This window comes from Lepus europaeus, chromosome 5 (assembly GCF_033115175.1).
Source record: "Lepus europaeus isolate LE1 chromosome 5, mLepTim1.pri, whole genome shotgun sequence".
Lineage (NCBI taxonomy): Eukaryota > Metazoa > Chordata > Mammalia > Lagomorpha > Leporidae > Lepus > Lepus europaeus.
The window spans coordinates 111437529-111508323 of NC_084831.1; the positions used below are offsets into that span (position 1 = coordinate 111437529).

A 70795-nucleotide genomic window follows, 5' to 3' on the forward strand; every position below is an offset into this window, starting at 1 on the left:
TTCAATAGGGCCATGACGGGGCCCAAGGACTCTGCATTTAAAAGAATATGGCCCTCCTCCATTCCCTCCACATCAAGAGGACTACTATGGGCACCTTGGCATCTGAGTTTTGGGTGCAAATCCTGCTTCCTTTGGCCCCTCTTCCCTAAGACTCAGTGATCAGAGGAAGGGGAAGAGAGAGACCAGAGGGTAAGAACTGGGTGGCAGAGAGAGGCAGGCAGGGTAGGCCCAAAGCAACCTTGCCATCACCCAAGAGGAAACCCACAAGTAGGACACTAAACCTCGCCCGGGCGATTAGTGCTCCGGAAACCACGGGGACCCGGTGGCGGCTTTGATTGATGCCGTATTCTTTTCCATTTCTTCTCTGATTACATCGATCCTGTACTTTTGCTGATGTTGTGACAGTCTAATTATAGACTTCTCGGCTGCTGAGCAAACAGTCGTCCCCTCTCGGTAAATCCGCCTGTTACACAAGCGCCAGCTCTGGGACACTGTCATTATGTGCAGTCAACCCCATGATGCACCCTGGGCAGCACAGCCCCACACCCTTTAGCTCCTTGACACTCACTGCTGGGGCTGGAGGCACCCAGGCAAGCACAGCTGGGTCATTTTCATTCACTGCTGGGGGCAGGGGGAACCGAAGCCTGGTGCTGTGAGGCGACTGATAGACCACACAGCTAGGAATGGAATCTGAGATTTAAGGAAGGGGTGGTTATCCAAGGCCTCTTCCTTTTTCTTCTTTGCTTTTTTTCCATCAAACATCCACTGAGTGCTTATTCCAAGAATTCTGAAGAGGAAGAGCGTCACCTGGCCAAGAGCAGAGAGTATTGGCAGGGTGGGGCCAGCTGGCCAGCCTCCATTCTAGAAGCTTCTCAAGAATCCATTTTCCTGGCCCTCACACTTGTGGGTTTCAGGGCCTTGTGTGCATCTATCTGTGGCCCAGGGCTGGCTGGATCAAAGGATGCTGATTCATCCAAGCGGGGCTCACAAAGAGACTGACGGATGCGGTGGGGAGGGCGAGGTGCATGGTCTGGCCAGCCAGCATCCAACCCTCCTTCCTGTTTGGAGACTCCTCTGCCTGAAGAGGCTGAACCCACTCCCCAGGGCTGAAACGGAAAATGGCTCATGAGTCACTGCTCCGTCTTCTTGGGTTCTGTTGTCAGAGGCACCCGCCCACCCTGCTGGTTGGTGGGAGGTAGCAGGGACTGGAGACACAAGGCTTCTGATGATCCAGAGGTGGCAGCGGCGGGGGCTGGGACGGCTCTATCCTGATGCAGCAGCGGCAACACCAGATGCCTGTGTCAATGATGACGTCACGGAGCCTTCCCAGACCAGTTGTGTAGCAGGAGTTTTAGGACTTGTTCCTGGAAGCAGAGCCAACTGGTCATGTTCTCCAGCTATCCTGCTGAGTTTGTGGGCTCCTCGACATCGCTTTTTAAATTCCAGCTTGCTGAAATCAGCCAGAACCATGTTTGATGGCTTTGCAACTAAGAATCCAGTCTCCTACAAGGCCTGGGCAACACGTGAATGGAGAGCTACACCTGCTTGGTGAGTTAGGTGCTCCGAGCAGTTAGGCAGGCTACATAGCAATGGCAGGAGACTCTCCCCTAACCGGAAAGGGCTCCAGCATTGGGAGTTTCCGGGCTTGGGGCAGGCTGCGAGTGAGACGGCCTGGATCTCGGAATGATGCAAGTTCAGAGTGGACTCCATGGTTACTCGTGAGATATGGAATGATCAGTTAGCAATTCACACTTCCCTGGAATCCCATTCACCAGGAGGGAGATTTGAAAAATGTTACTCCTCGGATAAGAACTCTGGGGCCCTAGGAGAGAAGGCAAGCACTGCATGGTGTTGAGAACTGACCCTCCTCTGCTCTCATGCACCTTGCTTGCCAAGCTGTCCCGACAGCTCAGTGAGAGAAGGGAACAAGGTGGGCAAAGAGATGCATCTTGTGAACGGGGCCACTGCTTTCGCCTGCATCCCAACTTCACTCGATGAGCGCACACCACCAAGTGGCAGGCTCCTGGCCATTGTCTTTCTCCTTTGTGCAGGAGGAAGCTGAGACTCAGAGGGGTTAAGCTCTGTGTCCAAGGCTGCACTGTGGCTGAGACAGGGACCCAAGCAGTCAGACTCAGTCCTACCCCCTTTCTCCACAGCCCCACCATCAGGGTGGGTGTGCAGCGATAAAGTCCACACGGTTTACCTTTGACTTCCTCTTTTCTCTGACAGTGTCACCCATGTCCCCTCCTCCTTCCTGGAGCCCTGTCTTACGCCCTTCATAGAGTCTTTGCATGACTGCCAGGCTGCCAGAACTGTGCCCATAGATGCAATCCACCTCCCCCTTCTTCCTTTCCCACCAAATCCAACCAGTCCTGCATCCCATTCATTCTGGGACTTAACTCCAAATAAGACTAATGTCTTCTAGGGCCGGCACTGTGGTGTAGCGGGTAAAGCCGCTGCCTGCAGTGCTGGCATCCAGTATGGGTGCAGGTTCGAGTCCCAGCTGCTCCACTTCTGATCCAGCTCTCTGCTATGGCCTGGGAAAGCAGTAGAAGATGGCCCAATTACTTTGGCCCTTGGACCTCTGTGGGAGACCGGAAAGAAGCTCCTGGCTCCTGGCTTCAGATCAGTGCAGGTCTGACCATTGTGGCCAATTGGGGAGTTAACCAGCAGATGGAAGACCTCTCTCTCTCTCTGCTTCTCCTTCTCTCTCTGTAAATCTTTCAAATAAAATAAATAAATCTTTTTTTTTTTTAAAGGCTAATGTCTTCTTGCTCTGAATCTCATTCTCTTTCTGAAACACCCAAGAATACTGGCTTGAGGAAGTCCGAGAAGAGATGGGCATTTCCTGGAGAGAGTGCTGGCGGGAATTAGAAAGCCAAGTCATGTCTTGGCCCCACCAGAGCACAGACAGTGCCTCTGTGGTGGTTTTTAAATCTGCCAGGGAAGGCTTTGATGCTACTTTGTTTCTTGATCTGAGTGCTGGTAACATAGGTTTGTTCAGTTTGTGAACACTCACTGAGCTGTGTTCTATACACTGTGCCCTTATCTGCATATGCTGATAAAAAACTTGACTTAAGAATTGGTTTAAAGAAGATGTTTAGAGAAGGGCATTTGAATAAACACCTACAGTGGTGATTCACCTTGAGATACAGTAGTACAAACACTCAGGACTTAAGAAACTGATAAATCAGGCCACAGCTAGGCGCTGTACAAAACTTCTTTCTTGCCTAACAAAAGGACTAAGGGTAGAGTGTCTTTGCTTCACTGGTGTACAAGATTCTATTGAAACAACAAACTTTTTTAGGGCCATTGCTACAAGTGAGGCATGCTTGCATCTTAAAGACCTTAATGTTTTTCTCTCCCTCAACTTTCCCAGGTGCAAATCAGCGAACCACTGAGAATGTAGAGGTTTTTAAACCACGTTGACTGCACATGCTTCAGGAGGGTCCGGAATTTGGCGAAGAGGCACAAGTGATATTGGACAGTTTCAATATCTGGTTCCCTGTCCAATGAGCAGGACGTGGGTACTTTCTAACACTCCTTCCAGCTCCAGGATGCCATGGTTTTATGAGGTAGAAAGAACAGAGTGTATTAAAAAAAAAAAAAAAAAAAAAGCAAAAGCACACAGTTGAAACCAAAATCTAAAAACAAGTCAAATAATGAATATCCCAAGGAAAAAAATTATGCCCGTATATGAATAATGAATTTCTTTTTGGCGCTAGGTTCTCCCGATCTCTCCACCATATAATTGCCTAATTTTGTTCAGAAAGTTGAACAATTTCAGCCAAGCAAAGGAGCTAGGTCAAATTCTAGGCTAAGACTTTTTGCCCTGTGTTCTACCTTGAGGCTACCTATGCTAACTGTATCCATGAGGCACTGAAACAGTTGAAATGGTCCAAAGCCAATGCAATAATCTGCATTAATTTTATTATGATTGGAGATAATTTATGGAAGGATGGCTAAGTTACTGGCCCAAGGCCTTATAGATAGAAAAAGTGAAAGCAATGAAGAAAACAAAGGAGATTTTTTTTTTTTTTTTTGGCCTTAGGATAGGCAGAGACTTCTTAAGCAGGGCATAAAAATACGAGTCATAAAAGCATGACTCATAAATTTTAAAATTAAGAATTTATGTTGGGGGCTGGCACTGCAGCAATTGTGAGTTAAGCCTCCACCTGTGGTGCCAGCATCCCATATGGGCCCCGGTTCAAGTCCCAGCTGCCCCACTTCCAATCCAGCTCCCTGCTAATGTGCCTGGAAAAGCAGTGGAAGATGGCCCAAGTGCTTGGTCCCCTGTACCCACACAGGAGACCCAGAAGAAGCTCCTGGCTCCTGGCTTCGGACTGGCCCAGATTCAGTCATCAAGGACATCTAGGGAATGAACCAGCGGATGCAAGATCTCTCTCTCTCTCCCTAACTGCCTCTGTTTCACCCTCTCTGTAACTCTGCCTTTCAAATAAAAATAAATAAAAAGAATTTATGTTTATCAATGACAACATTAAAATAAGAAGCAAGTCATAGGTTGGTTGAAGATATTTGTAATACATAATGTACTGGACAAAGGACCCGTATTGAACATATACAGAGAGCTCTTACACATCAGTGAGACAGACATCTCCCCAAAATGGGCAAAAGCCTTGAACAGAGACCTCATTCAACAGGTGCCAGAATGGCAAGAGGCCTCTAAGACGTTGTTCACCATCATCAATCATCAGAGAAATGCAAATTTACATCAGAATGAAATACACACCCCTCCCCCCTTCTGGTAAATTTAAAAGACTGACAATACAAATACTGGCAAAGATGTGGAGCTTAGAGAAATCTCACATCACTGGTTAGAACATAAATTGTTACACCACTTTAGAAAACTGTTCGGCAATCTGTCTAAAGCTTAACGTGGCTTACTCCAGGAACCAGGAATTCCAGTCTGGTGTATAATTGACATAAATGATTTTGCTATGTCGACCAAAACACGTGTAAGAGTGTTCCGGCTGCTTCATTCCTGAAAAGTCAATATCTGATGCAACTCAAATGACTGAATATTTATAGAATGAAGTAATAAAGAGTAATGAAAAAGAACAAGCCACTGTTGGACACAAGAGTGAACCTCACGGTTTTGTATGTGGATCTGGGTGGCAGGTACGTGGCCGCACACGTGTGTAAAAAAATCATCATTCAGCGCACTTCATGATTTGTGTACTTTACTTAATGCTATTCCTCAAAAACGGTGAAAAAGTACCAGACCATATATCCTCATTTTGGGACCAACAATAGGGCCGCTGAGGCTTTTCTTACAAGCACTTCAACCTGCGGTCCTATCCCATTACAGTTCCTGGGGGCTCCACTCGGCAGATGGGGAGACACTGATGTGAGAACTCAGCCTGCGCTGTCAGCGGCTGAGAACCATGTGCATTTCAGGCAGGGATGGACCTGGGGGGAGGTGAGGGCAAGGGGACACTGCGACTTTCCCTCAGCAGCTATTAGAGGATGAAAACCAGCTCAACGACTGTTTGTTGATGAATAACGGCTACCATCAGATATAAGCAGCATTCGCCACAGGGTCACCTTATACCAGACGCTGCACTGATCAACCTTTCCAAACCCAGGGAGCTCCGACTCAGCACGTGTCCGACCCTTCGAAGCCGTCCCAAGCTTGGTCCCAGCCTGCAGCCAGGAAGTGGAGGCTTGTGGAGAGTCCTTTAGGTTGCTCGCCCAGGGCCTTAACGCTGGTGGTGCACGGAGATGCCAACCCCAGAGTCTGAATGCCGGCCCTGGGCTGGACGCCGCCCCCTGCGGGTGAATGGACGGCGTCCAGGCCCCGCCCGCACGTTATGTAACACACACGGCTGAGCCCCGAGGCGTTCCGGGTGCGGGGCTGGCCGCGGCTTCCCCAGGCCCTCAAGCCCAGTAACTGCCCACAGGTGGGCCCTGCAGCCTGCTCACCCACCGCGCCCCCGTGACCACGCCTCCACCCCAGCCCCAGCCAAGCGGGGCTTGCGCAATCCCAAAGGTTCCCAGGGCCTTCAAGCCACACTTCTTCCAACTTCACGCACAGCGCCGGATGCAGGCGTGGGCACCTCATGGTCCGCTTCTGGAGGAAGGGGGACCAGTGCGAAAAGCCCCGGAGAAGCGGAAGAGAGGCAGGCTGCAAGGGACCGGACTGGAGACGGGAGAAGCTTAGGCTGGGGGGGGGGGGGTAGGGTCGAGTTACCCTGCGAGGGGAAGGGCAGAAAGGAGAGAGCCGTCCCGGCAAACGCCGAAGTCAGGGGAGCAGACACAGCCCCTCTCTATTGCGCCTGCGCAAGGCTGCCGCCGCCGCGCCCCGCCCCTCCCCGCCGCAGAAGATTTACTCGTCTCTCGGCAACCATTCACCCGAGCGGCCAATCAGAGGGCAGCGCCGGCCCCGCCCCCGCCGTCAGCGCGCGGCCGACTCCTCCCGAGGGCCTGCGCCGGCCCCGCCCCGCCCCTGGCTCCCCCAGGAGGGCAGGCTTAGAGGCGGGGGCCCGGCGGCCGCGGCGGCGGGCGGGGGCGTGGCCAGGCCGTATAAGAACGGAGGGGGCGGCGGCTGGACGGCTCACTCTGTGCCGTTGCCTGGGGGCTGCAGTGACCGCGCCGCTCCTGCTGGGGGCTGCCCGCGCCAAGGACCTGCCTCTGTCGCCGCCTCTTCCACCGCCCAGGTGAGTCCCCGAGCCCCCTCCTCCCAAGCTGCGCGGGTGCCGCGGCGGCCGGGGTGAGCCGCACGCTCGGCCCTCGGGGGTCCGCCCCTAGCGAGCCAGGTGCGGGGAGCGGGGGCCGAAGTGGAGGCGCGGACAGGTGCCCCAGTCCTGGGCTGCCTTGGCCTCCTGCTCCCTCCACGATTCGGCCGCCCGCCCCCGGGGGAAGAAAGAAGGCTACAACTTTCCGGAGACGGCGGCCGGGGCTTGGCAAAGTGGAGCGAGTTCCTGCTCGGCGCGTCCCGCGGGGCAGGCGCAGGCAGGGAGGCCGGGAGTGCGCCGAGAGCGCCTCCGGGCCCGCTCCGGGCCCGCTCCGAGGCCCCGCCGCACTGGCCTTGCTGGCGGTCTCGGGCTCGCCCCTACGCTCCCGCGGGCTCCGGCGGGCCGAGCGCGAATTCGAACGCGGCGGTTCCGCCGGGCGCAGTTGGAGACGGAGCGGTCCGGGGCTTGCAAGTTGCGGGCAGGGGCGGGGCGCTGCCTGGGCGCAGAGCCAGGGTGTGGGCTGTACGGAGAGGGGCGGGACAGCCTTGACTGTCGGTGGACTCGCTGTCCGCCGTGGACACCCCGAGGGCAGCCCAGGAGCCGAGCGAGGCGCTCGTGCGCGCGTGTCTCTCGGAAAGTGTCTGCGGGACCCAATTCTTCCCCCTTTTGGGAAACCAAACTCGCTTACCGCGTGGGCGGGAAGCCCCGACGGGTCTGGCGGGCTTGGATAGCGGCGCAGCGGCTGGCCTGGAGGCGCGTGGGCCCCGCGTGGTGTCCCCGTCCCGGGCTCCTGGCGCTGAGATCTCGGGACGCGAAGGAGAGCGACGAACCTGCGGAGTCCAGGTGTCCGCCTTGAGGCCGCGAGCGCCAGCGAGGAGACCCGAGCGTGCTTCCTCGGAGTGAGCGAGGCTTCCTGGAGAAACGCGCCGGTCGTCCGTGGCGCCGGCTGTTGGGGCTGAGCCGGACCGAGAGGGACGGCTCCCCGTGTGCCCAGAGAAGCTTCTGCAGGCTCTGACCAGCTCTTTAAGTGGGAATCTGCTTTCCAAAAAAAAAAAAAAAAAAAAAAAAAAAAAAAAAAAAAAAAAAAAACCACTTGTATGACAAGAGTACAGCGAAGTGCTGGAAGCGCACTTGCAACCCATTTCTATAAAGACTATGTGTGTAAGCATTTGTATTGTAACCACTTGGCATTCAGGATGGTGGGTAGGGGGTTGGGGGACTGAAGCACCCCAGGACGGAAAGCTCAGATTATTAAATCCTCCTGGCTGTCCTCCTGGGAGGATGAGGGTGGCCATTGTTGGCTGCACCGACCTTTCAACGTGAGTAACTTGGCAAGGAAGCAAGCCAGGCAGGCAGCCAGGCACCGTGAGCTGGTGGAGGAGCTTACCAAGAATTGCCCCGTGTCTTCCAGCCCGACTTGGACCCCGCCCCGTAGACCCTGCAGTTGTGGGGGGCAGGGTGGGGACTAAAATGCTGACTTCTCTGTTGCTGGCTGGGAGGCAGGCAGTCTGGGCTGGGGCAGTGGTGGTTCTGTCCTTTGACATTCTTGCTTTGCAAGTGAAAAAAAAGCAAAACATGATCTCTGGGGTGAAGCTTCCTGTACTTCAGGTCCCTGAAACCTTGTCTGTTGAAGTATACACTTGCTCCTGTCTTCTCAGCAGTTTTTGGAGAGAAGATTTTGGTATATTGTGTGTAATTATTCAGGGAACTGCAGGAGGTGTCCCCAGAACATCACAGTTAAAAAAAAAAAAAAAAAAAGTCTATCAGGAGGCCTCTAAGTTACCAAAGGAAGGTCCCTAATTTCATAAGTCACTTGGTGTGTGCACACAGAACTAACAGCCATGCTCTTCCTAAAAAGAGGAGTTTGTTCCACAGTAGCAGCCATGTATCCAGAGATTAAATTCATGCACCTCTGAAGGAAAGGGCCTGGCTGGGTTTTTGTTTGTTTACTTGTTTAGTGTGTGTGTGTTACAGAATGAGTGTTATTGATTGAGCACCAGCTCTCCCTGCTTAGTTTCTCCAGCTGTCCTGCTACCCCAGGAGTCACCTTATCCCATCCTGAGTCCCTGCCTCCCCCGCCCAGCCCTATCTCCCAACAGTGCACATACTTAGCCATCCTGCCCTGTGTTCAAGGTCAGGGCAGACCATGTACATCCTGCACAACCCATCAGAACAGAGAATTCCTCATGCTTCTGAAAGTCCAAGGAACAGCCTGGCAACAAAGATAATTTAAAAGTGCACCATCGTGCCCTTGTTCTTACTATTCACTGGACACACTTGAGACACAATGAGAAAACATTTCTTTTCTTCCTGCTTCAGTAGGTAGTACCGGGGTCCTCCCCTTTCATCTTGGATATGTTGTATTCACGGAGTCAGCTGGGGAAGGAGGACAACCCAGGAGTTCTGAATGGATGTGCTCAACCTTGTTCATCACTGCGGGAGGATGAGGCAGCCCAGGCCTAGTTCCCTGAGTTAAATTAAACTAAAGTTGTTGTGTTTGGGTTTCTTGGTGTTGCACCTGACTTGGAGTTGTATCGCTCGTGTGTGTGTGAAAGAGAGAGACAGAGTTTTGTGGTTAACAAGGAGCCATGCAGAGTCTAAAGTGTCACTTTGGAAAAACCGTGAGTGTGGCTAAAGTCTGTTGCCTTGCTGTGTTGTCACTGAAGTCAGCAGGGCAGCGCAGAATAATGCCTTCTGCGGTCTTGGTGCATAGGCTGTGGCACACTGAATGTCATCAGTCGTATGACGAAGAAGCAGGCACCTTTGTAATTCAGAGAAATATTCCCATCTGTAAAGCCACTGGGGCACATCAACAGTGCTGATAATCTTATGATATTTCCGGGACTGAAGTGTGCTCTTTTTTTTTTTTTTTTTAACTCTTTCGTTGCCTGCATAAGTAAGCTTGTGTTTGGAATGTACATGGCTTGGAGGGAGAATTGTCATTACATAGCCCAACTCTGTATGGGAGCCTTGTGAATTGTTTCCAATGAATAGATCGTGTGCAGCTGGCCCCCGGAGCCTGTTCTAAAACTGTTTGCGGAGCTTCTTGGAACAACAGGAAAGAACGAATATGAAGAAATAACTGCTGCTGTTAAGCAACCCCCCGCGTGGGATGTTTTTTAGCCACAGAGCCTTTTGGAGGCTTGGTCACTCGAGTGTGCAGCGTTTCCTCTTGGATCGCAGTGCTGGAGGCAGTAAGTGGTTAAGTGCTTCCTAGGCAGCGCTTTGTGCCAGGTGCGGTGGAGGCCAAGGCAATGGTATGCGAGGGCCTGCGGAAGCCTCCACGCGGGCCGCTGTGCGAGAGGAGCTGGGTTGACTTCAATCCCGCCCTGGAGCTGCTCGGTTTCCCCTCGTTAGTGAGCTGCAGTCAGTGGCAGTGGGGGAAGTCCATGCTTGCTGAGAACCCCAGCCTGCCCGTGTCGTCGTGTGGATTGTGGGCGCGCCCCTGCCATTCCTTGTCGGAGTAGGAGGCGTGCTTTAGGTGGGCGTCTTCCTGGTGGGCCGAGGTATGGGAGGGAGCCTTTTTGGACCCAAAGCCCCCAGCCTAAAGTGCAGGGCAGTTTCTGGGTCTTGGTTTCCTGGAGGCCTCATGGGTATAGGTCTGGCGCCCAGGGCCGAGAACTGCTAATTGGCCAACAGCTGAGGCTCCTGAAACCTTCCCGGGCCATCCCGCCCCCAGCCGCCCAGGGCTCGATCAGCCTTTCTGTCTCTCTCCACGTTCACTCAGTTGCTCGTTCTGCTGATGCTTTCTCTCTTTTATATTTGGTTTCCCACTGTCATCACTGACCTGGTTTAGGGGCCTATGGACAGCTGCCTGCTGAGAACACTGGCCCAGCACATCTCTCTGCCTCTGGCCGGTTCCACTATCCCAGGCTCCCAGGACCCTCTGCAGCCGCTCAAGGGGGCTGCCCTTCCTCATAACGCAGAGCCTCCTTTATCAGAGCCATCTCTTTCTCACTCTTGCCTTGACCTCCCTTGTCCAGTCTTGTGCCTGCCCCCCCCCCCCAGCTGCAGAGTACCCACTCCCCCTTCCTCCCCAGATGTGATGGGGGTCAGCTTTGGGCCCTTCGCACAGGCTTCTAAGCCATGGCTCCTGTCCCCTTGCCTCTCCTCTGCAGTACTACTTCTGTACCGTTGTGCCTGGCACCTGATTTTCTGGTTTTTGTCTTCCATAAGATGAGCACAAAAAGTCCCTTACCTGTGTCCGTGTTTAGCACCTCCTCCATAAGAACTTATTGAGGAGAAAGTGATGCATGAACCCTGCCCTCTCCACTTGCTTAGCCCTTACATGGATAGGAGAGAAGGCAGCACTCCACCTGGCCCGGCTGCCTACCCCTCACCCACACACACTCTGTTGATCCCTGCCCTCTGCTTGCCAGAGTCCAAGATGAGCGTTTAGGTCTCCGGCAGCTGCCTGGTGCTGGGGATGTTGCATTGTCTGTCAATCACATGGAGTCACTTTTTGTAAGTGTGCTGATCCAGGGGTGGAGGTGAAAGGCATTGCCAGCTGAGCACCTGCACTGTGTCTGGCTGCTTGCCAGGGTTGCTCAGCTAGGAACTAGCTCTGGTTCCGTGTGCTGGGAACCTCACATCACGTAACGGCTGCTTCTCCCCTGCCCAGGCCCTTTGTAGTCTTTATTCACCCCCTTGCTGCCTTGTCGGCTGCCCTCAGTTGTGGGGAGACCTGGGTTCTGGTCCCGGCAGAACTCTTGGCTCTTCAAGCTTCCCTGTCTTCATTGTAATAAGGGCAATCATCTAGACCAATAGAAACAGGAGAAGCACGGTGAACCTTCCAGTAGTTGTGGAATTCATCTTACTTGGTCTGTTTAACCTACCATGTCAAATACTGTGATTTGAATATAAAAATATAAATGAGCTATTTTCTATTTTTTCATACCAAGTCTTTGAAATCTAATGTGTATTTTACTTGTTTATTTTTTATTTTTTGACAGGCAGAGTGGATAGTGAGAGAGAGACAGAAAGAAAGGTCTTCCTTTTTGCCGTTGGTTCACCCTCCAATGGCCGCTGCGGCCGGCTCATCTCGCTGATCCGAAGCCAGGAGCCAGGTGCTTCTCCTGGTTTCCCATGCGGGTGCAGGGCCCAAGGACTTGGGCCATCCTCCACTGCCTTCCCGGGCCATAGCAGAGAGCTGGCCTGGAAGAGGGGCAACTGGGATAGAATCCGGCGCCCCAACCGGGACTAGAACCCGGTGTGCCGGCGCCGCAAGGCGGAGGATTAGCCTGTTAAGCCACAGCACCGGCCTGGTTTTTTTTTTTTTTTTTTTTTTTAAAGATTTATTTATTTATTTGAAAGGCAGAGTTAGAGAGCGAGGGAGGAAGGGAGAGGTGTCTTCCATCTGCTAGTTTATTCCCCAGATGGCTGCAACGGCTGGAGTTGCACTGATCTGAAGCCAGGAGCTTCTTCCGGGTCTCCCATATGGGTGCAGAGGCCGAAGGACTTGGGCCATCTTCTGCTGCTTTCCCAGGCCATAGCAGAGTGCTGGATTGGAAGTGGAGCAGCTGAGACTTTAACCGGCGCCCATATGGGATGCCAGCACTACGGGCAGTGACTTTACCTGCTACACCACAGCGCCGGCCCCTGCACTTATTTGGACCTGCTGCATTTCAAGGCTCATGGCTATCATATTGGCAGCCAAGGTCTAGATGGTATAAAAACATTTTAGTCTCAAATTCTGATTCCACATGTGTACGTAGGAGTCACGAATTCAACAGCCCGGAGTCCTGGGAAGAGAGAATGAGCCGATGCAAGCCTTCCAAGGGCAGGGGTCTTTGTTTCTGACTTGCTGCTGTATCATGAGCTCCTAGAACGGTGCTCGGAATGGAGGCAGCACTCAGATAGTGAACGAATACCAGAAAGTTGGGCCACCGTTGCTGACTTACTGACACTCATCCGCTCTGAGTCAGACTGGACACCAAACTACAGCATGTTTGATTCCTGGTCTGGTGCTCCTTCTGTTACTGTTAGCTTTTTAAAGGATAGCTATAAGGAATGTGGCTTCAAAGGAGTGTGGGTAAAATTTTCTGAGACTGGCAGGGAACCTAGGATGCCAAACAGTTAAATTTGATCAACACTTAACATTTGAATGGAAATGCAAAAGGAAGTGACTTTCAAGTAAAAGGTACTTAGGAGAGACCTAGTGACAGTAACACACTAATTGCTTGGTAAATGCTCATTTGCAGTCATCATCAGGAAGTGCACGCATGACCAGTGCCTCCACATGTTTGAACACCAAAGACAAAGTGGTTTGACCGCCTCGGGTATAGTTGGTGTGGAAATAGGTACCACCGTGTGGTTTGCTCCTTCCTGTTAACACCACCCACCCAAATTTCTATTAGCCTCATTTTAATGTTGTCGGTGGGACCTCTGAGCCTCTGAGCCCCTCGGGCCACTTCCATGCTGAGAACCTGGAGGTCAGGACTGCTGCTGCATGATTGTTAACCCTCAAGCAAAACACAAACCCCGTGAAACTGCCTGCGGAAGTAGTGTCCGCGCTGGAATTGAGGTCAGCTCACGATTGGGCACTTGTGCCTCGGGTGTGTCCATGTGTCAAACCGTGATAAATGCTGCCTTTGAGTAACCCAGGAGTTGTTTGTCCCTTTCCTGATAAGGCCCAGGGATGCTGCCGTGACTAGACAGGACTGTTAGCCAGCTGCAGTCTTTGGGACAACCGGCCACCGTCTGAGGCTCTAAGCCTGAGAGTTAGATGGCCAGGTAGCCTGTGGATGAAACCTTTGAACTCTGCTGACTGTTAGCTCTTAAACCCTGTGGCTCCACGAATATCCCATTCTCCTCCCTCTCGTCTGTCTCTAGAACAAAAGGGCTGGCTCTGTTTGGGAAAGTCTTTAAGTTCAGACCAGTGACATTGCTGATCTGGAGAGAAGCATTGGATTGGGGGCCAGGCTTCTTTCCAGTGTGTGTGTGTGTGTGTGTCACACTGAAGGCTGAAATGTCGGGGAAGAAAACCAGCGCTTTTATGCTGAGCGTCCACTGAAAGCTGTCTGGTTGCGATGGTGTTGGTATGGGCATTTGCAGCCGCTCCAGGGTATTCTTTCAGCACTTGCACTTGCCTGCGGTAATAACTGGCCAGTGTTTTGATTCTGGTTTGGGGCTGGTTTTGCAACCACAGTGTTAGTTCTCCCAGCCTTATCTCTCCGCCCACACTTGCCCAGACATCCTATTTTGCAAGGTGGGAAGAAGCTTTCTGCTGGGAGTTGTCATCGTCATCAGGCGGGCAGGCGTGTGTGGCTAGAGCCCGGTCACTGATAACCATTCAGACTGCTCGTGGGCCTTAGTGGCAAGTGAGAGCTCGGGAGTCCCCCTCCTGTGACCCTGAGAGCCTGGAGCCTGGCGAGGGGCACCCCGCTCTGTTCTGTGGCTCACCTCGGTTTCCGTCCAGAGCTCTGCCGTGGGAATCTAACCAAATTTTTTGAGTCTAGTCAACAGCAGTGGCTGGGAGGCTGTTGACAACCCTGAGAAAAATCGACTGATACCTCCAGCTGAATGTGACCGAGCTGAGCGTGAGAAAAGGCCATCTGGGGGGAGGGGTTGTGCCTTGACTTAGAGGTGGTTTACAATTCTGGCATGGAAGGGTTGTCTCTGTGAGTGGAGGCAGAACGTGTTGTGGGTATTTGAGTGGGCCAATGTAAAAATAACTTCTTGGGAGCAAACAAAATCATTTTGTCTGGTTCGGTTACCTTGGGCCGTCTACTAATCTAAGCTCTAACTCGGTGTACATGAAACACACGTGTGTGCCTCTGTTATCTGTAACTTTTGAATGTGTGGCGGGGTGAGGGGGAGGCGTGGAGGAGTCTCCAGAGTGTGGCCCTCTCCTTGGTGTTGGATCCCAGCCCTGGTGAGGACAAAAAGCTTCCCCAGGCTGCCCCCAGGTCCTAGATAACTTTGGGCCTTCACCCTCCAAGACGTTCAAGGAGCAGAAGGAGGCTGTCTCTTGAACAGGTCCAGTCTACATCGACCCTGGCTTTCCTGTGTCTGCTCCCTTATCTGCTGCTGCCTCTGTCAAGCAGTGGGGCCCGTGCCCGTGGTCATTCACAGCGCCCGGCCCTTCTCTTGTGGCCGAAAGAATCTCGAGGGTCAAACTCCATGCAGGTGGAGAAAGTAACAGGTGTTCAGTCTGCAGTTCAGCATTTGCCAGTCCAGCTGTCAGTTGCAGGCCATTTCTGTTTTCTGTTTTGCTCCAGCTCTGCTTCCTGGGCTGGTCACTTCTGCAGGTGTCCCCACAGTGCCTCAGTATCCGCCGTCAGGTTATGGCTTCTCTGAGCCGAGAAGGTTGCCCTGCTCTCTGTAGAGCGTCCTGCGCTGTGGCTTTGTCAGCAGATCGACACTGCTGATCTCCCAGCCGCGGGAGCCAAGCCCAGCCAGGCAGCTGTCTTAGTTTTCCTGATTAGGATCAGCCCATTCCTAAACAACTTCTCCTGTGCCGTCGCTGCTTTCCCGTAAGGCTTGCTCGGCTCGCTGACTCTCCCGGCTCCTTGCACTCCTGGGCGCTCTCCTTTCTGGACCCTGCAGCCAGGCGAGCCAGCCAGCCAGCACCGTGGGATCCTGGGCCTGCACCCCCCAGCCATTGCTCCTTCATAGCAGTGGCATGACTGTAAAATCCGTAATGGCTTTGAGAGGGAGCTTGGGTGGGGACAGCCATTGGAGACTTCGGCATCTGCTGGTGCTGTCTGACTTACCGCACTCCATGGCTTTAGCCCATTGAGCCCTTCCCAGTGACCCTCTCATTAAACATCTCCGTCCCCATCCCCCTCTTGTTTCTGCTGCTTGCCACTTCCTTGCAAAGACTACCTGAGCAGCCAGCTTTCCTTCAGAGCCTTTTCCCACTCAACACAGACACCAAAGCCATGTGCCTCCCAGCAAGCCTCTCGGACGCCATCCCTGCACTGACCGTGTGTCCTTGGACAACTTCCAATTGGCCAGTCCTCTGTTTGTCTTTTTCCCATTCCCAGGTTTCCTCATCTGCAAAGGGGTCATCATGGTACCCCACTCCCCTTAGTGTTTGTAGGAACGAAGCCATTGTTCCAGGTAGAGCTCCATCAGCATTGTGCCTCCCTGGGCGTTTGGGACGTGGGTTGTCACAGCTCATGGTGGGACGGTAGGCCTTCCCTGGCCGTGACCATGGATGCTACCATGCTCAGAGCTTTTGGAGGGCTCAGCCTAATGCCATCTGTGCTAGCATGAACCCCGTGGGACAAGGATGTGGGCAGGACTAGCTGTTTGTTACAAAACCCCTGGTGTGCAGCCTCGTTAAGAAGCAGGAATTGCACACAGCATTGCCGGTGCATCTTCCCCGTGTCTCTCAGGGTGCCTGCAAACCCCGTTGGCATCTTTCGCTTACTTAGGATTTGCACAGAAGTAGGCAATGAAGGGTGACTGACTGTCACCAGGCTGTCTTTGGTGTGTATGATGGAGGCAAGGGGCAATAGTTTTATAGATAGCAGAAGGTTGCTTTTCCCTTATTTTGGGTGGCACCAATGACAGCTCCATTTTAGAAAAGACCACTCCAGGAGCAGTGAGGACTAGGCATCCCAGGGCACGTGTGGGTTAGTGTCATTTGTTTGCCATCCTCCATACCTATCTCACTGAGTGGAAGGAGTCACCAGCTCCAAGACTTAGGGCACTGGCTCTGGGCTTGAGGACTTGGGGTCGATGCACTTGATCCTTTCTGAACCTTATTCCTGAACCTGTGGGAAAGGGGCAGTCGTAGCGTCCTCAGGGTGCTTGTGAGGACTGCGTGGCAGTCGGTGTGAGGTGGCTCACACCAAGCTTGTGTGGAAGGTGTGTGGGAAGACCCGCAGGCATAGGGGGCCCCTCTCGGCTGCCGCCAGGGGTGGCAGGTGTCTTTGTCCCATGGATGCACAGCCTGGGACCAGGCTTAGTCTACTGCCCGTAGCTGGCTCTTTGACCCTGGACTGGAAAGCTTTAGTAGGAAGGCCCATGTGAAAGGAAATTTTGTCCCCAAAGAACTGTATTCATTTGTATTTATTTATTGTTTCTTTTGAAAGGCAGAGACCTAGAGAGGTACAGAAACACACACCCAGAAAGAAGCACCTCTCCACACACAGAGGGAGGGAGGGCGAGCTCCCGGCTGGGGCTGGGCTAGACCAAAGCCAGGAGTTGGAATCAGCATCCAGATCTCCCACGCAGCGGCAGGGACCCAACCTCTTGAGCCATCACCATTGCCTCACAGAGCAGGAGTCAATGTTGATTTGACCTAAGACCTGCATGCAAGAATGACGAATGCTCTTAGTATTCTGATCTCCAGCTTGTGCATCTGCCCCTGCGCCACAGCCTCTGTCCCCTGTCTGTGGAGTTGGTCAGTCCAGGGAGCTAGATAAGCTGCATAGCAGGCCTAGAGAGAGTCTCTCCTTCCTATTAGGGTTCAAACACGGGTTTTCCGATCAGCCTGCTTTGTGCAGCTCTATCCCAGCTGGTGGGAAATCTTAACGTACGTTTGACATTGACTTTGTCCTTGGGCTTGGTTTAATCGTCAGGCCTGGCTTGTCTTTTCCTCTCTGCTTTTGCTGCCTTCTCTGGAGACCTGCTTTCTTCCAAAGTGTGTAGTCTACCTCCTGCTGCAGCCAGGTGACAGAGAAAAGGGTGTTCAAGAATCCCCAGGAGAGTTCTTCAGCAATTAAACCTTCGAGAAGATCACGTAGCTTGACCTGGGCAGGCAGGTGCTCCTCCTGACTTAGCCAAAGGTGCCTGAATTTTCAAATCAGTGACAATTATTCTCACCTGTCCCAAATGCAGAGCCTGTGTTTCTGAGCCAGCAGCAGGGAAACCAAACACGAGCTTCAGATCAATTTGTTTCCTCGCCACTATGTTGTCAATGCTGCCAGCTAGAATTTGCCTGTCACCAGGCCTTTCACGAGTTCGGAATGTGTGCTCCATGTGATTCTTTTCTGTGGGGATTCCATCAGTGTTGATTTAAAGTGGTTAATTTAACACTGTTAAGCAAAGCTCTGGTGTGATCTAAGCAATGAGGGCCTCTCACTTGGATTCTTTTCTGGTAATATCAGTGTTCGTGTAAGTAACTTGAAAATGAGCTCTTGGTATGTGAAAATTGTGTGGATGAATGAGGGAAAATGAACTCGTGTGTGTGTGTGTGTGTGTGTGTGTGTTTAAGATTTTTTAATTTAAAAGGCAGGGACAGAGAAGGAGACACACATCTTCTATCCCGGGTTCACTCCCCAAGTAGTCTCAGATCAGTGCTCTGATGTGGGATGCTGGTATCACAAGCTGCGGCTCTACTCACCGTGCTGCAATGCTGGCCCTGAGGAACTCCTTTTTAAGAGGCACTTGACTTTCTTTAAGTTCTCTGAGTTGAGCACTTCATGTGAGCCAGGCCTGAATGTGTATCTTCCATGAGTTGAACTCCTCTTTATCCAAATGATGGCAGATTGGGAGAATTAGAAACCATACCATGGACTTGGCATTTGTCATGTCTCACACTCTGCTTTGATGCAGATTTCTCCTCCAAGAGTTGAAAAAATCTTGAAATCCATTCATACAAAAGATCTCCAGAGAGTTCAGGGAAAATCTATACTGTGGAAAAAAAAAAACTATGGATGTCAAAACATTTTTGCAGCAAAATAAACATTTTTTTAAAAGAAATTTATTTTTTTACTTATTTGAAAGGTAGAGATACAGAGGAGGAAGAGGAGAGAGAGAGCGAGAGAGGGAGAGGAAGAGAGGGAGGGAGGAAGGACGGACGGATGGGAGGACGAATGAGCTTCCATCCACTTGTTCACTCCCCAAATGGCCAGAATGTCTGGGACTGGACCAGGCTGAAGCTAGGACCCTCTGGGTCTTCCACAAGGGTACAGCAGCCCAAGCACTCGGGCCATCCTCCACTGCTCTCCCAGGCACCTAGCAGGGAGCTGGATCACAAATGAAGCAGCTGGGTCTCAAACCGGCACCGTATGGATGCAGCATCACTCCAATCTAAAGCCAGGAGCTTCTTCCCGGTTTCTCATGTAGGATCAAGGACTTGGGCCATTTTCTACTGCTTCCCCAGGCCATAAATGGAGATCTGGGTAAGAGGAGGAGCAGCCGGGACATGAACCAGCACCGAGATGGGATGCTAGCGCTGCAGGTGGAGGCTTAGCGTACTACACCACAGCACTGGCCCCTAAATTTACCTTCTAATTTAATTTCCGTGAAACTTTTTGAAGTACCCTTGTTTGTATGAGAAGAAGTTGACAAGGAGGTTTCCAACCGCATGAGTTTTGGATTCCTTAAGAAATGTTTATTTTGCTTATTAAAGTTCTTACTGCGGTAGCCAGTAAGCCACAGTACCAGGAGGGTTGCTATCTTATGTTTGAAGTGAGGAATATCAATTCTATGAAAGGGCAAAAAACATTTTGGCTAATAAACATAATGGGACAAGATGAGATGGCTTTACATTATTTCGAGAGAGTAGATTTTTAAACAACCAACCAGCATCTTTTAAGAGTAGATACATAGAAACTTGACCACGAGGCATTCTTGAGAAAACACAGTGCCCTCCCCTGCCCACCCATAGAGACCAGTATATTTGACTTCCTTAGCACTTGGAGATGGGAATGGGGCTGTGGGGAAGAAGGGGCATTGAAGAAATTAAATAATGGAGCCAATGAATAGAAGCTCATCAGGGAAAGACCTTAGCACATGAATCATAAGATCTTACTTTCAACTAATACATGTATAAGTTCCATGTTCAAAACTAAGTTCTTTTTTTTTCTGTCCCCCAAACTAGAAGGATGGTATTTGATATAGGCTGACTACTTCTTGTATATCCATCCAGAGGTTTTATATGCTTATCTAAGCATAAGCTTTTACCCAGTTTAGCACCAGCTTTTCTGCTAATGAGTCTCGATGAGCATTTCTCCCTCACACAGAGAGCAGCCGCCATTCTCTTGAATGACTGCATTTGTGTCCTGTTGCATCTCTGCAACCAAATCGCTTATCCATCTTCCAGTAATGGATTCTTGTAGCTTTATAAATAATTCTTCAATGTGTGTCTTTGTGTGTACCTGCCAGTATACCTGTGGGGTAAAACTCAAAGTACCGGTACTAGGAGCATGTGCATACTTGAGTGCCATGCTCCCGAGAGAGGGCCCTGCGCACAGTGCCAGAGGGCTCATCTTCCCCACACAACCAGACCGACTGAGCTTTGCCATTAGGACAGGTGGCCAGAGTACACCGAGGTTTCCGTTCATCCATCTCACGTCAAGTGCATAATGTGTCCGAGTCACTCGTCACGTCCCTGGCCCTTTCTCTGCTAGGGTTTTGGTGTTTCTGATTTGTAGGAGCTCCTTTTTCATTGAGAAAATGAACACCTTCCCTGACATTACCAATATTTTCCCAGTTATACCTTCTTTCTTTATGGTGTGTTAACAGGTACTTTGACTTTTCTATAGTCAAATATATTGATTTTGTGACGCTTAGATTTTATGTGATTTAGAAAGGACTACCTACTCTATATAAATTCTTTTTTTTCTAGTACTCACTGTTTTACACTTATGTCTTTGATCTAAGCATATATATATATGTGTGTGTGTGTGTGTATCTCTTAGTTTAGCATGAGATAGGGATCTATCTTATTTTTTTAGATAACTATCCAAATGTCTGACTTTTCCCCTTCACTATTTTGAAATGTCTCTGTTGTTATCACTAGATCCTCTTATGTGACTGACTTTAGGTTTTAAAAATTCTGTCCCATTGTTCTGTCTTTTTGTGCTGATAACATCTATTTCAGTCATTGTGATTTTGTAGAATCCCTTCCAGGTTAGGATACAACATTCCTAATTTTCATAATTTTTTCTGTCCATACCTACCCTTCGTTCCATATACACCTTACAAATTCTCATCTAAAGCAGATTGTAACTCTGGATCTCCTACAAGTACAGATTTTAAAATATGTGAAAAAAGTCACAGAGAGCCAAAAGCATATGTGTGTTGGTTTTTTTCCTCACAAAGGAAAAAGTCATAGCTTCTGGATTCTCCTTGGTCTCTAATGCCCCTCCTCTACCGTTAAGAACTGTTGTTGTCCAGTAGGAATATTCCCGACTTTAACCCTACATGACCACTTTTTTTTTTAAACAACTCCTTAAAAAAGAAAAAAAAAAAAGCATTTATCAAAGGCCATTCCCACAGTGATTCTCCTCTGTCAGCGTTATTGTGGTTCTTCCTGGGGACTCAGAATTGTTTCTGTATCTCACATATTGATGGCACTGCTATGTGTCTGTTGCTGTGTGATTTCTCGTCTCTGTCGGGTGCTGAGTCTCCCAAGCTCGACAGGTGATGGGCAGCATTAAGCTAGTTGTATTTCTGTAGGACCAACATACCTGGAAGAAACCCGTGTCACCAAATCACAGGTCGTCTAACTGCGTCTCGAAGCAAGGCCAGGATCAGAGCTTTCTGTCAACATTGGATTGTTTGCGGCACACGTGCTCTGTATGCTCATCATAAAAGGGGCCACAAAAGCTGCCGAGTGTACAAAGAACACAGGAAGACCTCCTCCTCCCCCAGGCAGTCTTCAAGCCGAGTGCCAGCCATCACATGCAGGAATATTTCAACACAGGTTTTGCTTGGCCTCCATAACTTAGGAGCGCAGAGGCGGGATGCTCTCAGTAACTGAGGACTTTGGAATGCTGCCCAAAGAAATTTGAGGGAGGGGCTGGCGCCATGGCTCACTTGGTTAATCCTCCGCCTGCGGTGCCAGCATTCCATATGGGCGCTGGGGTCTAGTCCCGGTTGCCCCTCTTCCAGTTCAGCTCTCTGCTGTGGCCCAGGAGGGCAGTGGAGGATGGCCCAAGTGCTTGGGCCCCTGCAGCCACGTGGGAGACCAGGAGGAAGCTCCTGGCTCCTGCTTTGGATCGGCGTAGCTCCGGCATGGTGGCCATTTGGGGGGTGAACCTGGCTCCTAGCTTCAGATCGGCAGAGCTCCGGAAGGAAGACCTCTCTCTGTCTCTTACTGTCTAACTATGTCAAATAAATAAAAAAATAAAAATTAAAAAAAAGTTTGAGGGAAAACTTTTATCTTCCCCTTCATTGGTGTTCTATGGAGAATAAGGGACTGCTCACCCCCTGATGTCCTAGAGCCTTCACTGAACACGTGCTCAAACCCCATTAGGAGCAGATTCACGTTCCTTTAGCTACGTCCTAGGGAGCCCCTAGGATCTGACTCGAGGCGAGCACAGGAGGATACTGGGCACTTGCCAGGTCTCAGCCCTGTGTGGCTTTCCCACCAGCCAGGAGTACACCTTGCTCCTCTGTTGCCTGTGTCCCCTCTCCCTACATGTGTCCTACTGTGCTCTTCCTGGTCACTCCCAGGAAAGGGATTCCCTGTCTTCTAGCTTTGTGTTGAGTTTTTCTCTCCACACTGTTCATTGCTGTGGGTACATGATGTCCTGTGTTCTTACCCACCCCTGTGATAGGGAGCCCCGCATGCACAGCAGTGCCTGGACACTGAGGAGCAGGTGTGGGGAGGCCCTGGTGGTCAGGCAAGGCCAGAGTCCATGTGGGAACCCCAGGAGAATGTGCGCCGCAGCGCATTCGAAAGTAGCAGCTTTGAACAATGAAACTGCACAAGTCATTGGGATGGATTTGGTGTGTGTGTAGCAAGTCAGAAAGGCCCATGGGGTGGGAAAACCATTCACAGTGAAATCAGGACAGCGCTGGGACCCTTTGTTTTAGCTTTTATATCCATCTAGGGGGTATTTGGCCCATGGGGATGCAAAGGCATGTTGCTTTCTAGTATGTAGGAAATATACTGATAATGTTTGGTTTTTTAGATGATTACTTATTTGCACCTGCTTGAAAGGCAGAATAATATAGAGGGAGAGACAGACAGATGTTCATCTCTTCTGTCTAATGGTTCCATCTCCAAATGCCTGCTACAGCTGGGGCTGGGCCAGACCAAGGCCAGGAGCCAAAAACTTCATCTGGGTCTCCCACATGGGTAGCAGGGGGCCAGGCACCTTAGCCATCTCCTCTGCTGCTTCAGAGGTACATTAACGGGAAGTTGAATCAGAAGCAGAGTAGCTGGAACTCAAGCCATCACTCCAGTAAGGGATGTGGGCACCCCAAGCAGTGACAGCCCGCTGTGCCACAATGGCTACCCCGTTGTTTGTTTTTATACATTAGGATTCCCAAGGAAGGGTTCATTGGTTAATTTCTTTTGAAAGTCCAGTGGAGTAGAAAGTTCTTTGGAAACTCTGGTTCTAGCAAGCACAGTGTGAGGAATGCTGTTTTTCTCTTAGTCCTCAGTGCCAACTTCATTCTCCTTAGCTATCTTCAGGGTACGAGTCTCCAAAGTGCAGTGAGAGATCACACTGCTCTGTGCACGTTTGCCGTGTCCTGTGCAGAACACCCTTGCAGGGCAGGGTGGTGCCACCACATAGCTGACCCAAATCTCTCTGGGCTTGAACGAAGTGTGTGTGTGTGTGTGTTCTAGGTATCAGCAAGTTCAAGATGGAGCCAGAGAGCCAAAAGCAGGAGAGGTAACTTCCATAGAAAACAGGGAAGTCTGACAAAACACCTCGGACCCGTATTGAACAGTGTTGTATTGAGGTTAGTTGGTTGGTTTTGTCAGTATTCTTTCTTTCCTTCCCACAAACCAGCACCCTCCACTCCCTAACCTGACACAGCACAAACAAGCCCAACAGCAACAGCAAAAGCAAAACCCTTGGCAAAAATCATCCATCCAGTTATCTAAACCGGTGCAGAGTAAGTGTGTGTTCTTGTCCTTACTCTCTGTAGGCCTCTTCTGTTTGTATTTAACCCATTTAAACCTCAGGGCAGCACTGAGCAGTAGGCACTAAATGTTGCCATCATACAGGGAGCTGCTCGGAGAGGAATGACTGTCTTCCCTGTCTTCTCTGAGTCCCTCCAACTGCTTTGCCACGTCCAAGTGCATCCTAACTCTTGTTTCTCACTTCCAGCTTCCCTGACCAGTACGTCCCCCGAGATGGCAGAGGAGAGCAGCAGCTCCAAGGACTGCGTGTCCTTCAGCGTGCTCAACTGGGAGCAGGTGAGCCGGCTGCATGAGGTCCTGACCGAGGTCGTCCCCATCCATGGCCGAGGCAACTTTCCAACCCTGGAGATAACCCTGAAGGACATCGTGCAGACCGTCCGCGGCCAGCTGGAGGAGGCGGGCATCAAAGTGCAGGACGTACGGCTGAATGGCTCCGCTGCTGGCCACGTGTTGGTCAAAGACAACGGCCTGGGCTGCAAAGATCTGGACCTGATCTTTCACGTGGCGCTTCCGACCGAGGTGGAGTTTCAGCTGGTCAGGGACGTGGTTCTGTGCTCCCTCCTCAACTTCCTGCCGGAGGGCGTGAACAAGCTCAAGATCAGCCCGGTCACGCTGAAGGAGGCCTACGTGCAGAAGCTGGTCAAGGTGTGCACGGACACCGACCGCTGGAGCCTCATCTCGCTCTCCAACAAGAACGGGCGGAACGTGGAGCTCAAGTTTGTCGACTCCATCCGGCGGCAGTTTGAGTTCAGCGTGGACTCGTTCCAAATCATCCTGGACTCTCTGCTGTTCTTCTACGACTGCTCCAGCAACCCCATCTCTGAGCACTTCCACCCCACGGTGATCGGGGAGAGCGTGTACGGGGACTTCGAGGAAGCCTTCGACCACCTGCAGAACAGACTGATCGCCACCAAGAACCCCGAGGAGATCCGAGGCGGGGGGCTGCTCAAATACAGCAACCTTCTTGTGCGGGACTTCCGGCCCACCGACCAGGAGGAAATCAAAACCCTGGAGCGCTACATGTGCTCCAGGTTCTTCATCGACTTCCCGGACATCCTGGAGCAGCAGCGGAAGCTGGAGACCTACCTGCAGAACCACTTCGGCGAGGAAGAGAGAAGCAAGTACGACTACCTCATGATCCTCCGCAGGGTGGTGAACGAGAGCACCGTGTGCCTCATGGGGCACGAGCGCAGACAGACCCTGAACCTCATCTCCCTCCTGGCCTTGCGCGTGCTGGCGGAGCAGAACATCATCCCCAACGCCACCAACGTCACCTGCTACTACCAGCCAGCTCCGTACGTCAGCGACGGCAACTTCAACAACTACTACGTGGCGCATCCTCCAGTGACCTACAGCCAGCCTTACCCGACCTGGCTGCCCTGTAACTAACCTTGAGACCGAGGGCTTCTGCCGGGGGAACCCAACAGGGCAGGGGCTCTCAGGTAGGGGAGCCTCCTCCTAGACGTAGGTGTTTGGCTTTTAAAGGGGAACTCAGCTCGGATTCTGCTTTCTTTTTTCTTCGTGTACCCAGTTAGAATGGGTCTGCAGTCTGTTATGAGCCAAACCCAGAAGGACCCGTATTCCAGTGCCCCTTGGAAAACCTGCTATAGGAAGCGTGACCTAGCCACATCTTTCCAAGAGATGCACTCACACGTCACGTCCCAATCCTGAGCAAGGGGGGATTTGAGCTCTCTCTGTGCAATCATTGGAGACCGGGAGAGCTCGGGCAGCCTACGCGAAGTGTGAAGCGGCTTCTCCCTGGAGCCTAGGCCACGTGGGGTCACTCTCCTGGGGTCCTGGGTACTTAACCGACAAGTTGTGCTCACGGTCTCTCCTCTTGGAACCCATTTAGCCAGACAGGAAATGGTAAACACGAGGGTGCTCTTGGGACTTTAAGTTTTGTTTCAGGGACTTAAAGTGCTTCTGTTTAGTCCCCATCAGCAGAGCTGAGAATTTCGTTCATCAATAAACCAAAGCCAATAGCTGGAGAATTGAGATCTGGTTGGAAGTGGTTTATGGTTGAGATGCTGTGCTATCTTAAGGAATTGTGAGATATTGCTGAGGAAAATAAAAAAAAAAAGGACCTTCTCTTGAAATGTAACTTGAAAACAAAATAAAATATGGAATTTAATGTTAAAGTAGAATTGTGGTAGTGGGGGGGTGATGATTGTAAATAGGAAACATGAATGTTCGTGGGTTTTGTTTTCTTTCTTTAAGGAATTCTTTCGGAATGACACTCTTTCCCTTCATCGGCTCCGTTGTGGCTGACTTCTGTTTTGCTCTGCCTACGACTGAGGGTTGTGCTGTGTCTGGAGACGTTATAGTAACTGACATGAAGGGTCTTCCCATGTTTTAATTGGAAACCCATCTAGGTCACATTCCAATTATGACAAGCTGGTTTAATTTTTTTTTCTGGAGTACTTTGCCTATTTTTTGGTTTTTGTGTTTTCTCTCTCACACCCCCCCCCCCACCTTACCCCACCCCAAAAGTAGTGGTTTCCTTCTCTGGGTGTTTTTGACAGAAAATAAATTCAGGAATTTCAGTAGACCTGAGTGACCTGTGGAATGACTTTAGAATCTAACCTGTCCCATGCTGTGCGTGAAGGTAGGGATTTAGCATTATGTCTTGGCCTCGGGGTCATCAAATCCCCCAAGGCTCCTTGAAATCATTCCAGTGTATTTGGGGAAGAGTTGAGTGAATGAAGAGTGATCTTCCTTGTTGTGGGACGTTTGACCGTACTTGTTTATATTCTGCACTTTAGAAGGAAAACAGTGTTAACCTCTAGTCTAAAGCAAGCTTAGGAAATGGGACAGTTCTAGGCTACTGTTGCATTTGCCAGTAGATTTAGATAAGGGATTCTGTGTTTGGAAACTTCCTGTGGGATCTCTTAGAAAGCATCATGTTGGTGTGTCAAGGGCAAAGACATTCAAGAATGCCGGCGAGCTTGAGTTCTAAGGTGATTTAATTAAATCCATGCTCCTGGTTTTTAGTTTTTTCTGGGGCCATAAAAGTCCAAAACTCCAAGTGATTGCTTTCTCCTTGCTTAAATCAAGGAAGGGATCTTAATGCAGAACTTCTTAGTAGAAAATGAGTGGTTTACGTTTTTTCAAAAATATTTTTCTTCTGGAATTTGATGTCTTGGTCCTCTTAAACAAAAGACATGACTGAACCCCAAGGCTTGATTAGCTGGCATCCATGCCAAGCTACGTTAGGTGACTAGAGGCCACTTCTTACTGGAACCAGCTCCTGTTTCCCTGTGAGCCCTAGTTACATTTGAACTCATTGGCTTTGAGTAAAGGTCAGCTCAATATTTGAGGGGACCTGGTTGCTCCAGTTTTAAAAGGGGGGACAATGAAGAGGGATCCCAGCTATGAAAACTGTCTGATCACCCATGACCTTAAAAAACTGCCATTGCTGTCAAGTGGCAACATATTTGCACAAAAATGACAGATGTATTTAACCAAAGCTTTGAAACATGATGAAGCCACCAACATTCAGTACTTGCTAACAGAAATCAGTATTGCTTCTGCTTAGAAGGCTTTGTGGACCAGGGTAAGAGGGACTCTATGAAGTCATTAAATTTCCAGTTTGTTCATCGAGATCTTTCTGCTTTTTTTTTTTTTTTTTCTGATGTAGCAGTAGTCCTCCTTTGAGAATGAAGGGAGGCACAAATGTGAGAATTTCCCAGCCCCCCAGTTCATTTCCAACTCTTCAGGATGGCTGCCTCGGTAGAATCTCTTCTGACCTTTCTAAGTCAGCTCAGCTATTTCTGTAGTTTGACAATGGACATGTTTTTCTAGAACCTTCAGGGTAAAAAGCTATACTGACCAAAGCGGCATTTTAACACACAATCCCTGGACCACCTGCCCTATGAGCCTGTTGCTAGCCTCAGAATAGTCTAGTAACCTTGAATTTCAGGTGTCTGGAAATACTAGCTGAAACCTGCCTTTCATACTGCACAGCCAAGCACCAGATACCCTGAACTTGTACGGAGTCCAGTAGTTCCTTTTTTTTTTTTTTTTTTTTTTTTTGTGCATTGAGTAACATGAAACTTGGCAGTGGCAGAGGGCACTAAAGTTCAAGTGCAAGTTCTAATCTAAATTTAAGCAGTTTCTCATTTGCTTCAGGACTCTGAGCTGTTTTCTGCAAGAAGGCAGCCTGTTCTCCCAGCCTGCTTTTTGCAGTCAGGTTGAGCAGCAGCAAGATGGAAATGGCACCTTTTGCTCTTTCCTTGGCAAGAGAGCACATAGGAGGGGTCTTTAAGCTCACCCTGAAATCTTTGGCAACAAGATGCTATTCACTCAACAATTTCTATGTGGAAACTAAACTCTGTATCAGGAACGCCTTCCAGTGGAAGATCCTGATGCTTGCATGTAGGGTGTGGCATGGCCCACCCCGGGGGGAGCCTGGCAGATGGGGTGAGTGAGTTATAGAGAGGAGGCTATGCCTGGTTCCTGATATGTGAGACAGATGTGATTTGACATTCAAGTTTGGTTTTTTTCCCTGGGGATTTGAGTCCCTGAGAGCTGTGTGTGAACCTGTGTTTTGTGGTGGTACATTCATCAAAATCACTAAAGCCTGAATCTGTTTGCCTTGCAGCCTCTAGCACTAAGCCCTTACCTTCATGGTAGGTTAGGATTTTAACCAGTACTGCTTTTGTTAACTTTGGGAAATGGTGCCACTCAAAAGCAACTTCCGATCTTTAGGAATAACTCCTTTCTAGTGAACTTCCTGGTGCTGGTGCCTTGCTCTAGGATGCTGCTACACTCTTAGCTCAAATGTCCTCTTCCAGAGAGTGAATTAAAGCTTAGCTTTCCAATCGTGAAAAGAAACCCAGATGCTCCCCAGGGCCATTATTCCTGGGTATCTCCCTAGGGAGAACTCTTTGGCTGGATCCTGTAAGCTGAAAAACTTCCAGTGTCCAAAGCGAGCTTTATATCCTGAATTGGCAGAGGCCAGAATTTCACAGCTGACTTTGGAACATACTCGACTCCAATCCATTAGATTCAGAGGACCAATGGAGAGGTGTTGAGGAGAAGGTTGTCCAAAAAGGAACTGACACCTTTTCAGAGTTATTTGGAGACCCCTGAGGTGAGAATTAGCAAAGAAGAGGCTTTTTTGTGAGTTCAAGTGCCTAAATCTTGTTTACCTATCACTTTTTTAAAACAGTAGTTTAAGTGTAAGCACAAGAAAATGCTTGGAGTTTTGGCTGGGCTAGTCGGAGTTGGTGCAGATTCTCATGTGTGTTTGCATAGGAAGGTGAAATGACCACCCACTAAAGAGGAAGTAGTTAACTTATGATGTGGATCTGTGGTGTTTTCTTAAAACTCAAGCTGATTTTTTTATGGTAAAAATTTAATTTTCCTAAAGTAGCTATTTCTAAATTAGATGAAAAGATACCACTAGACTAAATCAGAAGATTTTTGTTCTATATTTGCGTAGCCTTTGAGATATTAATTTCTTAGCATTGCCTAGGATGTGTGGGGTGTCCTCTTTGGTAATGGTCACTAACCTTCTGACTTGATGCAGATGAAATCACTTGTCAATGCAATGTGTTAGAACTTGATGAAATAAAGCTTTGAGTTTGAGAAATAAAGGTATATTTAAAAATAAAAAAAAATTGTCAGTTTTGCTCATTGCTTTGCTTCTCCTTGATGGTGAAGTTGTGTTCGGTCTCAGGAAACGTTGAATGGAGAGGGGAAGTTCTCACATTATCAGCCCACAATGCTTCTCTGAAAGGTGGCGCTTCTCCAGGGGGAGGGACGTGTGGTTACACTGGAAGCATAAATCCTCTTCTAAAGTGTCCGAGCAGTGTCAGTTGAACTTTGCTGTTGACCACAGCCTGTTGGCTAATCGCTGCAGTAGGTGTAGTCTTGAAATCATCTTCATTGGCACCTGCTTCAATCCAGTGGCCTTGGCCCCAAGCCCATTTCAGTATGAGAACCCAAATGACTTCACCCACACTGTATACAGCCACTACCACAGTCCTTCACATCGTTCAAGAAATATCGAGGCAAACAGGTCTGAGAAGTTGATAGTGTTTGAAAGGTTTAAAGAGATCCTATAGACCTGGCGGATTCCTTTGATCCAACAGCCCCTGTAACACCCTCCCCCCCTCCACCGCCCCAAGCCCTGCACCTCCCTTCTGTGCTGAATTTATTTAACTCCAATGATATTCTCTGTAACTATCAAGAAACTTGGGGCTGGAACTCCAAAAGCCATCACTCTCTGCTCTTACAGGAAAGCTGTCAGTCTGAGGATGAGCTTTCTTGGGGGTCCAGGAGGTGGGCAATCCTCTAGGGCCCCTGCTCTCGTGTGGTCATCCAGTAAGGCTTCCTCCTCTGAAGCTGTGACTGCCACCTCGCACTATCACGGAGCATTGTCACATGGCTTCCTTTATCCCCATGGCCTCCAGATCCATGTCAGTGGCCTCTTCAGCCTTGCAGTGACGACCTCTGTGCCAGCCACCTGCTCACATGGGTTAGGCTCTGTCTGCATTAGAACTGCCCGTGAAGGTTGGCGTGACCTCTGTGATCGCAAGCATTGGGAATGGTCTCAGCGATTTTCCCGTCTTCGCGTGTTGGCCTGTCAGCCGTGCCCAGGGTCCTTTACCTCCTCCTCGGTTCTGCGCATGCCTTCTGAAACCTTCCTCGATGCTGACATCTTGTTTGCCTTCAGCTCTTGCTCGGGCTACTTTGTGCGTCTTGTCGCTTATGTCCCCTCTCTTTTTCTTGACTCATTCACAGGTTCTTTCTAAAATAGATGAGCCCATGCCCCTCTCCCCCATACATTCAGACCTGCTTAAGACCCTGCTGTGCTAGGACAGATGTCAGACTTCGCGGGATGCTGGGAGCTAGCCCCAGGCTACCCTCCTGTCCTTTTATGTACTTTTCTAAGCAGGCCTACTTCCCATTTGAGAACACACAGTTCCTTCCATGCACCCTACCACACAACAGATTTCTTAAAAATTCAATGAGATGTCACCCCTTCTCTGGCTTACCAAGCCCGGTTCCTGCTGTTTCTCTTGGTGCCTTACTGGATTGCGTCAGTTCTTCACCTGCCCTGTGAACACCTGCGTGTTCCCTTCTCTGCCTGCCTCCCACACAGCTGGCTTACACTGGGCACCTCGAATGTGTTTTTGTCCCTGGAGGACTGGGGACTCCAGCAGCTAGGAGCTGAATCCTGGGTATTTACCTGGGTGTGTCGTAAGTTCTCGCCTGGTGCCAGCAAACAGTGTGGTCCCAGGCATTGTCCACAGCAGTGTTTACAAGCAGAACAACTTGTGTGGGAAGTGATGGCACACTGTTCCCTTGAGTGAGCAGTCATGTCCTGGTCGCCGTAATGCTGTTGATCAGAAGTTCTTGGCTCCCAAACAAGGTCCATACTTGGGCTGCAATCTTCACCGTCTGGGCGGTCTCCCTAACTCTCCACCCTTCTACTGTTTGAGAACTTCTCTAACTCTCCACGCTGGGACCGTGCTCCTGTTGCTAGCAGGGATCCCCAGGGCCCCGAAGTACACTCCTAAACAAGTGAGCATCTCTATCCAAATGGTCAATTGAGTGGAAGAGTAACCACCTTGGTGACAATTTGGGATTAATCTCTGCTGGAAGATGCCAAGAGGATTTAGCAACTGCTGGGGGAAGCCGAGGGCAAGGTTCCGGTGTAACAGCGCCACACTCCAACCTACCTTGCCATATTGCTTCAGCTCCATACACACCTGAGGGCAGTGGCGCCAGAGGCAAGGCAGGTGCTGCCCAGTCCGGGATACAGTACACAGCTGGGTGGTACCACGGTGGGTGGTCCACCCTTTTCCCCTACCTAGACGCCGAGGTGAGATTGGTGAGATCCAGTGCCTTCTGGCCCCAGGGGACAGCAGAGCTGGGACACGGTGCTGGGCTCTTGCCTCCTGGGCCCACTGGCCTGGGTCCCTCTTCTGGAGAAATGCCGCCTAGAAGAATGTGCTGTCCCAGCAGACCATGAGCCTCTTGACCGGCATCCCTTCAGCAGATTTCTGTGCATGCTGGCAAAAATCCAGGGAAGCTGGGGCATGCTGGGAAGCGTGGCTTCTGGCGAGTCCTCACCTGGCTCAGGGCACTCCGCCTACGTGCTGTGGCCAGCACTGGATGACAGGTCTCTCAACTCCAGGGCATTGTCATCAAAGCAGGTCACCTCCAGGCTGCCTGGGAATGGAGGAAGTTTCTCAAAAGAAGCCCCAGGGGAAGCAGGAGAAGCAAAAGTCATCTGCGTTCTTTCAGATGCTATCCTGGGACAGAGCCATCCAGGCTGTAGGGGTGTGTGTGAGTGTGTGTGTGTGTGTGAGTGTGTGAGTGTGTGTGAGTGTGTGAGAGAGAGGCAGCATAACCGTGACTTCATTGAGATTGTTCTATGCATTGTAATCCACCCCTTCAATATGGCTAATGTGTGAGGCTTTGCTGGAGAGCAACTAAAGCTGTAAGGAAATGGAAGGTAATTCCTCGCATTTGACTAAGGCTTTGGGGTTTACTGAGTACACAGGACATCTGTGTTAGCTTGTAGGCCTCCGAAACCTGAGCCGGGTAGCAGTATTCGCACTGTACAGACCCAGAGCGCTTCTGAGTTGTACAAGGTGGCTCATCCTCTAAGAGGCAGGGCCTCTGCACAGACGGTACTGCCAGGTTCTGTTCTCCCCGCTATTACAACCCGAAGACCCTCTGTAAACCGTCAGTCATTCGCTGTGCAAATGTTAATTGTCCTGCCGGCCCCCTTTGAGGGCCCAAGAGGTGTGGAGTTGCTTGATAATAGATCCGCTTCTACTGAACCCGGGAAGGAATGCCTTGGTCAGGCCGGCAGCTTTTCTCAGACAACCCTCCCTTTGTGAACCAGGTATGTGTGGTGGGAGAGGGGGACCTGCTGCCGGCTGCTAAGGAGCTGGGGAATCTTCATTGAGTGCCAGGTCCTGTGCTAAGCACCAGCCTGTAGGCTCGCAGCAACTCAGTTTATAGATGAGGAAACCCAAAGATCACATAGCCAGCAGAGCCAGCAGGGGGTTTAGGGGAGCCTGCGTCCCTCCACAATGCTGTGTGTCCCCCTTGGTGTTCTATGGGTTGGCAGGTGGATGGGGCCCAGGAGAGCTGGGATCCTGCCTTCCAGCAGGAGCCTTTGAAGAGCAGTGAAGAGGTCACACCAACTGATCCAACTGCTTAGGTCAACACAAAAACTGAGTCGGCGAAGTTAAAATAAAGTGCCTCTTGTGGTTGGTGGGAGGTTTTGCATTGGGATTGAAATAGAAACGGCATCTTTTCCTCCCCCCGTATTACACAGTGTGAAGTACCTGTGAGTTATGGGGTGGGGGAGTACCAAGAGCTTGTGCAGAAGGCAGGACACCAGCGCACACCTGCCGCTTTGAAACAACGGAACCAAGAAGGGAGGGGGCCCTAGAAACTAACAGCAAAACCCAAAGCAGTTCCCCGAGTCAAACACCTGTGCATTTTCATGCACTAAGTATAGTGGAAGTTGAGTCATCTTATCCTTAAGTAAACACCACAGCCAGGCAAAGGCTTGTATGAAAAGAGTCTTTACATCGGCTCCCGTGGGCCAGAGACGGACGGGGAGCAGCAGCGCTGGGCGGCTGTGAGTGGCCGGCTGGCAGCCTCTGGCTCCTCGGCTGCCCGCTGCTATTTCAGATTCCTAAGGAAAACATTCCCCTGTGTTTTGTTGTTGTTGTTTGTTGTTTGACTGCTCTTCAGTCAATTGTATGTGCCTTGCTGTCCCTGTGCCTTCCATCCCCTTCCTCCAACTTGAAGGATCAGCTTTGTGGGATCTGATCTTCCAACAGAGGGTTGGAAGAGCCCCTCTGTCTGCAGCCCTGGCAGGCTGTGACTCTCCATCCTGTTTTAGGTGTTGCTGAAAGGGAAAGGAGTCTTTTTCTTTGCCTTTGGCCTTTGGGAGTCTAGTCTGCTGACACAGGCACAGCCCCTCTTAGAGAAAATGTCACACCGGAGGCTCGTCGCCCACCGTTCTGGGCTCTGAGGCCCCAGGGGGCATGCTTGCAGCCTCTTGTCCAAGTTCCAGTTCCGTCCCCAGCTGGGGACAGGGGCTCCAAGGTGAAGAGCCCTCCAGAGGGAGGCAGCAGAGCTGGGAGACAGGGAGAGGAACAGAGGCTTTGGGGCCAAGGGACTGAGCCCCGTGTGCTCTTTTACTCCCCTGCTGGTCTAGGTTGCTAAGGATTGGAGATACGAGGTGTTCTGTAGAAGTGTCAAGGCCACTGTCAGGTTCTCATAGATGGGACCTGCACCTTGCTGTCCTCTGCCCTCCAGGAGCTTTCAGTCTGCTTGGGGAGTTAAGAAAAACCCCTAAGTGACATCTACAGCACTACGCATGTGTACCTACTGGACATAAGGAAGTAAGTAGTGACACCTGCCACAGAGTTCTGAGACCTACAACGGCCAGTCAAGGGAGTCACCCATACTATGGCTGGTGCTCATGAGAGCCCTGCTGGGTGGGGGTCGGATCTCTCCACCCCCCACTCAACAGATGAGTGGCCGAGGCTCAGAGAGGTGGAGCATCATGTCACATCCCACACAGCTGCCTGGGCTGACAGTTTCACAGCCAGAGCCAACATGGCGTGGACCAGGCCCAGCTGCTGGGCTGGGAGCCTAGGGCTTGGGCCAGTGCTCAGTCCTGGCACACTGCCCTGTTGTCCATTGGCCCGTGGGCTGCAATATTACCACAATTCCCATCAGCCAGTAAGTCTCCCTCCCGAGGTATGGCCAAGTCACGCTGTCCCCCAGAACATCATCCCTACCGGGTGTGTGTGTAGGGGGGCGGGTGGAGAAGCAGAGAGTGGAAGATCCTATCCCAGAGCACTACAGGCCTAGATGCAATGAAATAGAATCCATGCGTTGAAAAGGCCCAGAACCCTCCTGCTCCCGTGCGGCAGGGCTTTTGTAGCTGTGTGACTGCTGGTTTTGCTGCCATGTGCACATTTCTGATAATGGCAATGATAAACAAAGGCCTGGCGGGGGCGTGTCCTCTCCCAAAGCTGCTGTTTCAGAAGCTGCTCCACTGCCTGTGCCCCAGCCATAGCCGGTGCCTGCCATTACCCACCCCCAAACTGGCCTGCTCCCCATGACCCAGGACACACTCCCTCTCCCTAGCACAATTACGCTTTCTTGCCAGACAAGTGCCTCCCCACCCCAAGCGCATCCATGGGCTTCAGGGAGTCAGCAGTCCAGGTAGAGAGGGGCCGCACAGCCCTGAGCTTCCTACCCTGCCTCCCACCCCCGCCCCTTGGAAAACAACTAGACGAGTAACTTACTGGGGACCTGATGAGGGCTTTTCTGGACCAAGGGTCAGCAATCTTCTTCTGTCAAGGTCCCAATTGTCCCCATTTTAGGCTTTGTGTTCACTGGGTCTGGGCTCTGTTGCTATCCCACCCTATAGTTGAGCCAAAGCTCCCATGGAGGATACATCGATAAATGGGCATGACTGTGTTCCAATAAAACTTTATTTGTAGACCCTGAAATCCAAATTTCATGCAATTTTCATGTATCATTAAATATTTTTCTTTTGGTTGTTCCCAACCATTTGAAATCAATTCTTAACTGCAGGCCCAGGGCCAGCAGGCAGCAGGACAGGTGAGAAGGTCCATCTGCCAGCCCCTGTTCTAGGCAATGGGCTACCTAACAGGGCGGAGCTGCAGGCTGCTGTCCTGGGATCCCTGAGTGACCTGCCTCCTCCACGCCACCTCCTCAGGCTGCTTGTGGTTGCCAGCTGCACCTGCTAGCACAAGTCACTGTCACCACAGCTCTAAAGTTGGGCCCTGAGTTTCTAGCCAACTGGGTGTCACTGTCCTCTGGCACCTAATGTCCCCTTGGCCCTCCTTCCACCATTGCCCTCACCCGGCTGCAGAAGCTACTCTCCCCATCAGGGTCACAATTCCTTCCAGTGCCCGGCAAGTGTGGACTTCCCACCTCACCTCTCCGTAGAGCATCCAAATATTATGTCTGGCTCTGCTCCTTACTTCTTCTCTCCGGGAACTTGGGACACTTAGCTCCGGACTTGAAGTCATACCCCTTGTGGATAAGTGAAGAGTAACCTCCTTGCCCACAGGCCCATAGGGACTCAAGGCACTCCCTCAAGGCCAAGGCGAGCCCTTTGTTCTGGGCCCTGGGAGCTGGCTCTCAGACTAACTCTCAAGGGTCAGTAGCTGCCTGCTGCAGGTGGCCACATCTGGATGAGCTTGCCCCACCCGGCTCAGACCTCCCGGACCCAGGAGCCCAGCTTCTGCTTCTGTGGGCTGGAGAAATGGTGGCCAGGCTTACAAATGCTCAGGAGTGATGCCGATCCCAAACATGAAACCTGCTGAGCCAGATGCAGCCCTAGTGTCCCTAAAGGGGACAGGAAGGGCACCAGGGACATCACTGTGAGTTCAGGTTTGCTAGCGATGGGAGAAAGGAGGAGTCGTAACGGGAGAGGCTCTCTCTGCTCTGAAGGGAGGCAGCTGACAAAGATGGGGTTTTGAAAAGAGCCGGGGAGGGCTACCCCACTGCCTGCAGCAGGGCAGAGTGAAGGGATGATGGTGGAGCCCGAGGGCTCCCACGCTTCCTCCTGGGCTCCTCTCCTTTCCCTTCCAGAGGAACAGTGAGAGTGAGGCGGGAGCGAGCCCCTGGGAGCCAGCTGGATTTTGCACCACCACCTCCCAATGGTGTGACCCTTGCCAAGTGACGTGTCTGCTTCCTCAGCTATAAAAAAGAGGATGCTTCCATGCAGTGGTTAGTATAGAGATTAAGCAGATGGAGTTAGTGAAGACCCTTGACTGAGCAGGTGGCTAAAAAGTGTGCACACCTGCATGTGTGTGCGTGTGCTGAGCGAGGTGATTCTTCAGTAGAACAGTGGCCTTCATTCTGGTCCTCCAACACCTGATTAACCTCACGTGGGGTGCTATTTAAAGAATCCCGATTTCCAGGATCCCACCGCAGATTCTGATTCAGGAGGTCCGGGCTAGTGCCAGGGAATCATATCCGGATGATCCTCATGTGCCCTGGAGTTTGGAAACCACAGCCAGAGCCCTTAGGTGCTGGAAAACGGGTGTCCTGGCTCAGAAGCTGACCCCGAGGGTGTAGAAAACACTTGAACACATGTCACAGATTTGAACAGGCAGCAAGGGTGACCGAACATCAGACCAGAAAGCCAGATGCCCAGGAGAGCTCTCACTTCCCAGAAGAAAATCCCCAGTCTTGAAGGCTCTGTGGAGGGAGAATCTTCCAGCCGGAGGATCCGTGCCTGAGCAGCTCTGTCCTCTGCAGCCTTCAGGGGCCCTGATGCTCCACACGCTCCAGAAAGCTGCTCTTCCTCAGCAGGCCACCCCCAGATGGGTGCTCCCAAGCCACCAAGACAGGCTGGAGGTTCTGACAAGGTGGCTTAGTGAATTCTAAAGGAGAACTGAAAGGGAATCGAGAGCGAACGAGAGTTATAAACATAAGACAACCCACGGAGTATATTGGCCTTTTAGGTGGCAGCCGATGCCACCCCTGGTGGGTGCCTAGGGGCTGGATCCAGGCTCGCTTCCATTGGTGGGGCCCACAGTTCTTATCACCTTGATGCCAAGACCACCTCCTCAACCCCTTGACCCTCCCTTGACCCTCCCTTGACCCTCCCTGGGTTCAGACCCAACAGGCTGGAAACCGTCCTTGCTGCTGTTAACCCCTTTTCAGTTTTGCTATCCTTGGGGAGACTTCCCAGCAAGGACCTCACCATTCAGGTGCAACACACTCTGCCTCTTGTCCATACACTGCTAGCTGTGGCCTCCATGCACCTAGGACCGCTCACGTACAGTGGCAGGGGCGTTGTCCCGCACACATCCCTAGTGGCCTGCATTTCTCATTTCTCCTCTCTTCAGTCTGAAGCCCTGCTCCCATCAAGTCACCCTGCTCTCAGCAGCCTGCCATAGCTCCCCCACAGCCCGCAGAAGGCAGCTCAGGTTCCTCCACCATCAGCCTCAACTCAGCTTTGGAATCACCCCCAAACCTTCCATGACAGTTTCCCGGGGTTGAGACAACAGGATCGGGTGGTATGTTAGTCTGTTTTCTGTTACTAAAATGAAAAAAGGCATATTTAGCTCACAATTCTGGAGGCTCAAGGGTGTGACACTGATATCAGCTTGGTCTGGTGAGAACCTTGTGTCATCCCAATGGTAGGAGTATATGCAAGGTGGAAAAATCGCACTGCAAGACAGGAAGCCAGAGCATATTGGAGTTCCACAGTCACATTGTCCCTTCCAAAGCTAGGGCCATCAGTGACCTAATGTCCTTCCACTGGGCCCTGGCCTCTCAAAGATTCCACTACCTCTGAAGACCAAGCTCCCAAAACATGAAACCTTGGGGGACATACTTACACCTTATCCAAACCATAGCACTTGGTGAAGCCATTACTTTATCTGGAAATATGGCCACCAGCTTCTGATCAGTCCCATCGGACCCTGGCCTGGAGGCCAGGAGACTCTGTGTGCCATGGTTTGAGTGTGCTACCCCAAGTTCATGTATTGGAAACCTAACACCCACTGCAGCAAGGTTGGGAGGTGAGGATTAGTAAGGGGTTATTAACTTACGAGGGCCCAGTCCTCAAGGATGGATGGTGTCATCACTGCGGGGGGGTGGGGGGGTTGGTCATCACAAGAGTGAACTTGGTGTAAAGTGAGTTCAGTCTCCTCCTGCCCACTTGCTCTCATGCTCACATGCCTTTCCACTTTCTGCCATGGAACGACTCAACTCAAAGGCCCCTACTCCCAATGCTGATGCTGTGCTGTTGGGCTTCCCAGGATCCTGAGCCAAATAAACTTACCTTGTCTATAAATTACGCACTCTTTGATATCCTGTTTATAGCAATGAAAATGGACTAAGGCAATGTCCCCTTCTGGTGTGTGCAGTCTTAAAGCCTCGGTTTCCTGTTGAATGAGCCCAGGAATGGGGCCCTCCCATAGCTCCCAGTGCAGCCTAATGCCACAGTGGTCTTTGTGACTCAGGGAAGCTGTGAAAGACTTCGTTTTGTTTCTCAGAGAAGGGCTGACGTGATGTGGGACCCTTGCTCATGCTGACATCAGGAGTGAGCCTAGGGCCTTTCTCTAGGCTAACTCTTCTCATGAAGGAGAAATCGGTTAAGTCTGATCAATAACTCTAATCAATAAACACACAATCAGTGCTTGCCAAAGGGCTAGGCACTGAAGGTCCAACACTGAGACACAGTCCCTGTCCAAGAAGAACTCAGGGACTCCTGGGAAATATGACATAAACACATGCAAGTGTCAGGCTGTGGGTGAGTGCTCCAGAGGGGGAGGATAGTATTAGGGTCCTACTGAGAGTGGTTGGTTGGGAAAAGCCTCACTAAGCACAGGCCTTGAGCTGCATTGGCAGGACAAATCTGATTTGGCTTCATGAACTCAGAGGAATGGGGAGCCATTGAGAAAAAAAAAGTTTATTTATGAATATTTATTTTGAAGGGGTGGGGGAGAGAAAGACATCTCAAGACAGAGAGACCATCTATCCACTGGGTCACTCCTCAAATGGCTGCAAGAGCCAGAGCCATGAATCAGGAATTCCAACCAGTTCTCCCCATGGGTGACTCAAGTGCTTGCACCATCATCTTCTGCTTCCAAGATGCGTTAGCAGAGGGCTGGGTTACAAGCACAAAAGCTAGAACTTAAACCACCACTCTGATCTGGGATATGGGCAGCCCAAGCAGCAGCTTAACCAATTGCTCCTGAAAGCTTTTGAGCAGAGGAGTGACGCAATCAGATTTGACTTTTGGAAAGATGAGTGTGGCCACTGTGTGGGGGATGAAGGGACATAGATGGGACTGCAAATGGGAAGACCTGAAGGGAGGCTACAGCAGTGGTCCGTGCATCACATGCAGACCAGGAGTGGACCTGAACTGGGGGACACAACAGGTACACAGCCTTGTAGAATATGGGCATCACCAGAAATAATTCCACAGTAACGTTTGCTCTGTAGGCTCATGGGCATGTGGCATGATATTTCATCTCTTGGAACATCCCTGTCTTTTCCATTCTCCCCAACTGAAGTATCTTCTCACCTTACCCACCCCTCTCTCTAAGCACTGTGCACCCTCTCAGCTCTATGTCCAACTTAATGAGACTCATAAACAAAGCCAAGAAAATGTCCAACTCAGTATCTCTGAGGGAGGTGCTTTGGGGACATGGCTAGGGCAATGCTTTTGTTGTGAGACTGTCCATACATTGTTGAACCCTTGTCCTGGTTTCTGGGAGCTGAATGGCTGTACCATCTTCTCATCCTTATGGCAACCAAACACTATCTCCTCTCTGAGGATGCCAAACTCCCCTTGCAGGAGTCAATACCTCCTTGGTTGTTGCTCACACCTCCATACCTGGGTCTCATCCCCCAAGAAGTGGCTGTGAGCAGGTGTTTCCCTTGTGGGTCAGCTCCCACTGACACATCCTCTAGCATCCCACCTTCTATGGTTTGGATGTGGTTTCTCTGTCAAAAATTCATGTGTGAGGCTAGGCCTTGTGGCTCAGTGGATTAAGCTGCCACTTGGGTCACCCTCATTCCATATTGGAGCTCTGGTTTGAGTCCTGGTTATACTGCTTCTGATCCAACTCCCTGTTAGTGCCCCTGGGAGGCAGCAGAAGACGCTCCGAGTACTTGGGTTCCTGCCACCCACATGGAAAACCTGGTTGGAATTCCAGACTCCTGGTCTCAGGCATGGCTGTTGCAGCCATTTGGGGAGTGAATCGTGAGACAGAATCTTTCTCTGCCTTTAATATAAATAGATAAAATAAATCTTTAAACAACAACAAAAGTGCAAGGTTCACGTCCCAGAAGCTTGGTCCCAAGTGTTGTGATGTTGAGGTGGTAGAACGTTTGAGGGGTGGGGGCCTAGTGGAAGATAATTAGGTTATCAAAGTTTTGCAATTAAAACCTCTCTCTCCCTCTTATTTCTATCTCTTTATCTTCAATTTTCTGATTGACCTTCTGAACATACTTTCCAACTTTTAGGTGAATTTCTAAGTTGTGCTGTTAATGTTTTAACTTTCAGAAGGTCTTTTAAAAAACTCTGGGTGCTGGTGTTGTGGTATAGTGGGTAAAGCTGCTACCTGTGATGCCAGCATCCCATGTAGGCACCAATTCAAGGCCCAGTTGCTCCACTTCAGATCCAGCTCCCTGTGAATGTGCTTGGGAAAGCAAAGGAAGATGGCCCAAGTGCTTGGGCCTCTGCCACCCACGTGGGAGACTGAGAAGAAGCTCCTGGCTCCTGGCTTCAGACCAGTCCAGCCCTGGCCCTTGCAGCCATTTGGGGAGTGAACCGAATGGAAGATCTTTCTCTCCCTCTCTCTTTCTAACTCCACCTTTCAAATAAATGTATGAACCTTTAAAATGTGCTTAAAAAAAGATTCTGTTAATGCTTGAATAATTCAGGAGCTAGAAGTGCAGCTGAAAATCCATGTGGATATATTTTTTAACCTACCAGAACTGAGCTGTTAATAGTGTGCTGTTGACTGGAGGCTTTACCGATGGCCTAAAAGGCAATGAACACATATTTTGTATGCTATATGTATTACATACAGTGACAAAGACATGAGAAACATGAGATCACTTCTTTATAAAAGACTGATTATTTGAAAAGCAAAGTGGCACACACTCAGAGAAGAGAGAGAGAGAGAGAGAGAGAAACTCTTCCACTGATTCACTCCCCAAATAGCTGCAATAACCAGAGCTGGGCCAGTCCAAATCAAGAGTCTGAAAGTCTACCGAGGTCTCCCACATGGGCGGCAGGGCCCCAAGTACTTGGGCCATCATCCATTGCCTTTCCAGGTGCACTAGCAGGAAGCTGGCTTGGAAGCAGAACAGCTGGAAGTTGAACTAACACTCTGATATGGGAGGCTGATTTTTCAAGCAGCAAGCTTAACCCACTGTGCCACATTGCCAGCCCCACGAGAGCACTTACTGCTGTGATAGGCAATTTACTGGAGAGGCTAAATTCAGATGGAGATGACTGGTATCTCATGGTGTTTTGCTTTTAAAAAAAATAAAATAAAAGTTGAGAGGAGGTGAGAGACAGTGTGAGAGTGAGAGAGAGAGAGAGTTCCCACCTGCTGGTTCACTCCCCAAATGCCTGCAATGGCTGACGGTGGGCCAGGTCTCCCCCATGAGGCAGGAACCTAACTATGTGAGCTGTCACTGGTGCCTTCTAGTGTTTGCATTGGTAGGAAAAGTGCAGTTAGATGCTACAGCCTAGAATCAAACCAGGCACTGCAGTGTGGTTCATGGGCCTCTTCACTGTTGAGCTAAACCCCTGCCCTCACATGGCATTTCCAGGGGATTCTGGTGATAATACTTGAGCTCAGGGCACTAGCAGCAGGAGGTGAGAGGGAGCTATAACTTCATTTCAGTAGCACACACAGTATGTATTTAGGCAGTTATGATTTAACACTCCATCTTTATGTTTGTCTACGTTTCTCTTAGCTGTGAATGGCACCAGTGTGTTCTGTAAATGTTTGCGTAACTTTTGATAAATTTTAACTTTTTATAGTAGATTTGTGTATATTATATTATAGTAAATGATAAACTAGACTATTAGCTACATACACTGTATGCATTCACAACCTGCCTTTTTCTTAATTTTTTTCAATATTTCTACTTATGTAGTTCTCTCTAAGAGGTTTTTTTTTAAGTGTTGCAAATCTAAAGAAGGCAAAATTCTCATAAAACTGGACCCGTGTGGTTTGGACATGTGTTGGTCAAAGGTCAACAGTTCTTTTCGTAGCTTCCAATTCCTGCTTCACAGATGCGGCATCTTCTGTCCCTGGAAGAATATTGTCCGGGAGTCTTGCTGGCACTGCTTATGCTCCTTGTACTCTTTACTCCAAATGCCTTTTCTCTGCCCACGCATTTTGCCCTCCATGAATTTCACGCTGGAAGCTTTCTTCGGAAGGTAGGTGATCCTTAGCTGTTCATTTCACTGGGGTGAGTGAGTCCCTTAAGTTTGAATTAGCAACGCTAGTCCATGCACGCAGCTTCCTGGCAGTCTCCCAGCCATGTTTTCCAGGGAGACCCCCCGGTGTGGACATCTGCCGGGATTTTCTTTTTGTCTGGGCAGTTTTTCTGAGAAGAATCTTAGAGTCCACGCGTGTCTGTATACACGGGCCCAACTCACCACAAAGCGTGTGGACTTCCAGCGAATCTCACTTTCAGAAGAACAAGTCTCAACAGCCCCTTCCCCTGGCTATTGTCAGCACCCCAAACCCAGAGCCTGTGCAGTTTGTTTACTGCGGGGAGTAAACCTTCTGAGTGAGGTGGGAGCTGTAGCCAGATGGTGCAGGCCTGGGAGGTGACGAGGGGTCGCAGCTCTTTACAAAGATTTCTTCCAGGTCCTCTGCTCTTCCTGCACTCCTGCTCTGACTTTAAAGGCATCTGGCGCTGCAAGACTCTGCAGCCTCTCTGAGGCTCTGACGCTCACCCCTGCCTGCTTCTCACCCATTTCTCTCCTCCTGGCTTTGACTCCGCTGGTTCCTACTCACCTAACCACTGCTCGGCCTCTGGAAGTGTGTGGCTTGCGCACACAGCAGCCATCTCTTCTTCTGCTCTCATTGTAGTCAGGGGTGTTTGCTTTTCTATTGTTTTCTGTCCGTTTTGTTTTGTTGGGATTAAGGTGAAGGCAGTATTTAGCCTTTTCAGATTGGTTTCTGCCACCTCCACCTCACAATGTGCATTTAAGTTTCCTCCTCATCTTTTCATGATTTGATGACTCATCTCGTTTTAGTGCTGAGTAGTAGTCTGGACGTATCATTCACCCATCGAAGAAAATCTTGGTTGTTTCCACATCTTGACGATTATGAATCAAGCTTCTATCAACATCTATGTGCCGGTTTTTGTGTGGAATCAGCCTTCAACACATTTGGGTAAATACAAGGGACTGGGATGGCTGGGTCATATGGAAAGAGTATGCACAGTTTGGGAAGAAACTGCCTAACCATCTTCCAATGTGGCTGTCAGAGAATGAGCCCTCCTCTTGCTCCAGGCCCTCACCAGCATCCCAGCATTCTGTGCTGTCAGTGTCTTGCGTTTTAGCCTCTCTACAGGTTCAATAACAGTTTTGATGTCCTTGTCTACCAATGCTGTCAGCTCTAGCAGTCTGGGGTGTGTTCCAGTTCATCAATTTCTCTCCTCCTTGTGAGTTGTGTCTTCCTGCCTTTTTACTTGCTTGACCATTTTTTATGGATTGCAGATATTGTGAATTTCATGTTGGGTGCTAGGTATTTTTGTATTTCTAAAACTATTCTTGTGCTTTGTTTCGGACATAGTTACTTGGGAACAATTTTTTCCTCTGGGCATTTTAAGTCTGTTGGATGGAACTGGAGCAGTGCTTCTTCTGGGCTGATGTCCCTTCCCGCACAACCCTTCTGGGTCCTCTGAGGCTCCCAGGAATTCTAAGGCTGGTGGGAAGAGGAGCAGTTCCTGGGTCCATGGAGCCCTGGAGATTGTTCCCTCCAGTCCTCTAGGGCTGTTGTATGTGGATCAGTGCTCAGCTGAAGGTCCAGGCAGAGCCTCTGCAGGTCTCTGGAGCACCTCTGTGTGCCGCACACTCCTCTCGGGTGCTGCAGCCCACACTTTCCCAGCGCCATCTTTGGCACGGTGCCTCTCTTGATCTCCTGTCCCCTGAATGAGGAGCCAGGAAACTCTGCAGCCAGTGGGCTGAGGCCTTCCAAGAGCGCACCTCCTGCCGTGTCTCCTTTCGTTGTCTGATGTCTGGTGTCTTTCTGTATTTTGTCTGCTTTTTAGTTTTTTCAGGCAAGAGGATAAAAATAGTCCCTTTATGTCATCCTGGCTGGAGGTGCAAGTCTAAAATCATTTTTTTTTTTTATAAACCAGTTCATTAATAAAAACAACTCTCTATTCCTGCAGTTTTCAGAACAGGCCGATTCCTCAGCAGCTGCTGTGGGGGTGGAGATAAAACCTAGCAAGCGTAACTCGTCAGTCTGTGGTCAGGGTCAGGTCTGAGGGCTCCCTCAGGAGGCCCCCGTGATCTCCCCAAACAGGACCTGCAGTGGCTCCACAGCGGGGGCTGGGTCTGATGTTCCAGGGAGCCGGGGTCCTCTGTGTTTGGAAAGTGGAGCAAGGGTTAGGGGGTGGTGTGGAATGAAACCACTGGGAAATCCCAATGCTAATTTTTACTAAAGAGTTTCATCTAATTGTTAGTTATGCAATCATTTTAAGACCTGGAAGGAGGCGTATTGTTAGTGAAGGGATCTATTCTGGCACTTTCGGGAAGATCAGCTCCCTGACGGCTCCCTGGTCCTTTGTCTCTTATCTCCCCTGGCCTTCTGGTGCTGCACCACTGGGTTCTGCTGCAAGTCAGGGAGTGGAGGGCACTGGACCAGCTTGTCTCACAGCCCAGAAGGCAGCCCTTTGAACACCAGCGCTTCAAACATCTTACCTTCACCATGAAATTATTTCTAAAATTCATTGCGTGTTTTTCTGCCTTAGTAAGAGTAGTAAAATGGCAGTACTGCTGACATGGGCTGGGCAGGCAGCTGGTAGTCTTTTTTTAAAGATTTGTATTTATTTATTAGAGAGGCAAAGATACAGACAGAGAGAGGGAGAGACAGAGAGAGGTCTTCCATCCACTGGTTCACTCCCCAGATGGCCACAATGGCTGGAACTGCACCAATTCAAAGCCAGGAACCAGGAGCTTCTTCCAGGTCTCCCACATGGGTGCAGGGCCCCAAGCACTTGGGCTATCTTCTACTGCTTTCTCAGGCCATAGCAGAGAGCTGGATTGGAAGTGGAGTGGCTGGGACTTGAACCAGTGCCCATATGGGATGCCGGCACTGCAGGAGGAGGCCTAGCCTACTACACCATAGCGCTGGACCCCCAGCTAGGTAGTCTTGTGAGCTGGAGGTACCAGCAAGCCACCCCTGCCTCCACCCCATGTGTCATTGTGTCCTCTTACTTTTCAATCAAAATGCCCCTTTTCCAGGTTGCATGTGCTTCATCCAGGACCTAACAAGGAGACACCATGAAAATATGAATATTGTGCTCTGCATGAAACTTATGGAGGTACCAGTAGTTCCCAGGTAGCTTGATGCCTGCAGAGGCAGCACCCCGAGCTCACAAGGAAACCAGTAACTGGGACAGCCCCCCACCCCCCATCACAGACCAAGGCTGGAGGGGAGCCTGGTGCTCTCTGCTTCCCCTCCCCTACCCCTTCTCCCATCAGGCAAATCTTCTGGCCCACTGCCTACTCATGATATGGATTTCTCTATGGTGCCATCCATACTCATGTGTGTATATGTGTGTTCGCTTTCTCAGCTTTTGAAAAAAATTTATCTTATACGTGTAAGCACTTCCAATCACGTCTTTGTGAATGACAGGAGCCTGGAGTAAAAAACTAAATACCACTCGCGGCCCCTCCTCCCACATCACGGCCACTAATGGTCACTGACACTCACTGCGTTTGGCACTGTTTTAAGGGGTTTACCTGTGTGAGTGAACTTCACTCTGACAACAACCCTGCAAGGCAGCTGCAAGCACCCTCGCCGTCGTGTAGGTGAGGACGCACGCTTGCCCAGGGCGTACAGATCGTACAGCGACCCTACTCCCGGCAGCCCTGTGGGGTCACTGGGACCCTCACCTACGGGCCACAACCAGGCCTGCAGCCCCGCACCCAGAGCTGAAGCCCCTGGAAGCAGGGTTCCTCGTGAGCGCCTGCGCTGGCCTCAACGAGCCCTGGAGGTGCTCCCAGGAAATGCAGGCCGGGAAGAGGGGTGAGGACGGCGGAGGGCGGAACTGGAGATGGTGGCTGTGGGGAGGGGCAGTGGGGTGACAGGGACTTGGGGTGTGCAGATGGCAGTCACGGGGCCTCTCCCTGACCACGGAGCAGTGTGGTTGCCATGGGTACTTCACTGATTGGGATGGGGCCATTCTGGCTTGAGCTCACCTGAACCCACTGGGGGAGCCTGGTGGTTTCTTAGTCCTGGGGTGAGTTAACTAACACACACATGGGTAAAGCTGGGAAAGCCGTACTTGAACTTGAGGTATGGTTGACTCAGGTATGTATATAAGATGCTCAGCAGAACGTCTAGAATGTGGCCTGAGCTCAGTAAACGGTCTTAGCTATTTCTAATAATGAAATTCTGGAGTGAGGCCGAGAGGACCGGTTGCCTTTGGTTACATAATCCAACCTGTCCTTGACTTTGAATTGAGTCTCAGAGCCACGGTAGGCATGTTTCCCTGGACAGAGTTTGTTCTCTGAGAAGGGGGCCTCTGGGCAGCCCTGCTGAGCACAGTCCCTGCTGGGCAATGGCTCGCTGGGCCTTGGCTTGCTGAGCTGGGCCCTGGGCCATCACGTGACCCATCCTCATCATACCCAGCTCTCAGCAGTGACTGGGTGGCCTGCTCAGCAGGGGACTCCTCTGTCAGCAGTTCTGGAAGCCAGCAGGCCCGCGGGGAGGCCAGAGTCTCAGCTGGAGACTCGCAGAGGCTCTGAGGCAGACTTGTCTAGGACAGGGGCCTGGGAGCTGGCAGTGCGTGGCGGGGCTCCATGGAATCCAGACTGTAGTGACTGCGCCTGAGCCACGAGGCCTTTCTCCTCTGGTCCTGCTGTGGACCCTGCCCCGTGCAGACAGGAGGACTCCAATCCCTAGAAGCCATGCCTCCCCTAAAGGAGACCCCTGGGTGAGCCTGGGTCCCTGGCGTGGACCCACAAGCTCTAAAGAAGCTGCCTCTTCCTGCCTACAGAAGTGGGGCGGGGGTACTGGGCAGGGCTGGGGGGAGGGGAGCAGAACTCAAGACCTCAGCACTCTGGATCCTGAGGAGTCTTGCACTGAGCTGTCTTAGGAATAGTCTGGATTGGAGATTTGGGTTTTTCTTTTTTTTTTTACAAAGAGAAGTCACTTTAGTATTTTCAGATACTGTTATCTATTACCTAAGGGAGGGTTGGAACCCCAGAGATTTTCTACATTTTTCTTCTAGCATCCAAACCTGTTTGTTCAATGAGATCTTTGTGGATGCGTGGTTGAGAAAGCAGGCAGAAGCAGAGCTGCTGTGCTGCAGCTGACGGGTTGGGGGGTGGGCCTGGAGTTGCTCCCAGCTGCTTGTCGCTCCCTCAAAAGCCCTGGACCCACCCCTACCGAAGCCTCAAAATAAAACTAAGGCAACCTAGCACAGCGCCCACAGAAGCAGCGCTCCTAATGGCCTCATCCCACGGTGCCTTGCGGGCAGAAGCCCCTCCCATCCGGCAATCCATGCTCTGAGTAACCAGTTTGGAATGGATGATGTGAGAAGATTTATGCTTTGTTTTTTCCTTATTTGTATAACTACCATCCAGTTTAACAAATAAAACACTGCTGGCGGGGTGTACTTTTTTGGGGGGGTGGGAGGGTATGAACCTTTGCTACCACTTGGGACACCTGCGTGCCATAGTGGAGTGCCTGGGTTGGTGTTCTGTGGCTCCACTCCTGAGTATAGCCTCCTGCTAAGGTACAGCTCAAGTACCTGGGTTGGTTCCTGCCACTCATGTGGGAGACCTGGGCTAAGTTCTCGACACCTGGCTTTGGCCTGGCCCAGCCCTGGCTGTTGTGGGCATCTGGGGAATGAATCAGAGGATGGAAGATCTCTGTCTATCTGTCTCTCTCTGTCCCTCTACCGTTCAAATAAATATTTTAAAAAAATGTAGGGGCCAGCATTTTGGCATAGAGGCTTAAGTCACAGCCTGTGATGTTGACATCCCAAATGGGCACTGGTTCAAGTCCTGGCTGCTCCATTTCTTCTTCTTCTTCTTCTTTTTTTTTTTTTTTTTTTTTTTGACAGGCAGAGTGGACAGTGAGAGAGAGAGACAGAGAGGAAGGTCTTCCTTTTTGCCGTTAGTTCACCCTCCAACGGCTGCTGCGGCCTGAAGCCAGGAGCCAGGTGCTTCTCCTGGTCTCCCATGCGGGTGCAGGGCCCAAGGACTTGGCCATCCTCCACTGCCCCCCCGGGCCATAGCAGAGAGCTGGCCTGGAAGAGGGGCAACCGGGATAGAATCCAGCACCCCAACCAGGACTAGAACCCGGTGTGCCGGCGCCGCAAGGCAGAGGATTAGCCTGTTAAGCTACGGCGCCGGCCTGCTCCATTTCTGATTTAGCTCTCTGCTGTCACCTGGAAAAGCAGCAGAAGATGGCCCAAGTGTTTGGCCCCTGCACCAGTGTGGGAGACCTGGAAGAAGCTCCTGGCTCCTGGCTCCTGGCTTCAGTCTGGCCCCAGCCCTGGCTGTTGTGGCCATCTTGGGGGTGAACCAGCAGATGGAGGATCTCTGTCTGTAACTCTGACTTTCAAATAAATAAATAAATCTTAAAAAAAAAAATTTGAACAGAACAAAGCATTCCCAGTGTTGTAGAACATAGAAATCCCCCAAGAGCCCCTGTGAGAGCCCCAAGAGGACCACTACCCTGACCTTTGTGGGGCTTTTTTGTTTTCTTAAAGTCTGATCTCCTGTGTCAGTATCTCTAAGCACTAAAGTTTGAGTTTTGCCTGTTTGTGAACTTTATCTAAATGAAATCATATTACATTCTTGTATAACTTGCTTCCGTCATTCAACAGGGTACGTATAAGATTCAACCATGAGATGAAATGAAATAATTCTATTTTGTGGTAGATTTTGAAAATATCATTTACCTGTTTTTGAGAAAAAAAAATTTTTTTTGAGCTTCAGTTGCCTCACGAGAACCTCGTTCAGAAATGGTTTTAGCATCAAATTCCTGCGTTGCTGGAATGGAGATAAGATAAATGTAACCAGGGATCACAGATCACTCACAGGGATGCAAGGAAAGACAAGCCAACAGTTTTCCATGAGGAACACATACAGTGGAACACATGTGTCTGTGGAGCAAAAGAAGGGAGGGCACCACACTATGCAGTTCTTCTGCGTTGGTTGATTAAATTAAGTAATTAGCTCGTAACTGGAGACGCTAGGCATTGGTGACATAAACATGGAGAAGACATAGTCCCTCAAGGAGCTCCAATTCCAATGAGAGAAAGAGAGAGGGGAGGGAGGAGGGGGAGGGGAGAAAGTGATATATCAAATCAGCACAGTAAGGACTGGAGCGGAGGCGTACACAAGCAGCCTCATTAGCCCAGTGGAAAAGCAGCTCACTGGGCGTGAGCGCGGCAGAAGCTGGTGCAGAGGAGTGGCATTTGTTCGGTATTTCCACAAATGCGTAGAAGTTCGCCAGGTGGAGAAGGGGAGCTATGTGAGTCCAGGAGAGGGCAGGTGTGCAGAGACCCTCCTCGGCTTATGATGGGGTTATCTCGCAATGAACCCATTGTAAGTGGGAAATATCCTAAGCTGAAAATGCATCACATATACTTGACTTGCTGAACTCCAGAGCTTGGGGACACACAGCACTGGGGAGTGCCACTTCCTTCCCAGGAACCTTACCTCTCTGGGGTTGCCTGGCATAGAGTATTTTAAGGCATGAAGCTAGTCCAGGAAAAGATAAAATGCAAGGTATGGTTTCCGCTCAGTTCAGATCCCTTTAGTACCATCATCAAGTCAAAAGTAAGTCAAACCCACCCGTCTTAAATTGAGACTGCCTGTATCAGTAATCTATTACTGTGTAGCAACTTACCCCTCCATTTAGCAGCTTAAACAACTAGTCTTTATTATCTCACACTTCTGTGGGTCAAGCATTCAAAAGCAGCTTAGCTGGTAGCGGTAGCCCAGGGTCTCCTGAGGTTGCTGTTGGGATGTTGTTCGGGTCCGCAGCCTGCAGAGGGCTTGGCTGAGGTTGGAGGATCCGCTCCCAAGCAGGCTCCCTGAGCACTCACAGAAGCCTTTGGTCCTGCCTGGCTGCTGGCTGGAGGCCTCAGCTCCTCACCACACAGGTCTCTGCAGAGGCTTCCTGATGTGTCGGCTGGCTTTCCACAGAATGGAGGCAGAGGAAGAGGGAGGAGAGGGAGAAGAGTGGGGAGCCAGAGAAGGGAAGAGGGGGAGGGGGAAGGGAAGAGAGAGGGAGAGGAGGAGAGAGAGTGTCCATCTGCTATTCCACTCCCCAGATGACCCTAACAGCTCTGATGGGGCCAGACTGAAGCTGGGAAGCAAGAATTGAATCCAGGTTTCCCACAGGAGTGGCAGGAGCTACCACCTGATGCCCCATGGGGCATGAGCATTAGCAAGAAGCTGGAGTCAGGAGCCAGAGCCAGGAATCAAATGCACAGCACACTGCTGTGAGATGCAGGCATTTGAACTGCAAGTTAAATACCCAGCCCTGCATTAATCTACTATGGAGAGGAGCCCTAAAGTTCAGCCTATACCCACATGGGGGGAAATCGGCTTTCCCCCATTGAAGGGAGAAGCGTTAAAGAATTTGTGGTCATGTCTTTCAACTTCACAGTGCATGCACAAAGACACGAGGTGTGGCTATTGCTGGATTGTGTGGAGATGCGTGAGGTGCCCACTGGGTAGAGTGGATGAGTGGGAGTAGGTGGAGATGAGGTTGAGCATGTTCACCCTCCGAGCAGGGCCTCACCTGGCGGGCAATAGTTTGGGCTGCAGCTTGTGTCAGTGGGTGCACCCAGCCTCGCAGGGCCCCAGGGCTCCCAGTGAGTGTGCCTGGGGACTCAGTGCCGTGACTGAGCACTCTACCTGCAGGCAGTGGAACAGTAATGGGGCCACACAGGCTGCTTCCCAAAGGAGATCAGCCCCAGAGCAGCTGCTGTGAGGTCTCAGAGCTGGTAGTGTCAGGGCACGGAGGGCACAGAGCGCGCAGAGGATACAGAGGGGGCTGCTCATGGGCCAACCGTCCCTGCACCAGTGGTGCCCCTGCTGGGGTGGCACGGCCAAAGCTGTCTTATGCAGGCCTCATCACACACACACAGGCATCACATCAGGAATTCTGATGAAGCTGATGGAAAACTCCACTCCTCCCTAAGAAGAGGCTCATGCATATGTATGCATGTGCATTTGGGAGCCAGTCTGGGGCCTCGTCACTCTTCTTGGGCTGTCCATGCACCTCTGCACCTCTCCCAGCCTCAGGGTGAGAGCTTTGCTGCTCTGTGTGGATCCTTCATCTGAAACTCTTGTTGGGATGGATGGGGGTAGGGAATAGTTCTTCTGAGTCTACACAGAGCTCACAGGTGTTCTAAATATAGCCCATGTGTCCCTGACCTCCCTCTCTCCTCTGCATTCTAGATAAGATTTCCTAGATAAGGTTGCTCTCAGCTCTCACTCTCTGCCTCCAGAAAGTTCCAAGCCCTTCCTAAGATGTCCCCATGGTGGTTCTATCCAGTGGTCACGCCTGGCTCTATACCCTGGATTGCACAGAATTAACTCAGTTTATGCATTCCCTGACTCCCATGCTGGTCCTGCTCTGTGCCTTCTGGTCCTGTTAGGTAGGAAGTTAGAAATTAGCCTGTGTGTGTAAGGGGGAGGGGAGCTAAGGAAAACGGGGCACCACAGAAGGGAATGGGGTGTAGCAGTGTGCAGCCCCAAAAACACATGGAGGAAGCTGCCCAGTATTTTATACTACAAAGTCCCGCTATCATTCGGATCTCGCTAAAAAGCCCATGAGAGTTTCCAGGCATGGAAAGCCAAGACACGGTGGCAAAAAATGACCTAAATGAAAGATCTCTGTGAGTGAGATCCTAGTGGAAAGAACGGGCCATCAAAGAAGGAGGTACCTTTCTCTGAAGGGAGGAGAGAACTTCCACTTTGATTATGGCCTTGTCTAAATAAGGTCGGAGTTTGTGAACTCAAGAGGCTTCCACAGCCTTGGCAGCTCATGACAAGAGCCTCAGGTGACTACTGACGTCATAAATAAGAGTGTCAAGTGTTAAATCAACAACAGGAGTCACTGTGCACTTACTCCCCATGTAGGATCTCTGCCCTTAATGTGTTGTACTATAAGAATTAATGGTAAAAATAGTCTTCAAACTATACTTTATACCTTGTGTGTCTGTTTGGGTGCAAACTGTTGAAATATTTACTTAGTATATACTAAGTTGATCTTCTGTATATAAAGATAATTCAAAATGAATCTTAATGAAGAATGGGATGGGAGAGGGAGTAGGAGATGGGATGGCTTGTGGATGGGAGGATGGTTATGGGGGGAAAACCGTTATAATCCAAAAGTTGTACTTATGAAATTTATATTTATTAAATATAAGTTTTCTAAAAAAAAAAAAAAACAAAGTCCTGCCCATGCCCAGATAACTTTACAGGTGGTCCCAGTCTTCCCTCAAAGAAGATTCCCTAAGGGAATCCTCCCTGGAGCCAAGTGGGCTATCCTGTCTGATAATGCTGGATAAAAACCATGGGAGGAATTTTCACTATTTCACTTGCAGCAAACCCTTTGTCCAGAGGAGAGAGAGTGGAGAGGAACTGGGTCCTGCTCCCTTATAAGCCCCAGGCTGAACACAGCCTGCACACTCAGCTCTCAGCTCTCTCCTGAGCCACCTGCCTGGCCCATCGGGTGTATTCTCTCCATTAAACTATGTAACCTTGCTTTCCCCGGTCTGAATGGCTGGACAGTGTCTCTCGGATCCTGTCTGGAGAGGTGTCCATCTGTTCTGATGGATGCCCTACCCCACTCAACCTTGCAGCCTTGCTGACCACTCCTCTCGGTCTCACATTTGAATTCTTGTTATGCAAAGACAAGAAATTATCGCACCCATCTCTGCTAACAGTGCCGGCGCCCTCGTTCAGCCTCTTCCATGATTCCACAGAACACCCGTTTGTACAAGGCAGAGGGTTTGTTATAGACTGGACTGAAAATTTATAGGAAGAGAGATTTATGCTGCAGAAGTTAGTTGTTACCAGATAACATCCAGGTTACCTGGCCAAGTGTGAATTTCAGACAGACAATGCCTACCTCTTGTCACGGCAGGTCTCCTTTTTCTTTAAAGCTGGCAATGTTAACAACTTCAAGTTGAACATTAGACACCTTTGTTCCTGGGTCTCCTCCCCACTGGGGATTTCTCATGGTCTCTGTCACCTCTGTGGTCCCCAGCCCTCACCATCTCCTGGACTCTCTGCTCTCTGTCTCCTGTTTCCCCTCCTCTGCTCTCCCTCCTTTGTCCTACTGCAGGTTACTGTGCATATCCAAAACCATCTTGGCTCTGAGCACAACAAAAGGGCCTTTCATTTCTGAGATCTGCTCTGCTTTCAAGGTAGACCTTCCCCTTACACGAGTCATATAATAATGCGCTCCTGGTGGCCCCCGTGGTGACAGCAAGACCTTGTCTTCTACTGAAAATGCCTGCGGAGCTCCATCGCTGGCTGTGGTCTCCCTGGTGGAGAAGGCCTGTTGGGCTGAACTATTCAGCAGGATTTATGGCATCCCTTTGACTTACTAGGCCCTGGGTGTAAAATGAATAAGATGAGGCGCGGGGTAAGTGAGACCTCAGAACAGGCAGCCACAGAACTCTGTTGTTGGTGCAGGGTGGAGGGAGCCATGGAATCCCAGAGGAAGCTCAAATCTCTGAAAGTTCCATGGAGGAAGTGCTGTTTCAGCTAGACTTCATGGGTCCATATAAAAGGGGACAGATATTCTGAGCAGAGAACACATAGGTATAGCAGCGAATGGTAAGAAAAGCAATGTGGGGGAAGATGTGCAGGGGAAGCCAGTGGGGCTGGCCCAGAGGGTTTGGGCTAAGTGTGGCGCACCTCTGTTTCCTGTACATGATGCTCATAGCAGAAGGATCTCACCTCTACTTGGTCAGATGGGGAGAAGTGACCATAAGCGTATTCATTTCTTATTGTCACAGAACAAGTTAGCACAAACAGTACATTCAGACAAAATGCATCCATCATCTCACAGATTACGAGAGTTGGCAATCATAGCATGGTTCAGCTAGGTCCTCTGCTTCAGTCTCTTATAGTGCTATCAGAGTCAAGGTGTTGGCCAGGGTTGGGGACTCCTCTGAGACTTGACTGTGTAAGAATCCACTTCCAAGCTGCTTCCATGGTTGCTGGTGGAATTCACCTCCCTGCAGGTTGTTGGGCTGAGGGCCAACACTGTCTGTCAACTGGAGACCACCTCTGGTTCCTTGCATACAGGACCCTCCAGCGTGGCACTTACTTCATCAAAGCATGCAAGCCAAGAAGGTAATAGAATATTCTAGCAAGGCTGAAGCTATACATTTATGTAATCTAGTTACAGGAATGGCATCCCATCATTTTTGCAGTGTTCTGGTGATTAAAAGCAATTTAGAGGCTTTGCCCACTCTCAAGAGAGGGCATTTCATTAAGCTGTAAATACCAGGCCAGGGCGGGGCACCACAGGGTGTGGTAGACTGTCCACCACACCAAGCAGTAGAGAGTTGTATATGTTTATGTGTGTGTGTGGGGGGGAGGTAGCAATGGGTCCCTTTAGAGAAGGAAGTAACATACTGGATAAGGGAGGGGGGGCATGGAGAGCCCCCTAGGACTGGCTTGCACATACCCACTGTTGTGCATGCAGGTGAGAGAGGCTGGCCTCCACTTTTCCACGCTTATACCAGGATGACATCTGTCTTTGGAAGGAGGCCCAGTGCCTCTGAGCTAGGCTGCCATCACAGTGCACCGTAACAAAGGGGCGCAGGTCCTTCCTTATTCCTGGGTATCCACACTCCTGCCGAGAAGGTATATGAGGACACAGAAGGTAGTGGTCATAGTGATGGGGGAAAGGATATGGGAGGTAATCTTGAGGACTTAGGACTAATTGGATTGTAAGTAGTGGTGTCGGGAAGGGAAGGTGTAGGAACAAGTTGGGTGGACAGTGATGTCATTAACAAAGAGTGGAAAACAAGGGGAGGTTTTGGGGCTGTGGTCATGCTGCTAGTGGCTGGTGTCATCTCAGAGCTAAGATCAGGATGAGGTCTAGAGATGAACATTTGGAAATCCCAGTGAGGAGGTGGCCACTGGGACCTCCTGTGTGAAGTCAGAGCATCCAGGCAAGCAAGAGTCAGCCTATGACAGGGGACCTGAGAAGTGTCCATCCAGAGAGAACCATCAAGGGGGGAGAATCCAGGGAAGGTGAGCCAGGGAGGCAGCCGGGGAGCCAGGAGTGCACTGTGTCCTTAGAGCCAAGGATGGAGAGGTTGGAGCCCAAGGTTCGTGCAGACTGCAGAATGATGAAGCATGTCCCTGTGGCTCTGCTGAGTCAGGTGCAGGGAGCAGAGGAGGACACAGGCCCATGGCAGGGGCTGAGGTGGGAGCTGATGAGCACTGAATGTGGTTGACGTTCTATGAGGAAGGGCAGTAGGGCTTCGTGGGCAAGAGCTCGGACTTGGAGAGCTGGCACCTCACCCCACCAGCTGAGTGGCCTATGGCAAGCCTCCAGTAGAATTTGGAGGAGTTGGGGAATAGAGTACTCCTCCCAGAGCTGCTGTGAGGAATAAGGAGGTGATGGGAGCCACAGCATGGGGAAAGGAAGCTCTTCCACTCTCTTTTCCAGAAATGACCTTTTTCTCTCCAGCTCAAATGTTCCCTCTCATGCAGGATAGCATCACAGTCCCGCAGGAGCTGGCTTCTCATGTCTCCCCACCCTCCCCACCACCTCTCACACCCTTGCTGCCTCACTCTCCAACATGCAAAGCACTTGCAAACCTCAAGGCCCCTCTGCAGGAAGTCTCATTGCCTGGGCCAGTCTTCTGACCTACCTGCTGTCTGTCTGTCTCCTCCCCTTTCGGGGCACTGATGGCTTCAGTGTCACTTCCTAAGGCAGTATCTTCTGACCCCTGATCTGAGTTAGGCTCCCTGGTATACTCCCTAGTGCCTGGTACAATTCCAGGCACACAGCAGACACTCAGCGTGAATAAGTGAGAAACAGATATAATTCATTCCAAGTCCGCTGTGTGGCCTTGTACTGGTCCCTTCATCCCACTAGGATTTAGAGTTGCATGCTCCATAGTGTGATTTCTTTCAGTTCCTATGATCTTTGGCTCTAGAACTCCATGATCTGCCCAGGTAAAGATTTACTGAATAGTGCATGTGGATGGACTTGGGGAAGTTAAGGGGGGAAGGGCAGGAGGCCAGGGAGCTTGGTGGAGGTGGGAGGTCCACTGCAAAGCTCACTCACCCACACCTTTCCTGTTCACTCACAGGACCTGCAGCCTCCACTTGTGGCCTATGGGCAGGTGCTAGGGAATTGTCTGAATGGTGACCATGGCCTTGAAATTGTAGGGCTTGGGCTTCACTTCCAGGACGTAGCAAGGCTGCCACTGGCATCTACTCCTGCAGAATCAGTGCTCTGTGTGGCCACATGAACCCTGTGTGCGCACACACTACCCACCCGCACATAGAATGCACAATCACACTTACCAAAGCAAATGCAAATGCACACAGAAGTGCACAAGCGCACAGTCAGTGCCCCCATCTCCCTGGACCAAGAGGGCTTTTCTACCCTCTGAGACTCCAGAGAGTCCTTGGCTTTTCCCCTCTGAGCCTTCCTTGTCTCAACAGAGCCTGGGGAGTCAGCCTTTGCCCATAGGGTCAAATATGAGCTGGCAGGAGAATAACTCCCAAGACCCTCCAGATGGTATTGTATTTGCATCTCCACAAGTTAAGGGTCTGAGAAATACTAGATTTAGTCACTAGAAACCTGCTGGCTTGCAGGTGCAGCTTTCAAGAGAACTGGAAAATAGTGACGTGTGTGGCCACGTGGCAGTTTCATTATTTACAACACAGACCTGCAGTGATCTCTCAGGGCACTTGGAACAACCCTAAGGGACCCCGTGCGCAGGTGTTCACAGATGAGGAGCCTGAGACGTGGACTGAGAAGTGTCCTGCCCCCAGGTGTGCGGTTTCTCTGATTGGCGGGTCCGGGCTCAGACTCAGGCCTCCCTCTCAGGCTTGCTGAGACCAAAGCTTCATTCTCGTTCCTCCCCAACTGCTCAGGTTCTGCCTCCAACTGGACCCCTGCCTCTGAGGGCTCCACCTTCAGGCAGCTCGCGCCTCTGAGGGCTCAAAGGCAGCTTCTGGAGCCCACGTGCTGAGAGGTGCTGGGAACATGATGAGCAGAGCAGACTTGAGAAAGCACAGCCTGGGAGAATGACTGACGGGGTCTGTGCACTGCCAGAAGGCAGGGAGGGGTGTCTGCAGAAAAGCAAGCATGAGTCAGAAGAGAGAGACAAGCCGGTCCCACCCAGGCAGCTAAGTGATAGTGCACATAGCCTTGGCCTGCGGCGCCAGCTGCTCCACTTCCAATCCAGCTCTCTGCTGTTGTGCCTGGGAAAGCGGCGGAAGATGGCCCAAGTGCTTGGGCCCCTGCACCATGTTGCTGACCTGGATGAAGCTCCTGGCTCCTGGCTTTGGCCTGACAGCCTGGTTGTTGCAGCCGTTTGGAGAGTGAACCAGACCCCCCCCCCCCCCCCCGCCTTTCAAATAGATAGATAGATAGATAGATAGATAGATAGATAAAATGATCTCACAGAGGCAACTGACAACCCCAAATCTTTTCAAATGGAATTGCCCAGTTGACTGCTACAACAGACAGAGGACCAGCGTTCTTGCTGTCTTACATGCACATACACACACACACAAACACACACACACACTCAGGCTTGCATACTTGGCCTGGATCGTGGGCCTGGAGCAGGCAGACCCTCATGGAGCCCAATGTTTCCCAAGCCACCTTGCTGTCAAACAACCCCCCACCCCTATCCCGCCCAGCTAGGTACTTGTTTACAAGATGGATTCCAATCTGGTCCCCATCCAGGCCTCTAGGATCTGAATGTCTAAGACAGGGCTAGGGAAGCTGGATGTTTTACCAGGTTCCAAAGAGATTCTTATCACCATCAGAGTGTGGAAGCACCAAATCAAGATTAATCCTTTCACTTTTATAAGCAAGACTTTAGTAATCTAGAGAAGTTATGCGAGCTGCCCAAGATGACACAGCAAGTTGGTAGCAGGGCGGGCTGGTGGACTTCCAGGGTGTGGTTCTCCTGACCACGTAGAGAAGCAGGATGGAAGGAAAGTGGGCAACCCCTGCTCCCTGGGCGCCATGTGCTGCGTGTGTGCCATTCCCACTGATGCTATTGCGTCTCACAGCAGTGCCTTGGCTGGAAACAGTTGCCCTCCTTGTGTGAGAGATGAGCGAAGCGGCACATGCAGGCTGAGCACTTCCCGGGGCCCCAGAGTTAGCCAGCAGCAGAGGCAGGACTGGAATCTGGATCTGTGATAACTCAGCTGGGAATCTGGGAGTCGGGCTGGCCACCATGGTACCAGCTCCTGGAGAAGTCACTTCGTGTGGCTTATTTCATCACAGATTCACAAAAATCTTCCCATGTGGGTGGCTTCTCTTGTATTTTTATTTCTATATTTGTTTTTTGTCTGTTTGAGAGGAAGATAGAGACAGAGAGGGAGAGAGAGAGAGAGTGAGGTCACCCATCTGCTGTTTCACTCCCCAAATGCCTGCAACATCCAAGGTTGGGCCAGGCCAAAGTCAGCACCCAGGAGCTCAATCCCAGTCTCCCATGGGGGTGATGGGGACTCAACTACTTGAGCATCACATGCTGCCTCCCAGGGTGCACATTAGCACGGAGCTGGAATTGGGAGTGGAGGGACTGGGACTCAAGCCCAGGCACTCTGATACAGGGTGCAGGCCACCCAAGCAGTGACTTAATGACTACACCAAGCACCTGCTTCCCAGGCCCCATTTCTCTTCTAAAGACAAAGAGGCTGAAGCTCACAGGGCAAGGAAACCCACTAAGATCATGCGGTGAGCAAGCCGCAAAGGCAGGCTCCGCCAGCTCCATGCACTTCTCAACACACATGGAGGTTTCCTTGGCTCCATTCTGGGACTCAGACTGCGTCTTCCCACGGTCTGCCCTCCACTGTGCAGCAACAGCCTTAGCCCGAGCTGGCAGCTGCCATCACAGCCCCTCTCCGTGCGCTGTGCAGCCTGTCTGAGCAGGTCTTCATTTGCTTCTGCTCTTTGGGGAAGAGAAAATGTGTCTGTGCGGGAAGGTGTGTCCTTGTGTCTGGCCATTGACCCTCATGCCTAACAAGCTAAAGGAGAGCACCTGGTCCCCAGGGACCATCCAGTCTTCCAGTCACTCATTCCTGGACTGTCCTGAAACACTTGCCACGTGGTAGCTCTGTGCTGAGTCTTGGGGAGACAGGCGGGGGAGACCCTGTCTCGGAGCTTGGAGCTCAGCTGTACCCACAGCCATGATGTGATGAGTGATAGCCTGGGAGTACAAGGGTACTTCAGAAAGCTCATATTAAAGTTAATTTTCAAGCAAGAAAAATGAAAATCCGTGCTGGAAAACTGGGAGCCAGGCTGGCAAGCCCTGCACCAACTTTTAGAGAGTCACTTATTTCATTAAAACGTCATAAAAACCTTGCTATGTAGGTGGCTTCTCTTGTATTTTTTTAAATTTGTATTTGAGAGGGAGAAGGAGAGGGAGGGAGGGAGGGAGAGAGAGAGAGAGATAGAGATAGAGAATTTTTCATAATACACATTTTCCATGAACTCTTTGAAGAGCTCTCGCAAAGCAGGGACATGGCTTCCTGAGTCCCCGGATGAAGCAGTGCTTGAGCTGAAACCCACAGTGTGACTGGGAACTAGCCCATGAGGACAGGGTGAGGCAGGATGCGATCAATCAGGGAAGAAATGTCAAGTGCCAGGTTTTTAAATGCCGTTTGTGAAGAATATGTGCATTGCTGCATTGACCCCTTTGGGAGAATATGACTTGTTTAGACAGCATGAATATCTGGTTGGCATTCTTTGATTTTTAAGTTTTATTTACTTATTTATTTGAAAGGCAGAGTGGCAGTGAGAGACAAAGAGAGAGAGAAAGAGGGAGAGAGAAAGAGAAAGAGAGAGAGAGAGAGAGAGAGAGAATTTCCCATCCAATGGCTCACTCCTTGAATGCCCTTGACAGCTGAGGCTGGACCAGCCTGAAGCCAGAAGCCAGAAACTCCATCCTGATTTCCCACATGGACAGTAGGAACCCAACTACTGGAGCCAATTTACTGTTTTGTTTTTTTTTCCCCCTTAATGGAGAAATCTTCTTAGTTAAATACTTGATTCCTGGGGCCAAAAGACTCAATCTGAATTTTTTAAGGAAATGATAAAGAAAGCAAACTGCATGAGTAAGTTGCACTGATATTGGATTTAAATACTAATTTTAATCTCTAATATGCTTCTCAGAACTTGTATAGTCTTAGGATTGCCTGTGCTGTTGATGTGGCTCAGGGCATGGGTGCTTGGATTGTGTTTGTCATTTTATGTGGATGGCCTCTTTCCCCCGCAGACCTGCTGTGGTGTGCCTGTTTGGGTGGGTGAAGGAGAGGCTTAGTGGGGCTGGGGGGAGGCATACCTGCTGCAGTTCAGAAGACAGGGACCTTGGCGAAGGCACTCGGGGTCCTGATGAGAAGAGGAGCCTGATCCTGTTGGGGAGGAGGCCCTGCCCCAGAACTCCAGTGTTTACTGTGGTTCTGTGTGTGTGGCTGGGGTCCCCCAGGCTGGACTTCAGCATCCTGCTCTCAGCACCAGGGCAGCAGGCAGCCCATGTCAGTGAGGCAGGCAGAAAGGGGCCCACCACCCTCCAGCTGTTTGTTTTAGCCCTATATATCTAGGTTATAGTTCCTACTTCCATCCAGCTCCCCCCTCATCTCACAAGTCCAAAATATCTACTTCCTTGGATGGCTCAGCAGGGAAAAGGGCGTTTACCTTCTGAGTTAACCCTGGAAATCTTATTGTTGGGAAGGACGTGGTAGATGCCTTCATTCATTCATTGGCTGTTTGTCGAGTGTCTCCCAGGGTCTGCTTGTGAGCTGGGTGCTGGGTGCACAGTGTGTGGTGGAGCTGGGGATTCGGGCCTCTGGGATCCCCCGTGGGGACACTTGGAATTTCCATGAGACCAGGAAATGCTGCTTCTTTCCCTGGCCTACGCACACCAGCAGAGGATGTGAAGCATCTTCTACAAATAAGCTGGTTGCCCCTGGATCCGGCTAAGTCCTGGCAGTTCTGGAAGAAGCCGGTAAAGCATGCACACGGTCCTCGGGCTTCGGATCTCCTGGGTTGCCTCCCTGGCCCTCCGCCAGCCCCTCCCAAAGCCCCCTGGGCAGGTCTGGTTTCTTAGCCCTGCACATGCAACCCCTAGATAAGAATATTCAGAGAAGCTGACTGGCAAGAGTTCAGGGGCCTCCCGTTTGGGTTAGTCATGCTGTGTGTGTCCTTGCGATTGGTGCCTAAACACTTAGAACTTGCCACTTCATGCATTTGAAATGGTTAAATACCTGTTTACATAAATATTGTAAATTACAAAATAAAGAAAAATCTTCAAATCCTGTCTTGTAAATCAGAGCAAAAGCTTCTGTTGGTTTGGTTTTCTGTGCTGACAAAGGAAATAAAACACATTTTGCCCATTGAAGCGTGCTTAGCTGGGTCTGCTCATGCACGTTCAGACGCCCCCAGAACGCACGCTCGTGTAGATGTCCAGGTGTCTCTGGGCACATCCCCACCCACACACAACCACACGCACCCCCTAGCCTTTGCTCTGCTTTCTGATCTTCCGCCGTGGTTAGTGTTTACATATTTAGATTTACATATTAGATTTACATATCCCCCAGCATGGGGCTTGGAAGTGCCTAAGCATCACCTACCACTTCTCATGTACACATTTCTGCTTCCCCAGCCTTCCTCCCACTACTCCAGATGTGTGTCATGAATATGCCCAGTTACAAATTCATGGGCGTCCACGAGCCTCCCCACGGGTGTGTCCCGCCTTTGGGCTTCAGAAGCCAGTGTGGTGGGGCAGGAAGAGCAGGGCCTTTGAAGTAAAAATCTGGACATGAAGGCCAACCTGTGTGACCTTGAGTGGAGGCCTCATCAGTGGAGCCTGGTCAGTAGAATGGGTTCAGTGATGCCCATCTCAAATTCAATCCTACCTGTGAGTAGGATTGAATGAGGTGATGTACGTAAAACCATGCTACCCATCTGGCATGTGGGAGGTGTGTAATGAAGGTGAGCTTCTTTTCCTCCCTGTAGCAGGTAGGAGAATTTCATCCATCACAAAGTAGGGAATAGCCTTGGAGGTCATGACAGAGCCCCACCTGGGTTTCTCCACCCCTCTGCACATCCTACACTGACAGGCAGTGCCAAATCCTAGCCAGCCCTAGACTATCAGAAGAGGGCCACAAAGCCCAAGTGCACCCTCTGGGTGTACAGCCCAGGCCTGACCAGCTCCAGGGACCCAGAAGACACTCATTATGCAGGAGGGAGCCCTTTGAGTACTTGGAAAGGATTCCTGAAAAGACTGGACAAGAGCAGCCAGGCTGGACTGGGGGATGCAGGCTGTGTTCCAGGAGGGAGACGATGCCTGTGTTTGTTACAGGATCAGGAAGAGGACAGCTTCCATCTTATTAAGATCCTTCACTCACTGCTGCTGTTGCCACGTCATTTGCAAGTGCAAACTGGAGCATGAAATGCATTCTCTTTTTTCCTCTGATGATGCTAACTGGGCTCTGCAATGGATGACATCCACAATGTGACCTCATCATGTTATTCTGGGCAACAACTTTCAAATGTGAAGTGAATATACAGGCATTTCTGGAAATTCAGTGTCAGAAGCCTTAAATCTCGACCACTCCTGGGAGTGGGCATCTAGTGTCTGGTTTGCAATAACTTTCGTCACTCTTTTATTACTGTTTGGCAGCTGACTGGGAACCTCCTCATGCTACCTGGAAGAAGAAACAAGAAGTGTTGGTGTTGTCTCAGAAGCTATGGCTGGGGACTTCCCCTGTAAGAATGCATGTAATTAGTCATCTCAGAGACTCTGATGTAGCACAGCATGGTCACAGGGCAGCCACATGACACAGGGAAGTTAGGAGGCTTGGGTTCTAATCCCACTTCACCTTCAGAATGTCTGTGGAATCTTAGGGAAATCATTTAGCTTTCTGAGTCCTAGTTCTCCCGGGGATGACAAGAGGGGGTAGTTAGAATGCCATCTAAGGTGTTTTCAGTCTGACATTTGGAGATTTTAGTGTGACCACACATGTGCACCACCTTCTTGGGGAACCATTCAAATGTTCTTCTAACAGATCTCAATGTCTCTTCCCAGGCTAGTCCTTCCTGAGTGGTCTTCAGACCACCTGACACCTTGGTTCCTCTAAAATAAACAAATGCTTTTTCCTCTTCTTTAAAATCTCAATTGGAAGCTGATTATCACTCTTCCTCTTGACTGTGAATTCTCTTTCTTCACATGTCTAGTAATTTTTGATTGCATGCTAGACTTTGTGGATGGTAGTTTGTAAGGAGCTTGGATTTTCTTATCTTCCTCTGAGGGTGAGTTTTGTTCCGGAAGGCAGTTTAGATTACTAGCATGCCCTTTTTGTCCTGTGGAACCTTGTTTTGTTCTTGGTGGTAGCAGTCTATTACCCTAGAGCATGCCCTGTAACCTAGCTAGAATGTATTCCACACTCCTGAAGCCTGACCTTTCTAGTATCACCGTGGAAAGCCTGGGGTGCTCAGTGAAGTCTCTCCACATTGACTGGAATTTCATTGTCTTGAAATTTGTATGTTCTCTCGTATCACTTTCCACTCTCAGCCCTGTACAGGTAGTCTTTGCTGGGCAATATGGAGTCTTACCCAGTGCTTATGCAGCCCAGCCCTTGACCAAGATCCAGGGACAATGCTTACCTAGATTTCTACCCGCCCCCTGCCCCCCACACCATGTGTAGCTCCCTCTTCTTCCTTGCTCTGCTCCCACCTATTCCAGCTGTTTGAGCAGCCCAGAACTCCAGCCTCTGCCACTCAGCTTGCGTTTTACCTCTTTGTGCTGTGGAAGGAAAGTGTCTGTAGGCAGAAAGCCAGATCACTGTGAGTCTTACTTTGCACGTTCCTGTTTTCTCAAGGATCGTGGTCTCGTATTGCCTGTTGTTCAGTACTAGAAAATAATTGCCTCATAGTTTTATGATTGTTTTCCACAGGAGGGCAAGTCTAGTATGAATTTGTCATCCATTTGGAACTAAATCTCCGTATTTCATAGCAAGAAGCTGATAGATAATGTCTAAAGTTAAAGAATTAAGAAAAAAACATCTGGGTGCATTTTTCAGGATTTGAAGGTCATCTGTTGAAGATATGAAGAAAGAAATGGTTTCCTTTACTTTGGGATTAGGACCAGCTATGGGGAGGGCTGAGGCTGGGTTCAATCGCATTTTTAAGAAACAGTCCATCTGTACCACTTGATTTATTTTTTATCCACATGTAGGATTATTGGCTCTTATTATCTCTGTGCAAAGCCCAAACTCTAGTTTAGCATGCAAGGACCCTTAGGTCTCTCATCCACTTCTCTCAGGAGCCCCAAATTCCTCACAATGGACTTCTCCCCATTTCCCTTAGATGCCAGGCTGTAGCAGGATGTTTTGCCCCACTTCTTTGACCCTACTCCTTTTGTCTCAGATTTTGCTAAGAGGCCCCTTTTCTACCCTCCTGCTTTGGCCCTTGAAGGCAGCAGGACCCCTCCCTGTATTTGTGCTTGGTTAGAGGTGATGCACTTTCTCTTAGTCTGGCCTCTTTTCCCTCCATCTGTCATCTGTCTCACTGTAGGTTTCACAAATTCCCCAGTGCTCTCGGATAACCTAAGAAATCAAATGCTCAGTAATCTATTCAGTTCATACTGAATATTGCTGATAGAATAATCAAAATGAACTAAAAGTGACAGTGACAAAGAATGTACTTGGTAAGATTGTCTTCTAACCAAAAAGTTAACAAAGTAATACAATGTCCAAGATACATTATTTCATATAAAATTTGATCCAGGAAAGTTGATAGAAATAAAGGCATTTATACACTATAATGATTCAAGCTTTACTCAGTACAATGTGATGTGAACTTAACAAACAGATCAATGAGTGAAATCTATGTAGTGCAGTACGAAAAAAAAATGTGGCAAAAATAATTTTGACAGCATAAAAATGGAAATAATAAAAATGTATTTAACTGCTTTGTATTAGAAAATTAATGAAGGGAATAAATTGGCTCAACAGAGCTCATGCTGGAAAATATTTTCTTATCCAAAATTCATTAATGTTGATGTAATTCTGGTTAAAAATACTTTTATTTAAAGTATCCACAGGATAAAACTCAAGGTGCCCACTGTGCTCTTCTGTTTCCCCATATCTATCCAAGGCCATCCTTTTGTCTAGAAATTCTCTCCTGAGTTGGCTCCCTGATGAACTTCCACTTACCCCTTGGTCCAGCCCAGGTGTCACCTCTATGAAGTCTTTCCTGCAACCATAGACACGGATGGCACCACCTTTTCCGTGCTCTCACCATCCTTGTCCATGCTTTTATGTGGCTTTGCTGTATTATAGCGAACGCATATCTGTCTACAGGCTGTAGCTCTTTGACAGTAAGTGCTCTATCCAGCACCTTGACATGCTTGCTTGTGGGCCCCCAGTGTCCAGCAGAGTGTTTGGATCTATACATATTTGTTGGATATATGAGCAAGTTATGTGTGAAGCCCTGGGTGTGGAAGGGAAGAGGGGAAGGTGGATGAAAGTGACTGCGCCACAGCCCCGCCTTCAGGGAGTGGGCTGTTTAGCAGGCGATGACAAAGGGGAAGGGAGAGACACTGCGCCCAGCAAGGACGATTTCAAAATTAACAGAGGAGATCTAGGATTTCTTTATTTAAAAATCTGAGTTGAGTGTCTGGCCTAGCAGTTGAGACACCACTTAGGACACTTATCCCTTATTGGGATGCCTTGTTTTGAGTCCTGGCTCTACTCTTAATTCCAGATTCCTGCTAATGCTCACCCCAGGAGGTAGCAGCTGATGGCTCAACTACCTAGGTCCCTGTCACCTGCGTAGGTGATCTGGATTGAGTTCCTGGCTCACAGCTTCAGCCTGGCCAGCTCTGGTTGCTGCCAGCACTGGGGAAGTGAAATGGATTCAAGCTCTCTATTTCTCTCAAATAAAATAAACAAATAAATAAAAAATTGTAAAACACAGTAACTATTTCCCTTTCATATAACTTTTTAAAAATGGAAAAATTAGAAAGACAGAAAATCATCCATGTATCTATTATATAATAAACCCATTTTAATTTTTTCAAGCTTTTTATTTCTGTGTGTAAATTTTGGGACTTTAAAAAAAAAATTGCATTTTGAAACAGCTATTGTTGATCAATCCAAACTCAAAAACTGCTAGGGTTAAAAGGACTTTGTTTTGCATCAGGAATTGCAATTTGGGAGACACAGGTTCAGGCAGGTTTGAATCAGTGTTCTGAGGAAGGCAGGAAAAGTGGGACAGTAGAAGGCCTGTTGGATATTGGGATGGAACAGGAGCTACCTGACTGGTAGAAGATAAAACAAGGTATAAACAGAATGGGCGTGCCCATTAAGCAAGAGTCCGTAAGCTCCTGGCATGCCTCTCGGAACTCGGGGCACAGTGGAGTCGTCTATTTGTTCTGACCATTCCAGGTGCCCAGTGTCCAAGTGTGGAGGGGATTGACGTTCACGTTCCAGGCAGCAGGTGGAATCGTGTATAATTCCTGTCCCCTTAATGGCTCCTAGCCCCATTTTGAAAGTTCTTTCAAGGTTGCTTTCGTGATAATATTCCTTTTACTTTCACAGGCAGTTGCCTAAAAAGAGAGATTCCATGTACCTTTCACCTGGTTTCCTCTAATGGTAGTGTCTTACATAAACAGGTGCATTGGTACGATGGCATTGGTACCACTCCCAGACCTTACTCACATTTCCCCAGTTTTACATGATACAGCTTTTTGCTGACATACTTATAATGGGCTTGCATAAAGGAACTTCAAAAAGTTTGTGGAAAATGGAATTAAAATGTAAACTTATTTTAAGTTAGAATGTTTTGAAATCCATGCAGTTTTTGCATAACGCACATCCCCCATAAACTTTTTGCAAATTCCTCTTAGGTATGGATTTCAATTTTTTGCACCAAAATGAATTTGTCTTTTAACTATATCTTCTGTGAAATTTTTGAAGTACCCTTTTATGTGTGGTCGGTATCTTACTTCTTCAATCACTTGATCTCATACAGCTTTTTAAATATTGTTACGCAGTCTTCATAGTCATCATTTATTTGAACATCCACCCACCACAAGTAGCAGTTAGCCAAATTCTCTCCCTTTCCTTGACAATGACCTTGCCTCCAGCTCAGTGTTGCAAACAGCTCTGTTCTATATTCTTCTTATATTATAGATGTGCTTCTGTCGTTTATATTCTTTTGGTTAGAATGAATTCTCTGAGAATGGAGGGAGGGTGATTGAAGATGACAACTGATGAAGGAGATACATGCACACTTTTTACTTGAGATAGGGAAGGTGTTATTATGGCTTGAATAGGACTTGGTTCCCCAAACCTGTGCAGACATTCTAACTCCAAGGTCTGATGTTAGCAGTGGATGGATAAATATGAAAGGTTGATGGATCAGGATGGAGACTTGATTTTATTATGGAAGCTAGATAGGTTAATGAGAGGACTTCAGGCCACTGGGGATTTGCCCTTGGAAGTCAGTTTTTGTAAAGGATGGGTTAGTTAAGCCTAGTGTGGCCTGGCTTCCTTCTCTACTTCCTGGCTCACCATGTGGTCACCTGCTCTGCCATCGCCAGCTTCCATCAGATGCCATTAACTAGTGGGGCCACCCAATCACGGACTGTGAGTCAAGGCAAGATAAATCTCCTCCCCAGGAAGCTCCTCTCAGAGATTCTACTTAAAATGACAGAAAGCCACCTCTACGGATGTGCACGTATTTGGAGCTGGGGTCTGACCACCTGGAGAGGGAGTGCTGGGAGGTCCAGGGGCGAGGGGCTGGCAGTCAGCTGGGGCTCAGGAGGAGTCAGGGATGGGGGCCTCGTTGCCTGGATGGCCCCGTTCTTTATGGAACTTCGGAGCTCCTCCTGTAGAAGCACAGTATTGGCTCACTGCACGAAGCTTTCTGTGGCCTGTTGAACAAGGGAGAAGGCTCCACGAGGCTAGACCTCGGCAGGCCGTAGGCATCTCCACCTCTCTGTCGTGCCTCAGCCTGATGGGGGAAGCAGGCCCAGGCTAGCCTGCCGGAGGGTGAGAGACACCTGGAACACACCGTGTCTCCCTGGTTGCCTCATCAGCCAAAGCCAGCAGTGCCCCACACACATGAAAAACAGACAGTATTGAGCCACCATCTGCTTCCTCTGAGGGTGTGCATTACCATGAGGCTGGATCAGAGTGGAGGGAGGAGTTGATCCTCCCACTTTGAGAATGGCTATGGGCAACCCAAGCAGCAGCTCACCCTGCTGTGCCAAAACGCCAGCCCCAACACATCTTGACTTTGTTAAAGGAACTATACACTTAAGGCTCCTGTCTTGGTGACTGGGGCCAAGAAGTCATAAAGAAAGGTAGACTCTTGTTTAAGGAAAGCACGGATGGGCCACTGTGAGAACTGTGGCTGGGGCTGATGCTGGGGCTTAGCATTAAGTCTCTGCCTGCAGCACTGGAATCCCATATGGGCACCGGTTCCAGTCCCGGCTGCTCCACTGCTGATCCAGCTCCCTGCTAATGTGCCTAGGAAAGCAGCAGAAGATGGCCCAAGTGCTTGGGTCCCTGCACCAAATGGGAGACCCTGATGAAACTCCTGGTTCTTGGCTTTGACCTGATCCAGTCCTGGCTGTTGCAGCCATTTGGGGAGTGAACCAGTGGATAGAAGATCTCTCTCTCTCTCTCTCTCTCTCTCTCTCTCTGCCTCCTCTTCTCTGTAACCCTGATTTTCAAATAAATAAATAAATCTTAAAAAAAAAAAAGAACTGTGGCTGCCATAAGTGGTTGCACAGTTGTACCCTTCACAAGGGCACATGGCATTGAGTTCAAGGAAGCATGGATAACAACAGAGAACAGCAAAGTCCTCCCTGCCCTCCTGTTCTCACTCATAAGTATATCTACAAGGTCAAACTGCAGGTTCAGGGGCCAGTGTTGTGGCAGCAGTGTTGTTGGGACCCTGGCATCCCATAACAGAGCACTGGTTCAAGTTCCTGCTGCTCCACCTCCAATCAAGCTCCCTGCTAAGGCATGGGAAAGCACTGAAAGATGGCCCAAATCCTTGGGTCCCTGCCACCCACATGGGAGATGCGGATGGAGTTCCCAGCTCCTGGCTTTGGCCTGGCCCAGTCCCTACCACTGTGGCCATTTGGAGAGGGAATCAGCAGATGGAAGATCTGTCTCTGTGTGTGTCACTCTGCCCTTCAAAATAATAATAATAATAATGTGCAGGTTCATACCTTGGGTACCAAAAGAAGATTCAGTGACAAGAAAAAGGAGAAAAATTGCACCAACTTAAATGCACTTTCCCTAGTATCCAAAAAACTGAGTGATTTCTTTGCTGAAACTCTTGAGATGCAATAAAAATGAATCATTTACCCCATAGTGAAAATGGCTTCATTTTGGTTAGCTTAGTGCCACCAAGGGTTACATATCTCTTAGGTGAAGAATTGGAAGTAAAAGTGAGGAGTTCCCTGGGTAGCCTGGCCTTTCTGCTCTGTACAGTGGGCAGCATTCCCCAGCTCCACATTCAGTGGGCAAGGATGGCTGTGGTCAAAAGTGGAGATCAGTGCCACAGAGGGAAACCATGCAAGGAGAAGGTCCTGGGCCCCGTGGGCTGGAGGCCCAATGCTTTTTCTTTCCTTCTTTTTAAAATAGGTAGTGATAGATAGTGATAGAGAGAGATGGAGAGAGAATCTTCCATCTGCTGATTCACTGTCCGAATGCCGTCAACAACCAGGGCTGGCCAAAGCCAAAGCTTGGAGTCAGGAACTCAATCCAGGTCTTACAACATGGTAGCAGGGGTCCAATGACTTGAGCATCACCCCTGCCTCTCAGGGTGTATATTATCAGGAAGCTGGAGTCAGGAACCAGAGCCAAGTGCATAACTCAGATATTCTGGTATGGAACATGGGCATCTTAACCAGTAGGGTCCTTACCTGCCCAGGACAGAACCTTCTCAAGTTTCTATGAGCTGGAGAGTTCGAGAATTAGAAGGATCTGGGGCATGATCCAGCCACTCCGCTCTTTCATTTCACAACTGAGGAGGAGGAAACCCAGAGAGGTAAGAGGACTGGGTCAGGGTCCCACACATCATGCACAGCACAGCCAAGATGCAAGCCCGCCCTGGGATCTTCACTTCACTTCCTTTGTTACTTTCGCTCCATTGCCATCAGGCAAGGAGGAAGGATGCATGGCTGTAATAACACTGGGCCAGAGGAGAAGCTTTAAATGGGGGTCCAGAGCAAAGCCCCTCTTTCCAGGAGGCCGGCACAGGCTGTACCACACAGAATGCCTCGCACACTCTACTGGCCTCATGGGTGTCCCTGACTGACATCATGGTCCTGGAGCAGTGGAAGC

At 50.1% G+C, this 70795-nt stretch overlaps 1 protein-coding gene across 2 annotated transcripts; it reads left to right on the forward strand.

Annotated features, from left to right (window-relative positions):
- The first annotated feature begins 6586 nt into the window (after positions 1–6586).
- Positions 6587–29089, forward strand: TENT5C (terminal nucleotidyltransferase 5C). Of its 2 annotated transcripts, none has more exons than XM_062192055.1 (2): positions 6587–6677; positions 23663–29089. In XM_062192055.1, exon 2 carries the CDS (start codon positions 23689–23691, stop codon positions 24862–24864), a length of 1176 nt encoding a protein of 391 aa, XP_062048039.1. In that variant the 5' UTR covers positions 6587–6677; positions 23663–23688; the 3' UTR covers positions 24865–29089. The 2 variants fall into 2 exon arrangements, with proteins under 2 accessions (XP_062048039.1, XP_062048040.1); XM_062192056.1 differs by lacking the exon at positions 6587–6677 and adding an exon at positions 23198–23291.
- Positions 29090–70795: the final 41706 nt, after the last annotated feature.

Bases quoted from the DNA above. Each gene is read 5' to 3' on its own strand.
- TENT5C (XM_062192055.1), top strand. From the start codon at position 23,689: ATGGCAGAGGAGAGCAGCAGCTCCAAGGACTGCGTGTCCTTCAGCGTG.